General features: G+C 41.8%; 1 protein-coding gene across 3 annotated transcripts; it reads right to left on the minus strand.

Annotated features, from left to right (window-relative positions):
* Positions 1-3,645: 3,645 nt before the first annotated feature.
* On the minus strand, positions 3,646-50,836 carry PNPLA4 (patatin like phospholipase domain containing 4). 3 transcript variants are annotated; one of them, XM_066598642.1, is made up of 7 exons: positions 50,783-50,811; positions 49,592-49,777; positions 33,811-33,905; positions 33,434-33,569; positions 17,502-17,567; positions 6,382-6,534; positions 3,648-4,366 (listed from the first exon to the last, which is right to left on the minus strand). In XM_066598642.1, the coding sequence occupies exons 2-7, from the start codon at positions 49,769-49,771 to the stop codon at positions 4,208-4,210; spliced, it is 789 nt and encodes a 262-aa protein (XP_066454739.1). In that variant the 5' UTR covers positions 49,772-49,777; positions 50,783-50,811; the 3' UTR covers positions 3,648-4,207. The 3 variants fall into 3 exon arrangements, with proteins under 3 accessions (XP_066454740.1, XP_066454739.1, XP_066454738.1); XM_066598641.1 differs by having other exon boundaries at positions 3,649-4,366; positions 50,797-50,836; XM_066598643.1 differs by lacking the exon at positions 17,502-17,567 and having other exon boundaries at positions 3,646-4,366; positions 50,797-50,836.
* Between the last annotated feature and the right edge of the window lie 21,253 nt (positions 50,837-72,089).

A 72,089-nucleotide genomic window follows, 5' to 3' on the forward strand; every position in this document is an offset into this window, starting at 1 on the left:
AGGCCATATTGAATCTGATCTGATAAATGAAGTTATGGTATGGCCACAATTAAGGTTCTGTACAAGTGAAACAGGGCATGACAGATCATTGAAGTATTTAAACATTCTTTAAGGCGCTATTCAGATGGCCATGTTGCACTCCAGTTTCTAAGGCACAGAAAGAATAGGACAGCACATGGATGCCGTCCATCTGTCTGACTTTTTGTGGTTTGTAGTGCAGAATAGGCACATGAAAAAATGCATCTAATAGAACCAATGGTTTTCTATAGAAATGTTCAGATGAAGAAATTTTAGACACGCAGCGATAAAAGATAGGACTTGACCTATCTTTGGCGTGTGATGTGCAGGAGTTTCCAAAGACTCCTATGGGAGATGGATAACATGCAACTCCCGATCATGTGAATAGGCAATTTCACCACTAATTAAGCTCAGGACTTGATATTTGGAAATCACCCGATTACGCAATTTATCATGCAGTTAGCTACAGTTTTTTTACACGCCTATTCTGTGCCAAAACCCACCCCATGTGTCTTACTCTTATCCAAGACAATGAATGAGAATAGGACAAGCAGCATTTTTTCCCCCTGATCCATTGGTCAGGGTGAAAAAAAGTTTATATGAACAGCCTAATTGACTATAATTGTGAATACACTAACAGCACACGGATCTCATATTTTAACGATAGGTCTGCTGAGCTATTTTTTTTATACCAAACAGCTTAAAAAGATATTATGTCATTTGGTTAAAAAGGTTTTAATAATCTCCCCCCATGTTGGCAGCTCTGCAAGCTTGAAATCTATGTATTCACAAACTCAAACTAGACTCCGATAGAGGAACTGTAGAGCTCCCTCTAGAGATACTTACATAGTTTATCCCAAATCTGTCAGTCAGAGGGTGGTCCAAAATTGGCATAGATCTGGTGGCAGACCTTTTAGTTGGTGGAAAGATTATCCCCTTCCAAAACCTGAGAGATAGGCATGATATACCCACTAAAGAATTTCATACATACTGTCAGATACGATCTTTTTTGTCTATATTCCGCTTAGGAGAATGTTTTCTATTTAATAAGCTAATTGCCCTGCTGTTCAAAATGAGCATTTATGAGAAAGTATTATAACATTTTCTCAGTGGATATGGGAATTAATAAAAAAGCCCACATATTAAATTGGGAACATGATTTGAAGATTACTTTCTCCCAAGACCAATGGATATATTCTTTTAATTGAGCAAACAAGTCCACATTATCTGCAAACCTCCTTCAAACCTATGACAAGACCCTAACCAGATAATACTACACACCCTCCAGACTAGCAAGAAGTTTTCCCAATACAGACAAGCAATGTTGGAGGGAATGTGGGCAAGAGATTTTTCATACTATCCGGGGTGTTACAAGTTGCGAAATTTCAAAAAACCCGGGGCTTGCCTTATTGTTGTTAGAATGTAATATTATACCCCCACCGGTACGCAAATGGATATGCCACTTCCTGATGGCTAAACTTACCCTGACTAGGAGGTGGAGATCCACAAATTATCCAATTACTGAGGTATTTGACATCCTGTTAGACCACTGCACATACAAAAAAAATCCATGCCTTGACAAATGAGACCATGCCTAGCTTCTACCTTACATGGAACACCTGGTTACAGTATACCTCGAGATCAGCTTAATTTGGGAAGTAACTCCCTCTCCTCTCCCCCTTGCAAAGAGGTAGATTAAGATTATCTCTAACACTTCAACCCACAAGCATATTTATTAGCGATTTAGCTGACTGCACCAAAGTTTAGTTACTTTTCTTTGTATCTCTAGATACAGTGGTAACTGTTCTAGGTTTCTGATTTATGTGTATCAAATTTGAATCAAACAGGCAATTATATGGTGAACAATGCAATGTACACACTCTACCACGAGAGTTTTTTCATGAACAGGATCTGAGTAGAGATGAGCGTGTATACTCGCTAAAGGCAATTGCTCGAGCAAGCATTGCCTTTAGCGAGTACCTGCCCACTTGAGACTGAAGGTTTGGGTACCGGCGGCGGGCAGGGAGCTGCGGGGGAGAGCGGGGAGATCTCTCTCTCCCTCTCTCCTCCCCGCTCCCTCCTGCTGACAGCCGCTACTCACCTTTCCCCCGCGCCGGCACCCGAACCTTCAGTCTCGAGCGGGCAGGTACTCGCTGAAGGCAATGCTCGCTCGAGCAATTGCCTTTAGCGAGTATACTCGCTCATCTCTAGATCTGAGTAATGCGAGATATATATGTTATATGCCTTTTGATCTTTGATATGAAACTGAATTGTATTGAAAACTCTTGAAAAATCCAATAAAAATCCCTTTGAAAAAAAGGCTTTTATAAAGAACATAGTTATAAGTCTAGCTCTCGTAGTAACCTCTTCCCCCTGCAGTCAGTTTTGGCCTTCCTGAGCAAGCACCATTTTTCAAATCTGACATATTTCAATCTAAGTGGCAATAACTTTAGAATGCTTTTACTTATGCTAGTGATTCTGATAGTGTTTTTAACAACACCTTGTACTTTAAGTGGTCAATTTTGGTCAACACATTTACCATATGTGCACTGTATGTTGGTATAATTTTGTGGCCTAATGTCCACGGGCAGATTTGATATGTGGAATCTGCATGGGTCACTCGTGGGGAAAATCCACAAATCAAGCTGCCCCTAGGGATACATGGGCGTCCGCAAATGCTTTCGGTCCGGAAAACAAATCGCAGCATGCTCCATTTTGCTGTGGATCCCGCACGGATGGCTTCCATTGAAGAGACAGGCAGACATCTGTCTGGGATGATTTAGTGAATCCTGCCTTGAGCAGGGGGTTGGATCCACTGATCCTGGAGGTCCCTTTCAACTCTACCATTCTAAGAGTCTATGAAAAACAGCAATTTTTTAAATGTATTTTCTTTTAACATTGTTCATCATATGGGATTAAAGGGGTTGTCCCGCAAAAGCAAGTGGGGGTATACACTTCTGTATGGCCATATTAATGCACTTTGTAATATACATCGTGCATTAAATATGAGCCATACAGAAGTTATTCACTTACCTGCTCCGTTGCTGGCGTCCCCGTCTCCATGGTGCCGTCTAATTTCAGCGTCTAATCTCCCGATTAGACGCGCTTGCGCAGTCCGGTCTTCCCCCTTCTGAATGGGGCCGCTCGTGCTGGAGAACTGCTCCTCGTAGCTCCGCCCCGTCACGTGTGCCGATTCCAGCCAATCAGGAGGCTGGAATCGGCAATGGAACGCACAGAGCCCACGGTGCACCATGGGAGAAGACCTGCGGTCCACCGTGGGTGAAGATCCCGGCGGCCATCTTCGCAAGGTAAGTAAGAAGTCACCGGAGCGCGGGGATTCGGGTAAGTACTATCCTTTTTTTTTTAAACCCCTGCATCGGGTTTGTCTCGCGCCGAACGGGGGGGCTATTGAAAAAAAAAAAACCGTTTCGGCGCGGGACAACCCCTTTAACAACATAATATTTTATAGCGCCGGTCGGTCCGAGTACGTTCATACAAAATTTGTGTTTTTTTAAAAATTAGCATTGTTTTAAAAATACACAGATTTTTATTCAATAAATTGTGCTTATCAAATTTTTCTGATTGAGGGGTTTAGACATGAAAACAACAATCGTTGTAGTACGTTTATTATCTCTAAGTGTCACATTCATCATTGTCAGTGATGAACACAAGCCATCGTACATGACAGACCTGGAGGTCATCATTTGACCTTGGGTTGCTGTAGTGTCCACAAACACCCCACAATCAGATCCAGAAGTGCTGATGTGGTGAAGAAGGGAGCCCCCTCCCTCTCTAAACCGTCTAGATGCTGTTGCTGCACAGATAGTGGCATCTAAAGGGTGAAATCACTGGGATCGGAGCTTATCTTCATCCTGGTAATTGCACTAGGACCACCGCTGTAACTTACAGCCACAATTGCGCTCCGATTACTGGGGGCTCAGCTTCTGAGCCCCCTGGTAATAAGCACTGTATATGTATAGCCCAGTGCTGGAACTACTGGCCTGTTGTACCATACATGTATGCTACACGTCGGGAAGGGGTTCATACTGCAAACAATACTTTTTTGTGCAGCTAGATATATCGGTCATAATATGCTGCTACTAAGTAGGCTTTAAAATAAAGGGTCTGCTTTAATGTAAAGAAAAAAAACTAAGGTTAACCTTTAATGATAAAAATAATGTTGCCTTATTTAGCCACACTTAGACAGGGTGCTGCTTGGTTCATACCAATCTTCTGATTGTAAAAACTTCACTGTATCTTCAAATCCACCTTGAAAAATGAGCTCCAATTCAGCTCGGCTTGGTGGAAACAATGCTTGATGGAGTCTATGAAAATTGGCAGCTGATATCTGTGACAAAAGTTTAAATGAGGACAAGTAAACTAAATTACTTTTTGTCTAACCATTCTCTAGTCACTTTAAAATGTAACAATCATTAAACAATCTACTGTACTGCAAATTTTTAATTACAAACTTGAGATTTTTACAATATTTACTAAATGAAGTCTATGGTGTACATTGCGTGTTCATGCAGGTTTTAATTAACATTCATTTCGATGAACAGCATTTTTAATCAACAATGAAAAAAAATGTATCTGTTTGCTAAAATGTAGAAATAAATAGCTAAAGTTTACAAATATACATAAAAAATCACTTCAATGTTTACTATCCCATCTCAGAGACTACCATGTTACCCTGAATTCTTCCATTTTTAATGCAGCAGTGTTTACAGATGATCATTATAACTAGAAAATCTAAATAATTATTTATCTATCCCTAGAAACTCATTATTAGTTACCCTGTTTATCAGTTTCTACTTTTTGCAAATGCTGATGTAATGTGATTACTTATTAACCCCTTAAGGACATGGCCTATTTTGGCGTTGAGGACCAAACGATTTTTGGTAGATTTTCATCTCCATTTTTCAAAAGCCATAACATTTTTATTTTTCCGTCAACGCGGCCGTATGAGGGCTTGTTTTTTGCGTGACGAACTGTAGTTTTTATTGGTGCCATTTTTGGTTACATAGACTATATTGTAAAACCTTTCTTATTTTTTTTTTTTATGATTGTAGGGAGAGAAAACACATCAATTCTGCCATAGATTTTTTTTTTAAGCGTTAATTATGCAGCATAAATGACATACTACATTTTTTTCTGCAGGTTGGTATGGTTACAACGATACCAAAATTCTTATTTTTTTTTGTTTTTTCCACTTTTCTGCAATAAAAAAACCTTTTTTGGAATTTTTTTTCTAAATAGCTGCATTCAAAGTCCTATAACTTTTTTGTTTTTCCTTGGACGGAGCTCTGTGAGGGTTTTTTTTTTGCGAGACGAGCTGTAGTTCTTATTGGTACCATTTTGGGGTGCATGCATTTTTTATCACATTTATTGCGTTTTTTTGGGAGGCAAAATGCTAAAAATTAGCATTTTGCCTCGTTTTTTTTAGCATTTTTTTACACTTTTTGCAGTGCAGGATAAAAAGCATGTTCGATTTATTGTATGAGTCTTTACGGACACCACGATACCAAATATGTGGGATTTTTTTTTTACATTCTTTTTACATTTTTATTTTTTGTACATTTTGATTTTTTTTTTGCACCATTTGTGTCCCTCTGGGGGACTTACACCATAGCACCGATGATCGCTACGATAAGGCACTGCAGGACAGAAGTTCTGCAATGCCTTATCGTTTATACAGCGATCACAGGCTCTGGCAATACAGGACGCCGGTATCTGGCATCCTGTTGCCATAGCAACCAGCCAGGCTCTCTGTGATAACATCGCAAGAGCCGGCTGAAGTCACAGAGGGAGCGGGCTCCCTCTGTGAACCTTTTTTCTGCCCCGATCTACTTAGATCGCGGCAAGGAAGGGGTTAAAAGCGGGGGCGCATATGTTGCAGTAGAAGGCGGACTATCAGTGACAGCCGGCTCCCGCTGCCGGATAGCGCGAGATCTTTCGTGATCTCGCACTACCCCTATGACGTAAGGGTACATCATTTTGCAGGAAGTACCCCACTCCCATGACGTACCCTTACATCGTGGGGAGGGAAGGGGTTAATGGATTTTATACATTTTTTTTATTTTTCTGATGTGTATTCACAAATGTATCAAGTGAATACTAGACAGTCGGAGTGCACTATTTTCATAGTGTGCCATTTTAATAGTAGGTTTATGTAAATACTGTAGTGTGCTATCTCAAGAATTGTTGCTTACTACATCTGCAAAAGCATAATTGTTATGTCCTGATTTTTTAGTCATAAAGGCCAGATTGTTGGGATGTCTGGATTATTAGGTACTGTGTTACTGACCTATGCTGTGTCTACTGTACATTTATATACACAAACACACATGCAAAATTAAATACCTTTATTTCCTGGTTACCAATTTTAAAAAACAGATCAAAAGGTCCATTATCCTTTGGACATATATATTGTCGACCACAAAATGGTGATACTGTAATTGTTCGGCCAGTTGGCAAGATAGGCAGGCTGTTTGTGAATCCTCCATCGAACCATTTCTGTAAGAATACATTTCAGGATGTTGGATTTGATCAGTTGCAAGACAAAATAAACAACTCTGGATTTGTCAAACAAGAAGAATAAGGGATTTAATTCCAGTACGACCAACAATTGATGCATGCTTATTTTACTTGTAGCAAATCTGTCACATAAAAATGCAGTCCCTTCTATGGACAGCATGCTATGAACAGTAAGAGCTGACCAAACTGAAATAAGTAAGCATGCTCATTGATTAGGACTACCTAGATAACTACATGTCCATCAGAGGTATCAGGGCAGATTTACTATTGAAAATGCACCAATTTGCTTGCAGAAAATCTTAGACTAGACCGTTTTTAAAAGTGACAGATTTTTCACTGTGGTTCATGCTGGATGATAAATCAGATGTATCTTTAGACACTTTGTATTAACGTATACCACCTATTAGTTTAGTTGACACCAGTTTTTGCATCAAACGTTGGTGCGTTGCTTGGTGCAAAGTGGTGCATTTAGGAAATGCCATCTTTCTCTCTAAACCATGTCCATTTTTGGACACAGTAAAATATTGTCTAAGGCCTCATTCAGATGAACATAATTTTTGCGCTGCTAGCAGAGCAGAAAAATTGTAGCTATAGGAGCTGTAATGATCATTTGAACGGGCAGCTGCTCCAGAGAAGCAGGCCCGCAGGGCTTCAGGATTTCCCCATAGCAGGGAGACAAAGAGCAGGGTTACAGGGGATTAACCCATAGCCCCACTCTGTCTGTCCCTGCTATGGGATAATCCCCCATAGCTCCGCTCTCTCTCCCTGCTACGAGTTAATCCCCAAAAGGCTGTTCTCTCCCTGCTATGGGGATCCCCGAGGGATATCCCGATAGTACAAAGAGAGGGGGTGGGGCTAGAGAGAGGGGATGGAGCCACATGACATCTCACAGGGTTTGCCATAGCAAAAATAGAAGGGGCAGGGCTATGAGCAGATCCCTCTAGCCCTGCCTCCTTACATTATCGTGGAAGCTCTTGGGGAAAGCCCTGTAAACCTGCCCGCTATAGGGAAATCCCTGAGGAGAGAGGTGGAGGGAGTCCACTACTGCCCCATGTTGCTGGGGAATATAGCACTGCTTACAGCAGGATATTTATAACATGATGTTCAGAAGCACATTTTAAATGTCCCATTGTAAATTCCTTTTAGTCTCTGCGGGGGTTAAGGGAACTCTCAGGGAGTCTGCTCATCCCCATGGGGTCTAACAGGAATAAGCAGCAGGGAATCTTCTTTTCCTGTGCAGGAGTTTCCTTAGACACCTGCTCCTATAGGACTCAATGGAAACTCCTGCGCAGCTCGCACACCACGGAGCTGTATGCAACCTGTATTCGCATATCCTATCTTTGTTAGGTGCACGCAGTTTTGCGCGCCTAACAATCATTTATGTGAATGTTTCTATAGGAACCTATTGGTTCCTTATAAAATCGCATTTTGTGCGCTACTAGCAGTGTGAAAACTACACTTGCCTCAGCGAGCCCTAAAACACATAAAAAATGTAATGCATTGCATGCAATTTGCAACTTTCAAGAAATCTACTGCATTGTGCTTACATGAGAGATCATTTTTGTCTGCCTTTGAACACAATTTTTTTTTATTATTAAAGAAAATTTGAAAGAATTTTTTCACTATAATTAGGGCAACCAGTTTGTCCAAAGCATTTGATACTGTGCTGCATGAAAGGTTTGCACATAATATAAAAATGCCTGGACTGTGGGAAAATGTGTAAGTAACTGGTACAATGATAGAAATCAGAGGGTGGTTATAAATGGTATACACTCTGATTAGGGCACTGTTACTAGTGGGGTACCACAGGGGTAAGTATCGGGTCTTCTATTTTTTATGCCTTTATTAAATTGGTTGTTTAACATAATTTTTTTACATAGCTTTTTAGGCTCCAGTTCCACTGCATCTGACAGGTGAGATAAATGGGCCTTCTTTATTTTAGTGACATCCAGTAAACCTGTCACGTGGCTTAAAATGTAGAAGACCTGGCAGGTTTACAGGATGTCACTGATGAAGTCCTATGTCAGGGCTTCCTATTGCATGTGGATAAATAACTAAAGGCCCATTTAGACACAGATGATTGCTCAAAAGGTGGCTTTTGAGCGATCATTTTGTATAATCTGCTAACTGGTACTAATGCCTATTAGTACCAATTACCAGCGTGTGAGCCACCGCGAGCTGAATGCATTCAGAGGACCGGCCGTTCTCTGAATAAATTCCTTTTGTTCTGCCAGTGGGTCTGACAGCTGAATCTATGCAGTCAGCTGTTCTCATCAGTCCCCTGGCAGAGCACAGTGTGCGGTCTGTCTTATCAGCTGTTCTGCTGAACAACTTTTTCAAGCCGAACTGAAAACCGTTGTTCAGCAGAAAAATGAAAGATGGGCGCGTTTAGACAACAATTATTGCTCAAAAGAGGACTTTTGAGTTATAATCATTGTGTCTAAATAGGCCTTAGGCCTTAGTCACACGGGCGTTTTTTCACGCGATTTGCGCATCGCATGACGAATGCGCATGCGCAAATCGCGTGACCGGCGCCGAAAAATCGGCCCGAAAATCGCCCGAAAATCTGCTCCTAGCCACGTTTCATTAGAAATGGGCCGGAGCTGTCCAGCGCATTGCATTCAATGGAGACGGCAATACAGCCGCTCCATTGAATGCAAGCGCTGCGGGAGAGTGTGGGATGAATTGTCGGAAAGGGGTTAAATATATAACCCCTTTCCTGCAATGCATCCTGAAAAGTGAAAAAATAAAAAAAATGTATGTACTTACCTGCTCCCGGCAGCTGGAGATCCCGGCGGCCGGCCTGCAGTGGGTGTGAAGGGGGTGTGACTCAGGCTTGCCCCTGATTGGCTCAGCGCTGAGCCAATCAGAAGCAAGTCTCAGTCACACCCATTCATGAATTCATGAATGGGTGTGACTGAGATCAGCCTCTGATTGGCTCAGGCTGAGCCAATCAGGGGCAAGCCTGAGTCACACCCACTGCAGGACCGCCGCGGGGATCTCAGGCTGCCGGGAGCAGGTGAGTACATCCTTTTTTTTTATTTTTTCACTTTTCAGGATGCATTGCAGGAAAGGGGTTATATATTTAACCCCTTCCCGACAATTAACCCCGCGCACGCCGGCAGCCCATTGCTTTCAATGGAGCGGCTGTATTGCCGCTCCATTGAATTAAATGGGCAAACATCGTTCTTCTCTGCCACAGCTGTTCCAGCTGTGACAGAGAAGAATGATTTGTCTTCTATATGTTCTCATTGGGGTCGGCGCTGCTGCCGCCGGCCCCATTGAGCGCATATAGAGAAGAGAACAGGAATCGCAGATCGCAGATAGGTGCGATCTGCGATTTCTGTTCTCTAATTTATTGGACGAGCGCATAAAAAGCGCTCATGTGTCCGATACCATTGCAAAGCAATGGTTTTAAAAAATCGCCGGACGCATGCGCAAATCGCGGCAATAAACGCCCGTGTGACTGAGCCCTTAAGTGATCTTTGCAGCCAAAGTAAACAGAAGATCAGAGCTCCAGATGGGTGGCAAAGAAGCAGAATGAAAGTGGGAGAGTATTGTTGTGCTTTTTATATGACTCAGACTCCCCCGTCACCATTGTTTTATAACTCAGAAAATCCATATAATTACATCATAGAGGACTGTACAGTAAAATATCAATATTTGCAGCTGAAACTGTGTAAAGTAGTTAAGCCAAAAGAGAAAAGTATAGTGTTACAAGTGGACCTACATAAGCTGGAGGCTTGGGCAGAAAGTGGCAAATGAGGTTTAACACTAATAAATCTAACGTACTTCCACAGACTGAAATCCTAATAAATTAAAACATAACCTTTAATTATATTAGTCTAAAATCCAATACCAAAGAAAAAGAGGCCTCATAGCAAATGTAAATAAATAGATAAATCGATCACAGATGGTTAGGTGGGAGATGCACCTGTGTGTGATTTGGCTAAGGTCGGAATAATTTCCCTAAGCCAAATCTCCCCTAGTAGGGAATATTAAAGGTATAATGGACTATTATACTGTGGCAATGTTAACAATCCTAATGTCCAATTATAACTTACTAAGGTGCCCAACCACCTCTTAAACTCATTAATTTTAGAATAGATATTGTTTATGGACTTATTTATTGGTCCAAACAGCAGGTTCTATGGAATGCTTTCCATATACCTATAGAAGGTCTTACGGACGTATATATTAGTCCAAACACAAGACTCTATGAATATTTTATGTACGCTCAACGAGTTTCATCGCTTTCGCGATTCATCAGGAGCCGTATCAAAAAAGAAATTAGAACCCAACATGAGATGGTTCATACAACGTGGTATACATCTATGAGCAATGCTGGTTCTAAATAGATGATACCAACAGAGTCTGAAAAAGCTCGGCTGCGATCAAATAGATCAGAGGTACCGAGTGGTTTGATAACCATCTGTAATAATCGTGGACAGATAACCCGGTTTTACATATGCCAGGATAATGTCGGTATCTGCCACCTAAAAAATTTAAGAGAGATGCCACCAGAGGGATTTGTCTAGGGCATAAAGTACAATGACCAATCTTTAGAAAGAGGTATAGTCAAGCCTAGCTTCAATCAATCGCTATCCTCTTGCCCTAAGGTTCCTATGTTGAATAACACCAATCGTTAGAGCATTTGATGCAGAGCCCTAACTAATATGTCCCTCACTTCTGATCTGATGCCTCCAGCCTACCTTCTGGGCTGGAGCTGCTGCCGACTTTTTGTTATTTTGGTTCCTGTCCACAAACTTTGACTAATTAGTAGCATCAGATCAGAAGTGAGGCCGGATCCGACCTGCTCGTCTGCAGGCAGCCTTAAGCAGGACAACAGAAGTACTTAGCAATGTTGTTTGAGTATATTACCAAGGATTAGGTACCTAGGTTTATTTATGCTACCTGATGGTGTACCATACAAGGCGTGCGCATTAGAAATACTGTTTTTACTAGTCATGGAGAGCTCGTCAGACTGTTAGAAGGAAAGAAAAAAAAGGAATTTTTTCTTAAAGGGGTTGTCTCGCGGCAGCAAGTGGGGTTATACACTTCTGTATGGCCATATTAATGCACTTTGTAATATACATCGTGCATTAAATATGAGCCATACAGAAGTTATTCACTTACCTGCTCCGTTGCTGGCGTCCCCGTCGCCATGGTGCCGTCTAACTTTGGTGTCTTCTTGCTTTTTTAGACGCGCTTGCGCAAATGGATCTTCTCCCTTCGGCTGGTCTCGGAAGCATCAGTGTTTTGGCTCCGCCCCTTGTACGCGTCATCACGTAGCTCCGCCCCCATCGCGTGCCGATTCCAGCCAATCAGGAGGCTGGACCGGCACACGTCATGGGGCGGAGCTACGCGATGACGCGAAGGGGGCGGAGCCAAAACGCCGATGCTTCCGAGACCAGCCGAAGGGAGAAGATCCATCTGCGCAAGCGCGTCTAAAAAAGCAAGAAGACACCGAAGTTAGACGGCACCATGGCGACGGGGACGCCAGCAACGGAGCAGGTAAGTGAATAACTTCTGTATGGCTCATATTTAATGCACGATGTATATTACAAAGTGCATTAATATGGCCATACAGAAGTGTATAACCCCACTTGATTTCGCGAGACAACCCCTTTAAGTACGGATCAGTGCCATGAGGGATGGAAAAATACCCAATTCCAGGAGGCTTCTCTAATCAAAGGGTCGGGGGGTTCGTAAGGTCTTGTGTGGGTGTAAAGTGGTGACAAGCCAGACCCGGCCTGAGAGAGAGAAGCTTTTTAGGTAAGGCTATGGGTTGTATACTTAGTAAGGCCTCGGTCACACGTTTTTTCCCGCGATTTGCGGATCGCATGACGGATGCGCATCCGCAAATCGCGTGACCGGGGCCGAAAAATCGCCCAAAAAATCTGCTTCTAGCCGCGTTTCAGTAGAAACGGGCCGGAGCAGTGCAGCGCTGTCCAGCGCATTGAATTCAATGGACCCTGCAATACAGCCAGCTCCATTGAAAGCAATGGGCTGCGGGCGATCTCAGGATGAATTTTCGGGAAGGTCTTAAAAATATAAGCCCTTCCCTGAAAATCATCCAAAACTGTGTAAAAAGTAAGAAAAAATGTATACTCACCTTGTCCCGGCAGGCGGAGTTCAGCCGCAGCCGGCCGGCAGTTCTCCTGAACTGCTGTGAGTAGTATTCAGCAGCCGGCGATTTAAAATCCCTGCCTGCTGAATTCATGAATGGGTGAGTGAGTGCTGCCTCTGATTGGCTCAGTGCAGGGACCAATCAGGGGCAGCTCTCAACTGAATGACAGCTGAGAGCTGCGATTTCTGTTCTATAATAAATCGGACGAGCACATAAAAAGCGCTCATGTGTCCGATACCATTGCAAAGCAATGGTTCTATAAAAACGGCGATCGCATGCGCAGATCGCACCAAAAATCGCCCGTCCGACCGAAGCCTAATAGTGTTGAAGATGGCCGAAAGATTGCCGAACAGATTGTAGTGGAGAGAGAGAAAAAAGGCAGAGTCTCCCCTTTTACAAAGCCACATGAGGGTGACGTGTTTGTTTTTCTGCCTTTCTCTCAGGTGTGTTATTTTTTTATTGCTGAATTGGTGGACAGTAGTATCATGTTGTGCTACCTGGTGTGTAACATGTGCTCAAGGGGTCAGATTGTTTGCTGAACTATTTAAACCTATAAATTATTACAGTTGTAATGAACATTAAAAATTGTAATCAATTCACATTGTAATATTATTCACATTAATAAGTGCACATTGTGAAATAGCCTAATGATGCATAACAAATGTTTGTCAATTCTTCTGGGTCTTAATTATTGTATATTTTAGGTAGTGTTTTCACTTGTGTGGTAGCTTGGTCATGAAATCTTTATGCACTTTGTTTAGTATGTACTGTAAAATTCATGCCATTCCCAAAACAAGTTATGATTAATAGAATACACTGCATAGAATTTTACTAAAACCAAATATGTGTTACTTTTAGTCCATTTCACAACATTTCTATAACCCGAGTTGTCAGAATCTGAATATAATTTATAATATATGGGGAATATGGAAATGAGATTTTAGTGAAACTACAACAATTTATAGAGTAAGGGAAATGTAAAACAATTGATAAACAAAAATATATAAATATAAATATATAAAATGAATTAAAAAGATTACTAAAATTAGCACAGTGAAGAAAAGAAGATCTTTATTAAAGGTTCATCAAACATTAAAGGCCAAATATATGCTAGCAAAACATGCAAGAGGGAAGCAAATGAAACATAATGTACACTGGAAACATGGCATTGCTAAAGGCTGAAGAGCATTTGACTCAGACATAAAAATCAGTACCTGCCAAGATAATACCACAGAAGTAATAGCAGTATTAAGAAAGCAAAGTGGCACTGATAATAACAGATGTATATGTGCTGAAAACAGCAGCCCCCTCAGCAGGTATGTCATTTTTCAATCTTAGGTCTAACTTTTAAATTACCATTTTGGTAACAAATAAAGATATCCAACAAGCAATTCAACAAAGATATTCTCAAATGACATAAGATCTGTGTAATTTGGCAGTCATATTATATTGTATAGCTAAAGCAGCTTATGTGACACCAGTAGCACATAGAAAGTCCCCCGCTTTGGCCTTAGTCAGACAGACATTTTTTCGCGCGATTTGCGCATTCGCATGCGTCCGGCGATTTTTTAAAACCATTGCTTTGCAATGGTATCGAACACATGAGCGCTTTTTATGCGCTCGTCCGATAAATTATAGAACAGAAATCGCAGATCGCACCTATCTGCGATCTGCGATTCCTGTTCTCTTCTCTATATGCGCTCAATGGAGCCGGCGGCAGCAGCGCCGACCCCATTGAGAACATATAGAAGACAAATCATTCTTCTCTGCCACAGCTGTAACACCTGTGGCAGAGAAGAACGATGTTTGCCCATTGAATTCATTGGAATGACAGCTGAGAGCTGCCCCTGATTGGTCCCGCTGAGCCAATGAGAGGCAGCAGTCACTCACCCATTCATGAATTCATGAATGGGTGTGTGAGTGAGAGCTGCCTCTGATTGGTCAGGCTGTGATCAATCAGAGGCAGCTCATTCAGCAGGCGGGGATTTTAAAGCCCCGCCGGCTGAATAGTACAGAGAAGCAGTTCAGGAGAAGTGCCGGCGGCCGCGGCACAACTCCGGCTGCAGCGGAAAGGTGAGTATACATTTTTTTTATTTTAACACATTTCTGGATGAATTGCAGGGAAGGGCTTATATATTTAAGCCCTTCCCGACAATTCATCCCACGCTCGCCCGCAGCGCATTGCTTTCAATGGAGCCGGCTGTATTGCCGGCTCCATTGAATTCAATGTGCTGGACAGCTCCAGCACGTTTCTAATGAAACGCGGCTAGCAGCAGATTTTTCGGGCGATTTTTTTGGCCCCGGTCATGCGATTTGCGGATGCGCATCCATCATGCGATCCGCAAATCGCTGGAAAAAACGCCCGTGTGACTAAGGCCTTTAAGTGATCCGGGGACATCTCTTAAAACTGATGCAAACAAAAGTGGAACAGTGGCCCATAGCAATCAATTGCCCTCCAATTCTCATTTTTCTGGGGCCTATTTTGAAAAAGAAAGGAGATATCTGAATGAATTTTTCTGCTGCCTATAGGAGGATATTGAGAGAACGCGGGAGAGGAGGATGGAGCTACAGAGTGAGAGTCACAGTGACACAAGACACACTGCTACTGGATAGTAAATCTTTTACTGTGTCACAGCTACCGGATTTACATCTACAATGCTTAGAACTTCTGTACTGTATCCCCCAGGCTGCTGCTTAGGTTTTCTGAGCATGCTACAGAAACGTAGTGAGCAGGATTGACTCTTCTCTATGTGCAATGTGCATGGGGAAATCATAGCAGCTATTCTCCGGTAAAGCTCAGAAAAAAATTGACAATTAGAGCCTGCAGAGGAAAAACCTACTTAAAATTACAGAATGAGGTCTAATTCACACCATGGACCTAATCGCACAAAAGAAAAAAAACACAGCTAACTGCGCAAAAAAAAAATTGTGAGTGAACGATTTTCCTTGGTCGAGTCTCGAACTTAATTCACGTAAAAAAAAAAAATGCTCTGCTGTTTGGAATTCCCTCGGTCGGTAGAAATCTTCCTAATAATGTCTAATGTCTAAAATACAGGCATTGTCTTTTCCAAGCATTGGACACAGCTAAACTGCCTACTTTTTTCCCAGCTCCCATAGGAGTCTATGGAAACTCCTTTGCTTTGCACACCAAAGATAGATCAGGACTAGAGATGAGCAAGCACCAAAATGCTCGAGTGCTCGTTACTCGAGTCGAACTTTAAGTGATGCTCGAGAGTTCGTTTCGAGTAACGAACCCCATTGAAGTCAATGACAGCTGAATTGACAGCTGAGAGCTGCCCCTGATTGGTCCCTGCACTGAGCCAATCAGAGGCAGCACTCACTCACCCATTCATGAATTCATGAATGGGTGAGTGAGAGCTGCCTCTGATTGGTGAGGCTGTGAGCAATCAGAGGCAGCTCATTCAGCAGGCGGGGATTTTAAATACTACTCACAGCAGTTCAGGAGAATTGCCGGCCGGCCACGGCTGAACTCCGTCTGCCGGGACAAGGTGAGTATATATATATTTTTTTACTTTTTACACATTTCTGGATGAATTTCAGGGAAGGGCTTATATTTTGAAGCCCTTCCTGAAAATTCATCCCGCGCTAGCCGGCAGCCCACTGCTTTCAATGGAGCCGGGTGTATTGCTGGCTCCATTGAATTCAATGGTCAGTGCTCGTTTAATCGAGACGAGTACCACGTGGTGCTCGTCTCGAGTAACGAGCATCTCGAGCACCCTAATACTCAAACGAGCATCAAGCTCGGACGAGTATGCTCACTCATCTCTAGTCAAGACCTATCTTTTCGTGCAGCAGGGAATTTCAGTCACTGATGTCCTATCTTTTTAGGTGCACCTTTTTTGCGTGACTAAAATTCCTTCATCTGAATGTTTCCATAGGAAACCATTGGTTCTAATAGTTGTGGGGCTTTTCATGTGTAAGTTAGCTGCACACATTTCCTCATGTGAATGAGCCCTCAGGCTTTCTTCACGTGAGCTTTATATATCGTGGCTAATTTAGCCAGCAAAAACATTGCGACCATCTGAAGCATTGGTTTCCCATGTATTCATTCAGATGAGCAATTTTTTTTACGCATAAAGTTATTGAAGCAAAAACAATAGCACCAAAGCTGTTATTTCAGCGACCAAAATTTATTTCTGCTCAAAAATATAGGTCTTGCCCTGTCTTTGGACCATACAGCGCTGGTGGCTTGATAGACTCCTATAAGAGTCATCAAAAAAGGGAAATGGGAGAGACTTTAGCAGCGGTAAGCATTGCTAAACACTGACAGGTGCCTCTATTGCGGCATTTAAAAGTGATTTAATTGTAGTTCTGCCGAGCGAGGGAATTCTGAGCTATGGCGTAATTTCTCTGCGATATGCTGCAGCCAGCCATCTGATTGGACGATAAAATAGCAAATAGCCACGACCAAGTCATGGCTATTCTTTGTTCATGCAATTTCAGGGCGCGAGCTGCACAACATAAAATCGAAATGCTCATATGAAGGAGGCCTAAAGTCATGTAAGAGCCAGAAATAATGCTACTTCTCATGTGCGTACATATCCCTGTTTGACACGGTGTAAAACATGCGTATTCACTTCAAGATTTCACTGGAAGAAAACTTCTCCATAAATCTTAAACTTTGAAGTATTTTAGTTTCTAAGAATATGTTTTGTCTCAGAAAAATATTACTTTTCCAACCTATGAATTATTCTTAAGAGATTGTGGAATTTTATCAGTTAAGGTCAAATATGTCAAGTATATAAGTCCGCACATCTAAATCAATAAAAGTCATAGTCACTGTATTGATCATTACCTCTCCTCTGTACTCAACAGTACTGACACCAGCATACAGAGGAACAAAACAACTTGCCAAAAGTACCTGCAAGAAAATTGTAAAAAGCTTCTGTAATGGTCAATTTAATGAAAGTTTAACAGCACAGTAAAAAAAATATGATTATCCAACTAGCAAGCATGCCTTAAACACATTTACTTTAGTGTAATTAAAATGAAATTACCACCACCATGCTTAAAATAGGACTGTCTTGTCAGTGCACTAGGTGCTATGCAATCCGGTTTTAAACAAGAACAGGAAATGCAGTTTTGAGCTATGCAATATAGTTGGAGGTGATGAACTTCGCCATCGCCTTGTTATATAAAAGACATGAAATAGTAATAAGCTGGAAATTTCCTACTTGTTCTCAGGTCCCTTTTTAGCCACTTTGTTATACTTGTTAGCAGCTGAAACACATTTTTTTTCTACTTCGAGCTATAGCTACAATTCTGCATTATTCAAGTTATAGCAGTGTCAAAAAGAGATGCTTAACCTTGGTTTCCACTTTATTTCCATTGACTAGAACCCTTCATCTACTGTGTTAATGTTTCCCAATACCAATTTCTGAGTTATATCACATCAAATAAGACCCAAACCACTATTTTAGGTTTATTGTCATACAAAAAAATGGAAAGTATTACTTTTGAGATTTTAGAAAAGGAATATTCAATGTTTAACCTTCTGCAAAGCAGAAAAGTCTATTTTGTAGTTAAGATATGAATTATAAGAGGGGCAATCTCTGTATTCCTCAAGAACATATGGATTGAACAGACATCAACAAACAATGTTGCTCTTGCCTAAAAGGTGTAGTTTGTAGCTCAGCCCCACTCATTTGAAAGAGAGTCTTAGCTCATCCTGTTTTGGTGCCAAAAGTCTAACTTTGCACTTTCTGAAAATCCAGAAGAATATAAAATCATGGCAGGCTTCGGCAGCAATGCTTCAAAGGCAGAATATAAAGCTTCAGGGAAACACACATGGCACATAAAGTGCAAAATGATCTGTATTGTATATGGCATTAGTTGTGTGAACTTGTTCTTATATTATTCAGATGTCAGAGCCTATCCGGTACTTTATGAAGGTACTTTTAATATGGCAGATAAATTGTTAAAAAACCCATTGCTGATATATACAAGTGTTTTAATGATCAGAAGTCTTGAATTATATGATACAATTGCAATCGCTTTTCTTTTCTTCTCGCATGCTGTTTCCATCACAAATGACAGCAGATGCCTGTTTTGTAAGAGTGAATATATTGGTGAGAAACTCTAATTTGTAGGTCAGCATAAAAGATGCAATCAGTGACAATCGAGTAAATTATTGCTGATTGTTCGCTTTCTGCACATGTTTGCACTGCATGATGATTGGGAATCTTTGGTCTACCGACTTCAGGCGATTATTGCCCAATGTAAAAGTTTTTTAGTGTACTGATTTGAAATGGTCTATGTTGGATAGATACATAAAACGGTGAATGTAAATAATATAGAATTTTTATGTTAGCAGAAGAGCTAAATTATTCAAGGTTTGCAATAATGCACAGCAGACCAAGTAGACTATTACTGAAAGATCTTGGGAAGATGGAAGGTACTTAAAGGGGGTTGTCTCACGAAAGCAAGTGGGGTTATACACTTCTGTATGGCCATATTAATGCACTTTGTAATGTACATCGTGCATTAAATATGAGCCATACAGAAGTTATTCACTTACCTGCTCCGTTGCTGGCGTCCCCGTCTCCATGGCTCCGTCTAATTTCAGCGTCTAACCGCCCGATTAGACGCGCTTGCGCAGAAGGGTCTTCTCTCTTCTGCTCGGTCAGGGCACGAGCGGCGATCTGGCTCCGCCCCTTCTACGCGTCATTGCGTAGCTCCGCCCTGTCATGTGTGCTGATTCCAGCCAATCAGGAGGCTGGAATCGGCAATGGAATGCACAGAGCCCATGGTGCACCATGGGAGAAGATCCGCGGTGCACCATGGGAGAAAACCGCAGTGCATCGCTGGGAAAGGACCGGTGGCCATCTTGGGAGAAGAATTTTATAAGTTCATCTTTCATCACATCGGTGAGTAGCAAGCGGTTTAAAAACCACTTTAAAATGCTATTTTATGCCGGGGGTGACAAGGGGAATGGGCTAATGTAAAATTTTGATGTTTGCCTCGGGACAACCCCTTTAATTTTAGAACTGAATCACCATTTAGACTAGTGATGTCCAACTGGTGTCACTTATCTAGAAGATAAATTTATTTATCAACTCTAAACTTCTCTATATCCTTCTTCCCCTTCCACTTTTTAAAACTTAACAATGGAGAAAACAGAGTTCATTATATTTCCCCCATCCTACAGATCCCCACTAGTTGCTTCAATCACAGTTAATGGCTCCACACTCTCCCTACTCCACAAGTCTGCTGACTTGGACTACTCCATCACCTGAGCAACTTCTACTCTCACCGACTGTCTCCTTCTCTATTCCCTTGTAGATTGTAAGTCCTGACTGGCAGTGACCTCTCTCCTTCTGTACTAGTCTTTCCCTTATTTAATCAGGTTCATTCTTTTCTTGTAGGAATGTTCCATACACTCTAAATTTAATAATCCAAGCGCTTAATCACAGAGAAAGACTCCTGTGCTTTCTCCTCTGTTATTGAGGCACTGTGATATTTGTCTCATCGCCAAATGTTGTGTTGGTTGTGTATTTATGTACAAGTATGTATGTACAGTATGGTACACTGTATGCCTGTGGTCTGAATTTTCTCCATATGTCTTCTACCAAAAGCAAAATGTTGGCACAAATACGGCTGTGTAAAAAAGTTGTGTGTATTATTTCTACCCCTTGATGCAGCAGTAAGTGAATGTTATCAGCAACCCTTTATTAACGTATTGTCTACATTAATGACTCCCACAATACAGTATATTAAACTGACCATCAATGTTTAAAAAATATATGAGGTTACTATGCTTCTCCATGTTTCTGTTCATATCAAATAATATTAAAATGCTAAAGGAAAATTATATATCTCTTTATGTTTATAGAATTTTTTAGACTTTAGTTTAGTCATGTAGCATGACACCAGGATGCAGCGTGATTTTACAATATAAAGGGAATTGCACACAGATGTCTCTTTTGTGTTTTTCTTTATTATTGGGATGAAGACTTTCATCTAGTGTAGTTTTCCAGATCTCTTCTCAAGAGTCCTTCTCAGTGGGTCTCAATAGCATGTTTCTTTCAGTCTGTGGTAAAAACAATAGGTGGCTATGTTATCACAAATTAACTGAAGTTGATAAGAACGTCTTTGTTTGCATTGGAGCTGGGAGCAACCAAATCAGCAGGTAATGTCTTACGATTTTGCTTTCAAAATTAAAAGGCAGCAACAAGAGATAAAAAATGGATGTACAGATATAAGGATTTCACTTCAATAAAACTTGGCAGTTGTCTAGGCAAGTATTTAAAATTATTTTAGTAAAAGAATATTCTGATTAGTTAAATAAAATGCTATATAAAAAGAATAGATCTTGAAATTGATGTCTTGCATGCAGAAAGAAGTGGGCAAATGTAAGGAGTGACCTGACAAAGCCAAATTATTATTGCTTGATGACGGATACAGGATCTCCGAACACCAGGTCTAGTGGAGTCCTCCAGTATGCAATGATTGGTGCCTACCCAAAGTAGTTCAAAGAAGGATAACTTATAGAATGGTAACATAGTCATAGGCATCTAAAACTCATTGGTGTGCATGGGGTGAATAGGCAAGCATCTTTGGTCCAATCTCACAGAATGACTATTGTAGTATAAACTGCTGTTTAGGGAGTCAATACTGAGCATGACGGCTGCCAAAACCTACAATGGGCATGTGAGCATCAGTGATGGACATAGAGCTTTAGAAAAAAAGTAGCTAATACTAGTAAATCACACAGTCAGCCATTGATGTAACGGTATGTTAGTATTTCCTGATTTACAAGCTATATCATGTGCCACACCAGAAAGGCGGCAGGAGATTAGGGAGGTAAAGAAGTGGCTCCAGAGTTAGGCTATCTTCACATGAGCGTATATATATGCAGCTACTCAGGTAGCCCGGTATAGTTAAACAGGTAAATAGCTGCGTATATATGCTAGTGTGAAGGTAGCCTTAGTGTAGGAAGGGGGGCTTTGCTTCCTGGGGAACTGGGATGACTTTACTGTTGGCTACAGGTTCTACCATAGGGATGGGCTCCATTTCAATGGGGAGGGTGCAGCTAGAAGGTTGGAAAAGTGTTTCAACTAGTTACTAGGGAGAGTGCAACCAGAAAGATAGTCCCAGGTCACTGTTTACACTGTCTTCCTTTCTAAGTAATAGAAATGGGGATAAAGCAGTGGGAGGAGTTAGTATAGTTAGAACTGGCAAAATAGTTAGAAGGGATATACGTAAAATAAAAAATAGCCATAACCTTCTAAACTGTATGGTGATTATTGCTAGAAGTCTGACCAATGAAATATGAACTAGAAGCAATAATGTCTAATGAAAACTACAACATATTGAGAATAATGGAGACCTGGTTGGATGAAAGCTGTGACTGGGTGTCATAGTCTGTTCAGAAGGGATCGTAAAAACCGGAAAGCAGTAGGTGTTTGTCTTTATGTAAAATCCTGTTTAAAGCCCGCATTACGGGAAGACAACAACTTTTTCGATTACTAAAGATAATTATCTTACCCAACTTGTACGAGACTCAACTATGGGAAATTTAACATAAAATAACAGGGGTGCAGGCTGGGGCTCACCTGGGAAATAGTGACCATTATATAATACATTTCAACTCATCTTTCTAGAGAGTTTTATAGGGGGGGCTACGAAAATACTAAACTTCAGTAAGGCAAAGTTCGACCAGCTTAGTAATGCCCTTAACCTTGTTGATTGGGATAATGTCCTCAAAAATAAGAGTAAAAAACAATTCATGGGAAATGTTTAAAAACCATCCTAATTACTTACTGTGAGCAGCTCATACCTTACAGGATTAAAAGGGTTAAGGCCCATTTACATGCAAAGACAATCTTTCAAACGATTGAAAGATTGACAGTTTTAGCAATCACTTTGCATAAAGTGTTAAGGGACACTAATGTCTATTAACACTATTAGCTATAGTTGCATTTAAAGGGCCTTCGGGAGCTGTGTGCAAAGCACAGCATGTGGTCTGAGCTCTGCACACAGCTCCTTTGTTCTCCCATGGGCTGTCTGTAGAATACAATGTAATCTCCGACTCCTGTGCAGAACATAGTGTGCGGTCCCTGTTATCTTTTCTTCATTTGAGCTAAAGATTTTAAGCTCACCCTAAAATCATCATTTAGCCAAAAAGTAAACAATGACAGCATTTGCACACAATGATGATAGCTTACATGACATTGTTTGAATGAATTTTGAGCGATAATCGTTGCATGTAAATATGCTTTAGGAATAGAAGAAAACCTATGTGGCCTAATAAAGATGCAAAAGGGGCAATAAACAGCCAAAAGAAAGTGTTTAAACTACTAAAACAAAAAAGCAACGAAGAAACACTAAAAACCTATCAGGAAAAATATGATGTAAAAATAAAAGCAGCAAATACAGAGGCCGAGAGACATATTGCCAAAAAGAGTAAAACCAACCCTAATCTGTACTTGAACTATATAAAATAGTAAATAAAGATTAATACTGTAAGTGTTGGCCCTTTAACCTCTTAAGGACACAGCCCTTTTTCCCCCTTTTGTTTTTTTCCTCCCCCCTTTAAAAAAAAAATAAAAATTATCCATCTATGTAGCTGTCTGAGGGTTTATTTTTTATGAGGCAAGTTGTATTTCTCAATGGTACTATTTAATGTACCATATTATGTACTGAAAGACTCATTTACAAGCAAATTAAGCTGATAAAGTGCTAATGGACATTAGTGTCCATTAGCACTTTATACAAAATGATCGCTGAAACTGTCAGTCTTTCAATCGTCTTTGCGTGTAATTGAGCTTTAATATACTATCCTGGAAAATAGCTGTATAACTCCATATCAGCATGGGTTTGTAAGAGACTGCTCCTGTCAAACCAACCTGATCAGCTTTTATGAGGAGTTAAGTTCTAGACTGCACCGGAGAGAGTCATTGGCTCTTCTGCATCTTGACTTTTCCAAAGCAGTTGATTCTGTGCTACATAAAAGGTTGGTATATAAAATGAGAATGGTTGGTCTGGGTGGTAATGTATGTAAGTGTGCAAAGCACAGCATGTGGTCTGAGCTCTGCACACAGCTCCTTTGTTCTCCCATGGGCTGTCTGTAGAATACAATGTAATCTCCGACTCCTGTGCAGAACATAGTGTGCGGTCCCTGTTATCTTTTCTTCATTTGAGCTAAAGATTTTAAGCTCACCCTAAAATCATCATTTAGCCAAAAAGTAAACAATGACAGCATTTGCACACAATGATGATAGCTTACATGACATTGTTTGAATGAATTTTGAGCGATAATCGTTGCATGTAAATATGCTTTAGGAATAGTGATAGAAAGCACAGGGTGGTAATAAATGGTACATACTCTGATGGGTCACTATTACTGGGGTACCACAGGAGTCAATTTTTGGGCCCCATTCTTTTTAATATATTAATGACCTGGTAGGAGGATTACTCAGTAAAATATCAATCTTTGCAGAGGAGACAGACAGTGGAATGCACAGTGTGCTCCACTTGATATTAAGACCACAGTGTGGTATCAAAATACCCTGTGACGTCACCCCTCGGCGCCAGCTCATGGCAGCGTGCATTCAATTGGGTCCCACACTGGAGGAGACAGGTTGCAGATAATGTATGAAAATGGGTTATATGCATTGTGTGTATAATTAATAAATATTAATATTTATGTATGTTATGCTTGAGAAAGACTTTATGTGCAGAAACGCGGTGCACCCAGTGTGGTGACAGTTGGGGAAGTGGATGTATGCCCCCTTTTTTCCCTGCACCACCGTGTGTATTTACTTTTATTTCCCTTGTGGGATATAAAATATACATACAGAAGTCTGTGAGCGCGGGAGATTTTTACATTTTTTTCAACTGCTTTTGCAGTTTTTATTTGGTTTTGATAGTGTTTGCAGATGACACAAAACTATGTAAAATTAACACTAGAGAAGAGACAAGGTGGTTGCAAAAGGATCTGGATAAGATAGGGGCTTTGGCAGAAAAGTGTCAAATGTGGTTTAACATGTGTCTTTAAGCCTTACATACTATGTTACCTAAAGTTATTTCATATTAAGTACACCCCTTTCTAACATTTGGTAATGGAATTGGCCTCTTTTAACTAAATAATTTGCCAAACCACTCACCAAAAAGTATTCAAGAATAGTTTGACAAATATCACAAGGGGTTCAAAGTGTTGACAGCCTCTGAATTCACCAGATCTCAATCGGATTGAGCATCTGTGAGATGACTTGGAAAAACAAGTTTAGAAAAAGTCTGATCCGTGAAAACCCCATCTTGATCTGCTGCTAATGTCTTGGTGCCAGAATAGACATCTAGTGAGATTTCGTAGAGTTCAAAGCTGTTTTCAATACTGTATTAGGTAGGTAGTTCAATTTACAGCAATGGCTTAAGCTGAAATTGTTAAAACCCACTTATTAGATGTGTCCATGTTAGACATGTAGTATAGAATTTCTCAAATGAGATTGGAAGGAAAGTAAGTAGCTATCAATCTAATGTCACTGCAAAATCAGCATTAACATGACTGCTTTCGATTGATTGCCACCTTTTCAGAAACTATTGTATTATACTTTAATTACAATTTCAATTGCTACAGTGTTTCCCTGAAAATAAGACTGTCTTATATTAATTTTTGCCTTAAAAAAGGCAGTGTCTTATTTTCGGGGGATGTCTTATACTCACCTAGCCGCCAGCATCTTGGTCCCTCGTGCTTGTCTTCTTGGCGCTGGGGCAGGCTGCTGTGTCCTCTGCGCTGACAGAGAATTCTCTTGTTGATAACGGGGCTTTGAATACCCCACCTCCAGCAAACGAGCACTGTGATTGGATCAAGCACTAGCCGATCAAAGCTGTCGCTTGAAGAACCAATCACAGCCATTCAGTGATGTCATAGAGGCAGGGTATTCAAAGCCCCGTTACCAAGAATAGAATCCTCTGTCCCCACGGATGACACAGCAGCCTGCCGCAGTGCCAGGCATACCAGCACGAGGGACCAAGATGCCGGCAGCTAGGCAAGTATTGCTCTTTGCTTTTTTTCACCTTGTGTAGCTAGGGCTTATTTTCTGGGATGTGCTTATATTTCAAGCCCCCCACCCCCAAAAAATCAGAGTAGGGCGTATTATCGTGGTAGGTTTTTTTTTTGGGGGGGGGGCATGGTATGAGATAACATGTATGGATTGAACAATTAACATTAATGCCCAAAAAAGCAAAAAGTTGATAATACCTGCAATACAACTACACATTCTTCTGTTGCACCAGCACACAAGATATGTTACACTGTACACACAAACATGCAAAGACTTACATTTAATTACGCGAATGCTTAACAGATCCTTTTTAGTTCATGGGATTACAATATCTAATATGTAAACTAAACATATATCTTAAATTTGAAATATATGCTTTTTTAGCCTTTAATGCTTGGAAACTATAGTACTGAGAAAAAAAAGATGTCAGATGCCAAACTACCAATTTAGTTATATATGAAAATATGGGGTCGTGCCTAACAAAATAAAATTATTCAGAAGGTCACATAAGCCATAAAAACAATGGTGCCAATTATTTTCTATACAATTTATAATCATTATGTAGTAATTTTCCTACTGTATATATGAGCTAGATAAACTTATGAGACTGAGAATGTCAAGGGCAGTGCGTAATAAGGGTACTTTTTGAAAATGATTGTTACTGAAAAGCACAGTAACATAACAGACAATATCAAAATAAAAAAAGGTAAAGACACCATTAGATAGCAGAAGTTAGTGTTGGTATTTCACAGTATCTAAAGCAGCAGAAAATCAGTATCTTTTGCTTTCTACATTCTAAATTGTGGGAGTAAATCTAATTATGACTACACCAAATTTATGTAGTTTGGTATGTTGTACTACTTTCAATAAAAAACGTTTTTAAAGAATTGCTTTTATTGCCGTAATCTGAACCCAATAAATTTCTTAGGGCCTTGTGAGCTGTAGGTTTCTTTGACATTTCAGGGTGTGAAGGACTTTCGGATCACTTATTCAATTTCTTGTTTTGGGTGATATTTTATATTTTTTAATATATATCACAGTTTCCGCATGCTTGCTAGTTTACTTTTGAGCATTGACTCAATCTCTCTAAGTACATTGAAAGGGTTATCATTCCACTTGTTATTTCAGCCCATTCATCAGAGCCTGGGACAGTGGGATAACCTTTCCAAAGAACCTCTGTATATATCAGGGTATTTTGGATCCCTGTTCATGTTATCTTTTATTGGTTTAATGCCTTTTGTCCTATAGGCGTTACCAATTCTCCAGGATATCCATCTCCCACAGTCTTGTGGACGCTTTGTTAAGGAAGCACAACCGTATACATCGCTTTGGTTGTCTCCTTATATTTTTACAAAAAGCACTCCTTACGTGGTTTATGAAACTCATTATCCTCCTGGATACTTTAGCCAGGCCTTTATTTTCTATATGGGTCCCTGATGAGTTATTTATCTAACGGAAACGCGTCGGACCGATTATCATCTCAGATATTTGTATTTCTTTATCAATACCTGCGAATTACTCCTTTTTGTAGGATATTTAGATATTTACCACTACTTTCTGCTTATCATTAGAGTGTAGTAGTGGTACTGCTGGTTACGTTTTTTTCAGCCACCATGTTTGTATAACCAGCAGTGTACATATGAAGTAATAGAAAGTACACTGGAGGTCTCGTCCTCTCAATTTAGGCCAAGCGTACTTTAAAACGTATTGGTCATTTGCTCCACGCTATTAGGTGGGGGATATTGCTCTTTATCACAACACTTCAACAAGACTTTGAAACGTTGAATTATTAAATTCCGTCCAGAAGTAGTTGTGAATTACTTTGAGACTGGTGGTTGTTTGATATCACATCATCCCAGCATCTTTTTCTGACCCTTTTGGGTCCCACGTTTTGTGCGTTGTGTGTTGTGGTTTGTTTTTGTCTCACTTATTGTTTGGAGGCCTCATTTATTTTAATTAGTTATCAATAAAGGTTATATTTTAAAAGGATCAACCCAGTAAAATTATTTTCGGATCTTTTTTCTGATCCTTCTGCCTCAGTGACATATCATTTTGCATAAACTACTAATCAGCTACTGAGCTACTTAATAGCAATTTAAAGTGAAAATTAAGCCTTTAGCTAAAAGCAATTAATAGCCGAGGGCTCTTATCTGCTTTCAGTTCTTTTGTTCTCCAACGGGAAACCATGCTATCAGCACTCCCCGTGGAAAACTGATAAGGCTGAACGACAATTTTTAGTTTGGCCTAAACTTAACGATCAGCTAGCAGTGCAAGAAAAGTGCACGATATCCGCGTGTTTAGACGCAATCGCTTTTTAGCAATTTTTGAGTGATCATCGCTCATGTAAATGGGCCTTTACATATAGTTTATGAAAATAAAAGTAAATCAATGTGACATTCCATATTGTATCCAGATATAATTAAAATTAATATGTTTATTGTCCTTAAAAACAATAAAATATAGTAACCATTTCAAACAAAGGGGAACATAGTCCAGTACCATACTATTCTACTCTTGAATATATTAGGGCTTAGTCACACGGGCGCATCCGGGCGCTGATTCGCCCGTCTTCCTGCACGAAGAAGACTGCCGCACTGCAGGTATGGACGAATCTCCGCAGCGCCGGAAGAAAGAACACATGACCGGCAATGGAGCCGGTCATGTGTTCTTTCTCTACACCTGCGGTGCGGCCGTCTTATCCTGCAGGAAGATGGGTGCATCGGCGCCCGGATGCGCCCGTGTGACTAAGCCCTTAATTATAATCTGTATTGTTTCCATGTGATACTGGATAGTACACTATATTTGCATTTATAAAAGAAAAAAAAATCTACAAAATTATGAAATTATCACTTTTTTGCATTGTGTACGGTCGCATCTAAGTACTTTATTGATTATACACATGATTTAAGATTTTGTGCCATGAATAAAAAATGAAAACTAAAGCAGATTTATGAGACATTGAAATATGCTTTTATGTGAAGAAAGTTAAGGTTTTAAACAATTAAAATGTTAAGGTCAACGTAGAAGCAAAAGGAGTGTCCTTTCCAAGATTTCCAATTAGGGAGGCATTAAAAAGTCCAAGTGAGAATAAATTACTTGGTGCGTACTGTACATAACCACATACTTAAGAGCACAACTGTGCCTCTTTTATGTCTGCAGCTGCTGAACCCTACCGTCTACTACTTATTACCATTACACTGAAAATTACAAAAACTCAATCTACTGTAGAAATGATCATTTGCGGGTTATATAATAAGCCTTCTAAACGGCAATTCGCAGTGGAATATTTCCAAAATTACATAAGCCTTGTAGTATAGAGTTTTCACAAAGTCACCTATTTTATGCAACTTTCTTCATATACTTGAATCTCTATTAATGGGGTTGTCTTATGAAGAGTATTGTCCTATTAGGGTACAAGCACATCACAGAAAGGGGGGGGGTTCCCCTTATGAGCCAGAACAAAATGCCTCTCTACGAAAGTGCCTCATTTTCTGGAAAACTCAGGAAACTATTGTATTAAATGCATAGCCATTCAATTGAATGGCCACCAAGAATTAATGCATTTGCAATGGAAATGCCTAGTTGGCAGCAGCTTTGCATGATCTTTTCTTTGGAGTGTCACAGTGTTTCCTGGTGTCTACATTTTGAAATGGGTTGTGATAATATTTATAACACTAATAATAAAATATTGATTTTACTATTAGTATAATAAACATTTTCAGAAAAGCAATGTAATATGTATTCTCTAACACTAAGTCACGGGTAATTGATGCTTCTATTTCATTAAGGTCACTGGGGCAAGTATGGTCACTGTGCCCACAGGAACACCCTGCTGGAAGATGGCTGTAATACAGCAAACTGTTCAGGGATTGAACTCGCAACCTTCAGGTTGTGAGGAAGAGCTTAGGACTGCATACTGCTGCCTTAACACTCTGCACCACATGAGACCCAACACAAAAGGCAGGATTTAATGTTACTCTGCTAGAAGATGTGTGTGTTATGTGTTTCTTGCACCACCCACTGGTAATGGAGGGCACATAGTATACCAGCATATCGCTATAAAAAAAAAAATCTATGTAAAAGTAACAACATGTTTTTTTGGACTATAAGACGCACTTTTTAGCAAAAAAAATGACTTCTACTCCAAACTTCACAAAGTTGCCTCCTCCCTGTACTGAGATCATTGCCATGTCCTGGCTGCGTCTTTACCAGCAGTGGCAGAAGAGAGCGCTCTGCCTCCTACAGCTGAGCAGCACTGCAGGTTTTCTCTTTGTGGGACATAGTCAGCCTGACCTTTCTCTATAGCCTTTGACTCAGTAAGGTCCCCTTCACACAGGCATATCTGCAGGCACATTTTCATTAGTTCACATGCACGTATTTTTCCTGCACATTTTGGACGGTCAAAAAAATGCTGCATTCTCTATTTTTCTGCGTATTTGTGCACTCAAAGCCCCTAATCAGTGTGTCTTTGCTTGCCGCGCGCAAATGTCCATGTCTTGCGGGCCCAAAAAGTACAGTAAAATATGCCAGTGTGCGTGCAAAAAGCCATAGCTCATTCCACAAACAAGCACATGTTCATGTGAAAGGGGCCTAAGCCTGCAGCATAGCCTTAACCTTTGAGTGACTAAACAAATCACAGCTTCCACTTTGCCAGCTGCAAGTGCTACCTCCATTTCTTCATCTCTCTCTTCCTGCAGAGATTTTTACAATTACTTCTGTAAGTTCTTGAACCCTTGAGTGACTGAGCCAGCTACATAGTGCAACTAAACTGAGTTTCTTGTATGTCTTTCCATGGGGGTCCTAAGAAACAGTGAGTATAAGGGTGGGTTTACATGAGCGTGTTTTGGTGCGTGCAAACGCACGCACAAAAACACGCTTGAATTTACAACACTGCATTCCCTATGATGTGTGCACATGTCCGTACTTTGCAGGTGCGTGCCTGCAAAGATAGGACATGTGTGCACCATAGGGAATGCACGCATTGTTTTCAATGGAGCCGCGGCTGCTGCCGGCAGCTCCATTGAAAACAATGGCCTGCTGGCTCCCTGCATTCCTTTTCAGGGAAGGACTATAAATATAAGCCCTTCCCTGAAAAAGAAAGATTTTAGTGTAAAAAAAAATAAAAATGCAGGCAGGCTCCATTGAAGACAACGGTCTGCTGGCACCACTAAATTGTTTTTCAGGGAAGAGCTTTACATATAGGCTCTTAACTGAAAAGGAAAAATTTTGGTGAAAAAAAAAATGCAGCAATTCGCTTCAATGGAGCCGCTGCTGCTGGCGGCGGCTCCATTGAAGACAATGGTCTATGGCACACCTGAATTGTTTTTCAGGGAAGGGCTTTACATATAAGCCCTTCCCTGGAAATCAATTGAAAGTGATTTAAAAAGCAAAAAAAATAGATACTCACCTCCCTTCAGCTGCCGGGGCACAGCCGCATCTTCTCCTGCTGTCCCCTGTACTGTAGTGCTGAACTGCTGATCTATCAGCAGCCGGGGATTTAAAATCCACGGATGCTGAAAGAGCTGAATGTGATTGGCTGAGGTGCTCAGCCAATCACAGGCAGCTCTCCCCGAATGAATGACAGGTGAGAGCTGCCTGTGATTGGCTGAGCACCTCAGCCAATTACATTCAGCTCTTTCAGCAGGCGGGGATTTTAAATCCCCGGCTGCTGATAGATCAGCAGTTCAGCACCACAGTGCAGGGGACAGCAGGAGAAGACGTGGCTGTGCCCCGGCAGATGAAGGGAGGTGGTATCTATTTTTTTTATTTTTTTTACTATTTTAAAAGGCTTTTCAGGGAAGGGCTTATAAAGCCCTTCCCTGCAAAGCCACTAACAACTGCCGGGGCTCAGCGGGGACTTCTGCCGCTGTCCCCGACTCTGTAGCGCTTTTAAATCCCCAGCTGCTGAAAGCTCAGAACTACAGAGCCTGGGACAGCGCTAGAAGTCGCGGCTGAGCCCCGGCAGCTGAAGGGAGGTGAGAATTACTTTTTTAAAATTTTTTGCACTATTTTAAATGGCTTTTGACAGGATTGACAGGATGCCGGCTGCAGGATTCTCTACCGCAGCTGTCATGTGTGACAGCTGCGGTTGAGAATTGAAGAATTCCTTTTGCTGCATCTGATGTGGCAGATGTAGCAGCAGGGAATTCTTTTAACTAGCAGGGGTGAAGGATACATCTGCCACATGCGGCAGATGTGTTCTTCATGCCCGCGGGGGTCACAGCAGCGGCGGAGAGGTAAGTTTTTTTTTATTCTTTTTTTGTTTTGCACTAAAATGTTTCTTTTTCAGGGAAGGACTTATAAGTAAAGCAATTCCCTGGAAAAGAATGCAGGGGTTGGCATAGCTGCGGCTCCATTGACAACAAGCACGCAGCTGTGTTCACGCATGCTTTTGCTTGTACCTAGGTGCGGACATATGTACGCACCTAAGTACACACCAAAACACGCTCGTGTGAGCGTACCCTAAGTCAGGAAGAAGAAATCATGGGCCTAAATAATATTTGGAGGAGAGGCAAAGCCTTAGCACATGGCCTGAGCTCTGATGTTCTGGGGATTTAGCCATTAGCACAGCTGTAACACTATTGAGGAAAGGTTTAAGCACTTCAAAACACACTAATGTACGGATGAAGACCATTTAGGGACTAAGGCCTCATTGAATCCGAGCGGAGAATGGTGTTCAAGCCATTTTGGCTTATTAGGTATGGGCTGGGGAGATTTTAAACAATGTTTGTTTGCGTTAACTGCAGGGTCAGCTGTGAGCAAGCTGGAACATGCTAGAGGTCACTGGGGAGATTTGGAAGCCCTGGTGATGTACAATGATTGGTCTGGTGAAAATGGCGAGAAGGAGCCTGGCAGAGATGCTAGTGAGCTTGGAGCCTAGCAACAGAATCTGATTGGTGGGAGCTGGTGGTGGGAGGAGAGAAAGAGTTAATAAAAGAAGGTGCTGACAGGATGGGAGCTTCAGTTCTTTCACAGCACCACAAGCAGATAACTTGGAAAACTAATACCCTTGAATATAGTTACTGATTGTGTCCCTTTTTCCAGTCACTTACATATGCTTTTACCATTGCAGATTACTATGCTATAATAAAGAAGTATTTTGCTGCCTATTATGCCCTAGATTTACCAATTTGTGAAATTAATCCCTTTACTTCCGTAAGCCAACAGAGTAGTTTTAATTCCCTGGATGTGTCTTATAGTTCGAAAAACACAACATACAAAAATAGCTATCACTGCCTCTTTTGGACCTGGGGATTATGTGATTGCTGGATGACCCCTAATACAGCACTGCTACTGGGTCTAAGTTCCAACCCAGTTCAGCTCTGCCAGTGACTAATGTATGTGATAGTAATACCATTGTGCTCAATGTTCAATGTTTGTCTATAAGAGAAAAGTCACGTCACCGTCACCATGTCAAACTTTTTTTGGAGGATCACTGGGTCGCTTGTGAGTTTCTTCCCATAGGGAAACGTTATTGTTGCACTGCTAGCAAGGGAAAATTACATTCTATATAGGATTGGTTAAAATCTCAACCTCAGTTACATTTCTCAAGAAACTTAATGAATAGTCACATTATGAAAATAATACTCCAGCAGAACGTTATATAACATACAATTATATCAAGGAGAATGGGATTTCCATTAAATAAAACATACAGCACATCGGGTTTACTGCGACACAATGTATTTACATTTGACAAAGTCAATGATGACAACATTGTTACCTTAATGAGTTCTTCTCTAGAGGCAAAACTTGAAACCAAGCAGTTTTCTATGCTTTTGGAGTTGGTGATTGATACGTAAAGACGATTCTCAGCTATCTCATGAGCCTGAGCAGGTAGAATCGTTTCTATGCCTTCCCTATGGCAAAGAAATGATAAACATTATTCATATTTAATTATTTAGCAATGCAATAAATATTTAACATGTGTTCTGCATTCAGCTGTAGGTTCAGGAAGAAAGACTTTTTGCATTCCATTGTTGTGAAAGGAATATGCATCTGTGACTTTGGGTAATGATGAATGCTAGGGCCATCAAACTGTAATCTTTCTCTGTTTAAACCACTCAAAAAGGCATTGTTCTGTCATATATGCTTGCTCACCTTAAGTATTTCATGAAATCATATCTTGGTTTAACCACTCCAGGAAATGGCTTTCTAAAATCTTCAGAGAATGTGTAAAGGAAATCCTTACTTTCCTAAAAGGCGAAGGAAAAATGATATTTCTACTGACAATACAATAAATGTTTTCAATGCAAATGTATAAGAAGAAAGCATAGAAAAGACGTAACAAAATACTGTATATGTAATTAAGAATTGGTTCACGCGGGGCGTCTGTGATGCGTGTCTGTTACCGTGTTTTACCGAACCAGGCAGATTTTACATGAGAAACAAGAGGAGAAACTAAATTCATATTTTATAAGACTGACTCATAACATTGTTGACTAATACAACAACAATTTATAGCACATTAATACATATTTTAGATTAGAATTTATTATATGTCACCATCTGTGCAGCTTGAGTTTGTTGCACATACCTTGATGATTATATTTATGCCTGTTTCAGCTACATAATAAATAAACAGAAAAACAGAACACGGTGTTTTCTTTTTTTCTTTTCTTTATTGTGCTACTATCTAGTATTTCTTGGTTATCTTAGGGTAAATGCAAACAGCCCGGTCTGATCCCGCTGCAAGAATTCTCGCAGCGGGATGTGACCCGTGCCCCTGCAGTGACTCGTGGCTCACCTCCTCCGGCGTCTTCTTTCCGCTATGCCATGTGCCGGCTCGTGCACAGCCACGTATGCGCAGAGCAGATCTGGCGTGTCAGTGGTGACGTTTCTATGTGGGCCTCTGCGAGGCTCGCACAGAAATAGGACATGCCGCGATTTGTTAACCACACGTGTTTTCACATGGTCGAATAGCGGCTGTCTGCATAGGATTGTTTAAACCAATGCAATCCTACGGCAGCGTGCATGGGTGGAAATTTCCGTCCATGTGCATTCACCCTTAGGGCTCGGTCAGTTTGGCGTTTTTTGCCGCGATTTGCGGATCGCATGACGGATGCGCATCCGCAAATCGCGTAACCGGGGTAAAAAAAAACGCCCGAAAAATCTGCAGCTAGCAGTGTTTTCGGTGTAAAGGCCCCGATCAAAGGAGCGCTGTGCAACCCATTGCAATTCAATGGAGCCGGCAATACAGCCGGCTCCATTGAAAGCAATGGGCTGGCGGCGAGCGCGGGATGAATTTTCGGGAAGGGCTTAAAAATATAAGCCCTTCCCTGAAAATCATCCAAAAATGTGTAAAAATAAAAAAAAATATATATACTCACCTTGTCCCTGCAGCCGGAGTTCAGCCGCGGCAGGCAGTTCTCCTGAACTGCTCTGTGTAGTATTCAGCAGGCGGGGATTTAAAATCCCCGCCTGCTGAATGGGCTGCCTCTGATTGGTCACAGCCCTCACCAATCAGAGGCAGCTCTCACTCACCCATTCATTGAATGACAGCTGAGAGCTGCCCCTGATTGGTCCTTGCGCTGAGCCAATCAGAGGCCGCACTCACTCACCCATTCATGAATGGGTGAGTGAGAGCTGCCTCTGATTGGTGAGGGCTGTGACCAATCAGAGGCAGCCCATTCAGCAGGCGGGGATTTTAAATCCCCGCCTGCTGAATACTACACAGAGCAGTTCAGGAGAACTGCCGGCCGGCCGCGGCTGAACTCCAGCTGCAGGGACAAGGTGAGTATGTATTTTTTTTTTTATTTTTACACATTTTTGGATGATTTTTCAGGGAAGGGCTTATATTTTTAAGCCCTTCCCGAAAATTCATCCCGCGCTCGCCGCCAGCCCATTGCTTTCAATGGAGCCGGCTGTATTGCCGGCTCCATTGAATTCAATGGGCGAACATCGTTCTTCTCTGCCACAGCTGTTACAGCTGTAGCAGAGGAGAATGATCTTTGTAGTATATGTTCTCAATGATGCCAGCGCTGCTGCCGCCGGCCCCATTGAGCGCATATAATAGAACACAAGGAATCGCAGATCGCAGATAGGCGCGATCTGCGATTCCTCATGTCCTATGATTTATCGGACATCCGCATAAAAAACGGCCATGTGTCCGATGCCATTGTGAAGCAATGGTTCTATTTATGCGTAGATCGCATGCGCATGCGCAAATCACGCGAAAAAACGCCCGTCTGACCCAGGCCTTAGGGTGGGGGTTATATTGTCCACCTTGATGTTTATGTAGGTTAGTGAGCCACTAGTTAATCCTATCAGTAAATATTCAGTCAGTTAGTATTAGTTGATAACGATTAGGTTATGATATAGTATTACTCCTGAGGAATCCTCCTGAAGGAAACTCACTAAGCAGCATTTATGATTGAGCAGTATTAGCTGATTTGCACATTTTTACAAAATATCAAATGTGAGTAGCATTTATGGTTGAGTAATATTAGTTTATTAGGACAGCTTTGCTAGTAGCATCGACTGAGTAGCCTAACATCTCTTGATTTAGAACACTAGCATATATTAGCATTTTTATGGCATTGATCGAATATAGCAACTTTATTTCATGCATCATGCTATTTGATAGCTTTATCTGAGCATTAAGGCCCATTTACATGCAAAGATGATCACTCAATATTCTTTTAAAAGATAGGGAGATAGGGAGATTGGCAGTTTTAGCGATCTTTTTGCATAAACTGCTAATGGACACTAATGCCCATTATCAGCTTATTACCTTAATTTGCATGCCTCCAGGAGCTGTATGCAGAGAACAGCAGGTAGTCGGTTCTCTGTATATAGCTCCTTTGTTCTGCAATGGGACTGCAAGCTGAATACAATGTAATAAGCGCTCCCGTGGAGAACACATCATTCAGTCCCTGCTATCAGCTCTCTGGCCAACTGATGGATTTTATGCTCAACCAAAAATCATTGTTCGGCTGAAAAAGTAAACTATGGCAGCATTTACAAGAAGACATTGAGTGAATTTTGAACAATAAGCGTTGCGTGTAAATGGGCCTTTAGGCTCATCTTCCAATGCCATCTGGTTTTTAACTTCTTTGAAGTAATATAGTGTTCTTTGTGGAGACCCCAGTGATTTTCTTGGGTGGGTGTGCGTGCTACCAACATCCACTTACATTTACACTGGAGAATCTCCCTTCACTATTCTCTTTCTTGTTCAGCTGAAATTATTTCTGGAGAGATTAGTGCATTGAGGGCTACTATCCCTAGTTTTTGAATTTCACTGGGTGGTGGTATTGACATTAGAGATGAGCGAGCATATTCACTAAGGGCAATTACTCGAGTGAGCATTATCCTTAGTGAGTACCTGCCCGCTCGGAAAAAAAGATTCGGGTGCCGGCAGGGGGCGGGGAGCGGCGGGGAACGGAGGGGAGTAATTGCCCTTAGCGAGTATGCTCTCTCATCTCTAATTGACATCTTTATTATACTTCATTCTATATGTTATTTGCCTCTATTTTAGATTTTGTTTATTCAAAATTAAGTTTTAGGAAGGACCTCCTATCATCCTTTGATATAATAATTTGGTTCCTCACTGCCTTCCGTGATAAAGCTGAAAAACAGAATAAGGGTTTAAAAAAAAAAAATCTCCCATCTCATACACCCAGTTTCCTGGTCCACAAGCCTTGGTCTTACTTTGGACAAGTCACTGTGACACTTATTTAATTCTATGATGTCATCTCTGTGGCCAGCGATTGGCTGCCAGTCACATGATGAGACAAAATTTCTGAAGAGACATTAACAAATACTAGAAGGGAGCTTGTATACTGTCAGTATGGGAGGGTATTTTATAAGTACAGTGTTATTTCTTATTTTCTCTTGTTGTCTATAAATACTTAACTACAATGCATATATTTTATGTGTCACAGTAACAAGGTGTGTCAAGGTAGTAACTAACTACTATTATGTCTTCCATCCACAGCACACAGGTAAGAGAGGACATTCTGTTCCCTTCTCTGTTAAATAGCTTCATACACAATATCAGCATGAAGAACATTATACAGTACTGAGCATAGTAACTGTGAATCCTGCATCGGGGTGATATAAAACAGTTACATGAATTTGCAGAAGTGCCACTTTTGCCTCTGTCTCTCTTTAGCTGCTCCTTTCTTATTCTTCCCTCCCTTCTCCATAGACTGCTATGACAGTTAATAACCTGATTTCCCTGTGAGCTGCTAGTTTGTCATCATTGAATTGAGCAGTAAATAGAGTTGGTGATCAATGCAGAAGGGAGACAGAAAGGAGCCTCATAAGTGGAGAAAAAGGCATTTTTCTGCAATATGATAAATAAGATACAGCATGAAACAGTTTCTTATCGTCGCCTGTACAGTTGATTAATGGCAGTTACTCTTTAATTAAAACTTTATATTGCTAGTTTAAAGCATATTTCCTCACTATGTCAATTTGGTTTAATGATTTATCAGAACCACAATATTTGATATGTAACCTCCAGTATATGGCTCACTAAGGGGGACAATATGAAATTTGCCATGGTCTGTGATATGTGCACTACTCTGATATGTATTCGTGGCTTCAGTTCACAAGAACTATTAAGCTGTTAAGGACCACACATTATGACTGCATGGCATGTAGAAACGAGTTTAAATGAGTTGGATGACAGTTAAATATTGATCACCTATCCTTAACTCGGTGCCAGGCCCATTGTATTCCCTAATGTCCAACCGATTTGTTTTTTTTTTCATTGTTGAATTCCATACTTTTTACTTTTGCCCCACTAGGGGACTTGAATTTCACTACTTTTCATTGTTCTTATAATGCACTACAATAATTTAGTTTAGTGGTGTGTTATAAAGCCTATGAAGCTTTGCTAGAGGCTGAGCCTCATAGGCCACAATACTTGGCAGACCTGGAGGCCATCTTCAAGCCTCCAGGTGACATAGCAACGCATCAGGACCCTGCATTCACATCGTAGGGGTACAATGGATGACAGATGGTGTCATTCAACAGCCTAATACCTTTTCCCTCTGGCTCAGGAGATAGATACCAGTCTTCTGATACAACACTGTAAAAAGGCATATGCATTAGAAAAAAAGCCCATTAACAGTCAACGTTAAAAGGTGTATGGCAGTCTTTAGGGGTTAGGGAAGTCATCATTTTCAGATCAATGGAGTATGACTCTTGGTAACCCCCTACTGATTAGCTATTTGAAGGGATAACCCCATCATCATCAGGTCTATGTAAACATCCTTTATCTGGCACCAGCCTACCATCAAGTCAAAGCGCATGTTTATTATATTTTCTCTATCCACTCTATTTACATGCTTATAATGAGACAATTCAGTTGTAGGGATTGCTGAAACACATTGAGCCAGTGAATGTATATTATGACCTAACATAGGTATTATGGCTCTAGAATCAAAAAGCTATTGCTCACGGCTTCAATTTAGGAATCTATGTACAGTATTATCAGTGATAGCGCGATACCTAAACAAAGACAAGTGTTGCTCAAGGCTACTAATAGCTATCTTCACAGGGACAGCTCTGTATGTGGTGGATTAGATATCTATTGATATGACAGAAAATTGAGATCTATCATAATACAATTTCTATTGAGGGTCAGTGCTTCACAAGTTTTGTTACGAGATCCCCATATACTGTAGAAATAGGAGTTTTTGTTTATTCTTAGTGAAGCCTTTTTTATAGGTTTGATCTTGGAGCCTAGTCCACATACCATTATGCCCTAAAACACCCCTCCTTCTTGGTCCTTGGAGGAATTCTTATTCTGTTTGAACAAGCAGCTGTTTTCTTTTGTGCATTGACAGATTCTATTCAACAGTGTTATTTTGTATCAGCTCAGGGTCTTTTTATTAGTATTAATAAAGGTTATGTTTTAGAGATTTCTTACAGTGACATTGTGTACTGAGAATCATGCAGTATGTTCTTCATAGAAAAAGAATCTGCATTGTACTCATCTACCATCTAGTTCTTTTGTTTTAAATGCCAGTACATATTTTCTCAAGCTTCGCAACTTTGCCCTGAACAGTCCCTACCATATTGTGCATCAGTGCATTCTTGGCTACAGATTTTTGTCAAAATGACATTGACAGATTGCTCCGACACTTGAGGCACCTATCACCATCACAACAAAAAAGACTAAAGCCCCCTTCACACAAGCATATGCAATTTTGTTGTGTGAAAATAGCCTTGTTTTCACTGCATATGTGCGTATTTGGTGCTTCTGCATTTTTTTTTTTGCCTGGGTTTTCACAACATTTTTCACATGTGTAAAAAATACAAGACAGATCAATTGACTAAACTTGAAAGCACGCAGCCCACGGATGTGTGACCAGGCGCATTCATAGAGCTAGAAACAGCCCGGTCACATGATCTTTTTTTGGGTTACAGCAGCGTGGCTTACACCTTGCTTAGCAGCGTGTAAACCACGCTCGTCTGACTAAACCCTTACACTGCCTCCTGGTTTCATGCATGAAACGCAGTGAATATGCATGTAGCATGCGCATTCACTGCATCTTTGTAAAAACGTAAACAGATGAGCATGATACGCTGCAATTTAGCACGCATGAAATTCCCACACGCATAATACAGAGTATAGAACTCATTGATTTCAATTGGTTCATTCTCACATTTTTTGTGTCTGTTTTTTTTCGAAGGAGTAAAACAAATAGTACCTGCCCTATCTTTGCATGTTTGTGCACCAAAGCGCACCATAGAGGTCTATGGGAGCTACACAAACACTCACATAGACTTGAATGGGCAATTTTGGTCCAAAATACAGACCAAAAGATGACAGGCCGCAATTTTCTTTCGCATGCGTAATATACAAGCATGAAAAACGCATGCCAGAATGCACCAATGGAAAACAATGGTGTTCTATGCTGTCCATATTTCATCCGTATAAAATATGGTTACAATATAGATGGAAGATGCACCCATGTGAATGATCCATAAGGGATAGACTCAAGCAGTGATGTGTTAGCGCTTGACAGACGAGCGTTTTGCAATATACTCACTCCTGCAAAATTTTTTTGCGCAGTGAACAAGAGTGTTTTGCACATGTGCCTGCGCAAAGATGCCCAGCACCGCTCATTCACATGAGCAGAGCAATAACCCTGCCCTGATTTAAATGGCCAATTAGCCCAACGACATGACGGTGATCGAAGGTATGTGTAGCATTTAGACTTCTATGGGTATCTTTGTTAGGCAAATATGCACAAAATAGCATTTCTTATTTTTTTACGCTGGCAAATACAGCGGGCACGAAAAAAAGCAAGAATGAACCTGTTGAAATAAATTGGTTCTATTCTCTGTTTTGCAGGCAGGATTTCCCTATGTGCAAAAGCAAGCAAAAACACGTTCGTCTGTTGAAGCCTCCATGCACACAGTATTGGTGTGTGTCTCAACACTGTAAGAGGGCATCAGTAGTACCTATAGTCCTGTGGTATAGACTTGCAGGACTGGCGTATCACATTATATTGTAAACATGGTTTTGAAAATAGTTTCACATGCAGTAAACACTGCATGACACTTTTTGAGAAAAAAACTTGTAAAATCAGATGCTCAATATGGGTTCATAGAATTTTATGGGTCCTTATTAGAGATCTGTTCTACACAAAAATACATACTAAAAATAGTAAAAAAAACAGAGGTGAAAAAAAAAAAAAAAAGAAAAACCCTTGTGTTAAAAAGTACTCTGTTGTCTTTGGTCATGGACAGCGGAAGTTACTTACTACCTTGGCTCCCTCAGTAATATATTGCCACATTTATTCTGCAATTTGTAATGTGAATTACAGTATCTATGTTTACCCAGTACTGCAGTGTATTGTACAGTATAAAATGAACCACTTTCAGCTAAAGCAATCTGTTCACTTTTTATCTGTAGCAGACAATGAATTATAGCAAAATGAACTCTTAATTCCCACTGAATGACTCACTAACAGAGCAAATGGTCTGTACTGGAAACTAAGGTTTTACCTTATTAATTATACTGAGAAAAAAACTAATATTTGATCATCTACTGAATTTGTGTAAGATTATAAAAGTCATTATAAGTTTTTTTTCCTTATTTTAATGGAGCCGAGAATAAATTCTTATATCACATCTTGGTTCTCAGCAGGTACTGTACCTTGTTTAATTAAGGAGGTTTTTCTGTCCTCTGTAAACATTGATTAAAGATGCTTTCACACACAGAATTTAAGGGGAAAAAAGCATTTTTGTTACATTTTCCTATCAGCGTCTTTTGCCACATTCTTGCAGCAAGAAAACAGTTATTAAGATAATATTTCGTAATATAGTCATGAATATTGTTAAAATGTATTTGGTGATTGAAGAACCAACAAGCCCAAATCCACAAAAACCAGAGCATACACTATGTCTCTGCAATCTTAGGCTCCTGTCTAGCACCATAGCCCTATGCTAATGGCAGGACCCAGAGTAGCATAGATACACCCAGTCCTGGAGAGCAGAGTTGCAGTTAGTTGGTGAAGGCCCACTCATTTTGCTCCTACCATAGACATCTATGGCAGTTTTGCTGTGCAAACTCAGGAAAATAGAGCAGGTCCTATTTTTTTGCGCAAGAAAAATCTGTGCACGCACAACATACTTTTGAGAACTAACCCACTGAAATCAATGGGTTCTATTCACTTTTATGTGCAAGCAGATTTGTGTTCAAAAATGTGAACTTACACATCTGCCTGAAGCAGCCCTAAATCTGAAGAAAGAGGAAAAGGTGCCAGATACAGCGCTTATTGTTTCCCAGGACCGCAGACGCACACCCAGACAAGCGGAATGGGAATTCTTTGTAGAAAATCGGTATTTCCAGCCACCAAACTCTCTATTTGGATGTATGGACATGAATTGCAGGTAACACTAGCTTGTTTGCTTGAACCTCCAAAACAAAGGGAGCTTTCGCTGTTTAACTCCTGGAGCTCCTCCCCACTGAGAGAAGCCATACCATGCTACAGCGCCCTCCAGAAGCAGAGACCAGCAACCAACACCAAGTTCCTCCACCATCAACTCTATTTATAGGATAATTGAATGGGAACCAGACTGCAAAACCGTTCCTCACTCTGGCATGCTGAAAATTGGTGTTACAAACTACAATCACCATTACTTTGACTTATAACATAGTTGGATGGGAGTTAGAGTACATTAGCCCCTGTGAACCCAAGCTAATCCTAGATCCAGCTCATTGCATTAGCTGTAGATCAATAGGATGTTATTACATGAATTACAATTTTTTTTTTTTAAAGTTCTTCCATTTTCTTCATTTTGGGTCCATCCCTTTAAACTCTAAAGAGAAATACACAGCAGCACTCACAAAGTTGCTCCTTAGAGTGAGGTGGAAGAGATGGAAGCCACAAAAACAGGCAAGAGCCAGGAGGCCTAATGTGTAGTCCTGCAAAAAGCAATAATAGTGGCAGCATAAGATGGAGTAAAAAAAATAAAATATAACCTTTATTTCTCAATGGTTATCTTTAAAAAGGTAGCTTTTTAAAGACCATGGAGAAATAAAGGTTATATTTTATTTTATTACTCCTTATGCTGCCACTATTATTGCTTTTTGCGAGACTTCCCTTTAAACTCTAAGGACACAATGATTTTTTTTAAATTATTCATTTGCATCCTAACTTCAAAATTAAGCAACTAAAAAATCTTATTAAAAATGTCCTACCATTTTGTTGTTGCAGTTTTTGACACCTCCATTACATAGCTGGTGTCACGTCTAGACTGGACACGCTGGATTCGTAGCCTTGAAATACCCGTGGGCTGTGAACAGACCAACCGCAACTGCACACAACAGTGGTAAGCAATAAAGAAAGCAGACACAAGGAAAACACTGTGCCTATAGACCCTTACCCAGGGAAGGGACCTGCCTATACACAGATCGCCATAATAAAGGAAAACCTGACCACGTACCTGGGCCACTAGCAGACCCTAGTTGGGAGAAAACCACAGAACATAAAATATAAATGATAATAACCGTAGTACTTGGCTTTGAGAAGAACTAGGCAAACAGGAGATCCAGCACCAAGCTCTGACTGCCATCACATTTAGAGAGAGACTGAAATTAGACAGCAAAAACCAAATCACTAGGCCAGGTTAAATAGTCTTCCCAAATCACAGGTGAGACAAAGCAAGTCTCACCTAACACCACTCCCATCAGTGTCAGAAAATGGAAAAACAAATTCCAGACCTGTATCAGATTGCTAGAAAGGAACAGATACCCGAAGCGCCGCAGCAGTTGGCTGACTTGCTGCTTCTCATCTAGATCTGACAGCATTTTGCTGCCAGCTGTCCTGAACGTCTCTATTCTTCCCTTCTTTTAAAGCTTCTAGAACACTTATATTTGGGTTTGTGTACTGTCCATGGTAATGTAGTGGCACAGAGTTGGGCACTTCAAAAATAAATGTGATTGCTTTTATTTAAAGTATGTGTATATGCCTTTAAAATGATAACTGCATATTTATTGCTGACTATGTATTCTGTCAGACAACCTGCAGCCTTCCTGATTGGCTGTCCGGTGTCTTACTCTAATTAGACCTTTCACCACCCAGCAGTAGGCTTGTGATTGGTGGAGGCATTCCAATCAGAGCAATTACAGCTAGGACTAATGAGTTGGAGTTTAACGGTCAAGGAGAGAGGAAGCAAAGACAAGAGCAAGAGAGAAAGACATATAGTGCGACAAGGACGCAAAAGTGTGAGTACTAACGAACGAGAAGAGTGTTTAAAAGTAGCAAGAAAATAGAAGATAATTTTGTCTAGAAAGGAAGACATAGAAGAAAGAGAAATTGACAGTGAGAAAGAGAAATAGCTGCAATAGGAGAGTCAAAAGCCAAAAAGAGAGAAAAACAAAGAAAAAGATTAGTGTACAGGGGTTTATTCCCCAATTTTTTTTTCCTTTTTATTTTTACCCGGAGACAGTTGGGGGCCGGTGCAAGGGCCGGTGTCACAAAAACTCAAATTATCTTTTTAACACCATACCCTGCCCGACTCATGGGTAGCACATAAGAAACGCCAAACTAGAGACTGGTTTTGGCTGCATGGTTGGTGCCGCTGCTCTTGCAAGGCCGTGGAGCAACCACCACTGCCATTAGTCACCGGCTACCTTGCCTTTTTTTCACAGGTGTGCGCCCGGTGTCCCCGCCGCTGCATTAATTCACAGACCACGAACTGACCTATTATATACTATGGGGCTACACTCGTTGACATTTTTTATACAGACCGCTGTGTAAAAAAACTCATAAGTCCTATTCCTGTCTGCCTCACAGACGGGATTCAGGACATGCATATACATGTTAATGTGCAGGCCATCTGTATAGCAGACAGCACACAGACAGGTGTGGTGTCCAATGCGAGTTGTCCTCAAACCTCTCGGGCGCAACTTGAACACAAGGCAAGAGTGCCAGAAGCATCAGTGTGAAGCCACTTTCACATGAGCATATTACGGGTGCATAATTGCGCCCATATCATAGATGAATGTTCTTAAATGACCACAGGTATACTGGCATTAGCTCACAGAATCAGAGATCTATGATAGAAGAAAGGGCCCAGGGCGGAAGGGGAAAATCATATACTCATCAGTATCTGTCGACTCAAGTGATAAAAGATAAGGAAGAGTGCCAGCACACTGTTTACCTGTGGAGGGTGCATGGGGGTGCTGAGCTGCACCACAGCAACAAATTTAGTAAAAGATCCAGCAACTTCAGCTTGTAGTAAATCTCTAGACTAAATTGAAAAAAATATATATATTGTTATTTTTATAGCGCCAACTTATTCTACAGCGCTTTCAGGTAAATTATGTAGCACCAGACAAAGCTGGGTACTCATTTTACTGACCTCGGAAGGATGGAAGGATGTGAGTCTACCTTGAGCCGGCTACCTGAACCAAGCGGGAATTGAGCTTGCAATCTTCAGGTCGTAAGCGAGAGCTTAGGACTGCATTTCTGTTGCTGAACATTAGTACACACAGGCTGATGCATTTCAGATCGTGTCTTGGTATTTACTCATAGCTTACTCATAACTCAACTATGAGTAAAGAGACCCATGCATGATCTAAAATGCGTCTGTTATCATACCATCCGGTGTACCGATCTTCAATAAAGCCTTGAATGTTACTACAAGCTGAAGACGTTGGATCCTCTTTCTAGAAGTATGAAAAGATCTCTCAAGCTGAAGGCAGCAGCATCCTGGATAGAACTCACATCTAACATGACTAGGAATGACAATGAGAAAAGTCTGAAGTTTGAAAGGAGGAGCAGAATGTAAACTGCAAAACAGGGAATTGAAAATGAATAAAAGCATGAAGATTATATCCTTAAATATACTGTAACTATTTAAAACTCAAGGTAACCGCTAAGGCTATGTTCACGTCTCTGTCCGGGTTTCTGTTCTTCTGTTATGTTATATGAACAGACAGAAACCTTACCATAAACTAATCTGGTACATTCTGCACTCAAACGGCATTAGATGGAACGCATTGACAGTAATGGGCTCCGTACGGCTGCCGTAATGCAATCCAGCATTTTCCCGGACAAAATAACGCTGCATGTTGTGCTATTTTGTTTGGGATTTATGGTCAGAACTATGCCAGAGGCCTGAACAGAGCCTCCGATGCACATGTGAACAAAGCCTAACATATGAAAACATTTTTCTATTGGTGTCCACATCCTTTAACCCTTTAAGTGGCGGGTTTCCTACAACCCTGTCGTACCCACCAGGGCAGGTTTTTTAAATGGTCTAATCATTGAATTTCAACTAATTTTGCAGTTGCGTTCCAAGAGCCATAACTTTTTCATTTTTCCATTGACATGGCCATATGAGGGCTTGTTTTTTGCGGGACAAGGTGTACTTTTTGATGGCATCATTTTTGTATATATATAATGTATTGCATAACTTTTGTAAAAACATTTGTAGGGAGATTGGGGAAAAAAAAAGAAATTCTGCCATTTGTTTTTTGGATTTCATTTTTACGGCATTCAACATGCAGAATAAATAGTGTGATAACATTATTCTCTGAGTCAGCACGATTCTGGCAATACCGAGTTTATACAGTTTTTATGTTTCGCTATTTTTGTACATTTTAAGCATTTTTTTTTTAAAGGTTTGCTTTTGTGTCGCCACATTCCAAGAGCCGTATTAATTTTATTTTTCTATTGCCAGAGCTCTGGAAGGCCTTGTTTTTTGCAGGAGGAACCCTAGTCTTCATTTATCTATTTTTTTGGAACATGTAAAATTTTGATCGCTTTTTATTCCATTTTTTCTAGTTGCAAGATTAACAAAATCTGTAATTCTGGCATATTTTTTATTTTTATTTTTCACTGCATTCTCTGAGCAGTATAAATAATGTATTAAAGTAATTCTACAGGTTGGTATGATTATGCCAATACCAAATTGTAATAGTTATGTTTCTTTTTCATGACTTTTTCACACTTTAAAAAAAAAAAAAAAAAAGTAATAAAAGTTTAAATCACCCTCCTTTTGCCATATCTATAATAAAAAAATCTAAATCCTAAAAGAAAAATACATATTTGGTATCGCCACGTCCGTAAATGTCCGATCTATCAAAGTAGGGCATTATTAACTCTGCTCGGTAAACGTAGTCTGAAAAAAAAATAAAGAACGCCACAAATGCACTTTTTCAGTCACTCTGTTTCACAGAAAAAATGCAATAAAAAGCGAACAAAAAGTTATATGTATTCCGGATGGGTATCAACGTAAACTACAGGACATCCTGCAAAAAAATAGCCCTTACTTAACTACGTTGATGGAAAAATAAAAAAGTTATTGCGCGCAGAAGATGCAGCAGAAAATAATTTTAAAAAATTAAATGTCTTTGAAAAAAATACAAGTACTACAGCAAAAAAAAAAACTATACAAGTTTGGTATCGTTGTAATTACACTGACCCATAGAATAAAGTTATCAGGTCATTTTTGTTGCAGTTTGTGCACCGTAGAAACAAGACGCACTGAAAGATGGCGGAATGTCATTTTTTTTTTCATTTTACTCCACTTAGAATTTTGTAAAAGTTTTTTTATACATTATATGGTACTTTAAATAGCACCATTGAAAAATACAACTCGTCCCGCAAAAAACAAGCCCTCATACAGCAACGTTGATGTATAAATAAAGGAGTTATGATTTTTTAAACAGGGAGAGGAAAAAAAGAAATGGGGGAAAAAAAAAAGGGTCTGTGTCATTAAGGGGTTAAATAATGTACTTACTTCCTTCCCTGGGTCATTACGACGGAGGGATACCACATGTGTGATTTTATTTTACATTTTTTACAAAGTAAAGGGAGACAAGTGTTTTTATTTATTTTTATAATTTTTTTACTTTTTTTTTTTTTTGTCCCTTTAGGGGACTTCCACAGGGACCCATCAGGACCCTCTGATCACTTTCTGGGGGTTCGATGGTGACAGCCCTTTACATGCTGCAGTGACAGCCCTTTACATGCTGCAGTCACATAGACTGCAGCATGTAAAGGGTTAACACAGCAGAGATCATAGGTTTTCTCTGATCTCTGCTGTAAGAGCTGGTACCTAGCTGTCCTCTGACAGCTAACAACCAGCTCTCCCTGCCACGGAGACCATCGGCTTGCTTCTGACAAGCCGATGGTCTCTATGTCAACCTGTAAACAAAGCAGGAGATTGCCGGCATATCGGCAATATCTTCTGCTGGTTTTTCAAAGCCCTTGCTTTGTTCTCTGTGGGACTGTGCAGGCAGAGCACAATGTCACAGCTTGTGGAATTGTGCTCTGCAGCTCCCATAGTGATACATAGCGCGGAAATCTTCCGGGCTATATCGCTATGGGCAGTGGAGCTAGTCCCGGAAATTTTCCGGGCGTGCCACTCAAGGGGTTAAAGCGACTCTTTTTGGTTTCAGGACAAATGCTGTCCTGGGACAGGAGGGGCAGGGGTAAATTACCTACAGTTACTTTTCTACGCAGCTTCTCCGATCCAATGGTTTGTTGTCCTGTTTTCACCCACCCAAGATGCAGCAATTTTCTAGCTATCTAACGCACACTGTATACTGCTTTCTGATTAATCAGCGCTTATCACATTAGCAGCTCAGGCCAATCAGAAAGCAGGTGTAGTCCATTAGTAGTCTAACACTACCAATGCACTGTGAGAATTAGGTAGTTTTGAGATTGTGTTGGCCAGCTTGGATCCCTGAAAACAGGACCCAGAATCAGCGGATTGCAGGGACAGCAGGAAAGATCAACTGCAGCTAATACATCCCCTCTAGTCCTGGGACAGAACTTTGTCCCAAAACCGGAGGGTCGCTTTATGCTTTATGATAATAGAAGATGATAAGCATTTGAATACAGATTTCCAGTGGGCTCTTAGTAAATGGATAGGGGTGATTTTATGACAGTCCGTAGCCCGTTGATAGAATACATGCTACCATAAACAGCAGTCTTTTATCTTGTCGGCAGATTAGCAATGCACTGGAAGGGAATTTAATTTTGAAGAAATCCTGCTAACTTATTATGTATCATTCTCAATAGTATATATACACATTAGGACATTGTTTATATATGCAATACCCTATTATGTATCACTGAAAACTCATCCCACATTGTAACCTTCAGTACAACTTTCATGGTCACACCTCTTTTGTAATAATGCCCATCTTTGTGACATTTACCTATGACTGCAATCTCTAATAGATGGGCATTGTACAGGGAGATATGTTGATGTATGTATTTGAATGCTCTTAGCTTTTTACACTTATTGTTTGATGGAATTATTGCTTGATTTAATCAAAAAACTAATTAGACAACATAAGCGATAGTAGTTAATATGTCAGAGGGTCTGATAAGAATTATCAGCCTATCTGCAAATAGCAGGCTATCTATTTGAACTCTCAGCTTATACCTTTAATTACCTGTATTTTTTGTGGAGCTGTTAAAAGAACTGTAGCAACCAGGGATCCAGCTGAAGCCCCAGCAAAAACCTTTACAGCATTCAGCATCTTCTGACCATGTTTTAAAAAAGCAGATGCTGCCCCCAAGTGGTAAATCCCGAGAAATCCACTGGCAGAAAAGGACAGATTCAAATGCTTCATTGTGCCCTGGAAAATGTCAGTAAAATGACTCAGTTGCGTTTCTGTAATACACACATTTACTAGGCATCAAGGAGGATAAATGTTACAGATGCCAATAAGTCCTTGTTTCTTTTACGTGTTTATTATGTTTAGTATAAAAATACATTTGTTACATAAATATTATTTAATACTTCTACTGCACAGTGTAAACAGCCCATATTTGGAAAATATTCTGTTAAGGCTCACGTTTATCAATAGTCTCATTTATGTATTATGACTGATTCAGCATTAGGATGGTGTGTGATAGACGGAGAACTTAAAGGCATTTTATTTCGGTATGGTGGTGTCATCATAAATCAAGAAATATATTACAATATTGCAATTGCCAGACTCTGCCAATTTTTTTTTTTTTACTTTAATTAACTCCTGAATATGCAAAACCATTTTCCAGGCTCATTTGTGCCATTTTCATGCTGCGGCATGCTGATAGATAACCCACCCTTTCAACATATTGCATTTACTTCCAGCGGCATCACATGTTGTCAATTATATATTAATCCATTGGCACATGCAATGTGAATTAGACAGAAATGGCAGCTGTTCTCTTTTACGGTACTTCTCGCAACTTGGCAAAAAGACAACGTGGTGCGCATCACAATGATAAACCTGGATGCAACATGAAACGCTTGCAGAATAAAATGGATTGTGGTTAATATTATTTGGTTTGCAGGCAATTTAATTTGTTTTCTATACATAGTATCTATGCTAACTCTTAGTGCTTGTCTAAGTACTCCAGAGGCTGGCACAAAAAGCACCATGTAAGCAAATAGATTACAATAACTTCGTTACATAGAGCCAGATGACAAATAAAGCAGAGGCTTTGCAGCTCTGTAGGCTGCTCTCCCGCCTCGTTCCAGCACAATACTGAGAAAAATATGTCACTCTCTCGGCTGTGCCAGCTCCCATACAGCCCAGAGCTGCAGATCCAAGCTCGCTGCATGCTGTAAACATTTGTTATTCCAGTATTCTGACCTTTTCTTTCTTACCATAGAAACCAGGAAGGATTTTTTTTTTTCTTGCACGCCTTCCTTCCTATGTCACTACCCAATAACAGAGATTATTGTAACACCCAATAAGGAGGCCAGGCTCATTCACTACGGCTGATAGATAAAAAAAGGGTGTTTTTTTTTTCTCTGAGCTAAGCTGCTTATTCAAATGCTGTATATCTTGACCTAAATCTCACCTCTAAACCGTTCTTTTTTCTCCTTTTCTTTTCTTTTATGGCACATTTGGTCCAAGCGCAGTACAAAAGCTTGCCTGTATAACACAGCTTTTCCTTCAGCTGTCCCTTGCAGATATATAATTCATGGGCATGCTGTCACAGACTTTCACTTAGCCATTTCAGAGCTCACAAATACATATCACTTTTTGCTATTACACAGAAAGAATCCTATCATACTGAATGTATTATTCACAGATGTCTATGTTACTTCACTCCGCTGACATATAGAGCTAATCCCAGATATACTCACTACAATTCTACTGCTGTATCACCGCATTCTTTGTGTGGTTCTTTTACACCGCCTAGTTCTGAGAGACAATGAAGTAGCATGCATTTTTTATATACCCAGAAGCCTTGTGAAACAGCAAGTAAATGCATTGAGCACATTTGCTACCTGTTGGATGGTACTTGAGGCTGGGGAAAGTATTTGCTGGATTTATTATATAATAGGTTTGTATTATTACATAAGTTTAACCTGACTATTCATATTGGCAGTTTATTCTCTGAGACAGTATTTCCCACCCGTGGCTCTCTAAGGGCTTCTTCTCAGTGGCGAATGCAATATCGTTGTGAGAAAATAGCGGCAAAAATCGCAACTTTGTATACGTGATGTTTGAGCGTCAGTGATGCTTTTTTATGAGAATAATCTTACATTGCCTCACTGGCACACGCGATTTTCTTGTGCGATGAAATCACGCCTATAGGTGTGAAAGCATCGGATCACGCGAAAATCACAAATTCGTGTGTTGTGATGCGATACAAAGGAGGCTCCATAGAAAAACATTAGAGATTGAAAAAAGGCTAAACACAGAGACATGGAACATTTTGGTTTCACGCCACACTGCAGGAGTGAAAACATCGTAAATGGGAATGAAACCATTGAAAATCATTGGGTTCATAATTCTCTGTTTTCACTCACTCTCCCGTTGCTCAAAAACTTGCAATTTTCTCGCAAGTGTGAAGGCACCCTAAGGCCACTCTCTTACATGTGCTCGGCAAAACGCTGCGATTTTGCTCTAGCTTTCAGATACAGGTTCTGGACAACAGGTTTTAGCGCACCCTATCGTTGTGAAAGATGAGGTGCACTAAATGCTGCAAAAAAAAAAGAGCAGACAGCGTTCGAAAATCGAGGCCCCATTTGAAAGCGATGGGAGCGTTATACAGCGATTACCGTGGCGTTCATAATGCACATGTGTCAGAGAGCCCTAAGGCCATTTTCATACAGGCAATAAAATGCGATTGAAAGTGCAGATTTATGAAACCCATGCTTTTCAATGGTTTCCTTCTAATTTGCAATGTTGCCAGATTTTAAAATCGTGGCATGTCCTATCTTTCTAAATGTTGCTCCTTTTTAATCACCCATGTTTCCTTATGGAGCCTTTGTTTTATTGTATCCAACTTGCGATTTGTGTGATGCGATACGTTTTTAATAGAGATGAGCGAGCACCAAAATGCTCGGGTGCTCGTTACTCGGGACGAACTTTTCGCGATGCTCGAGGGTTCGTTTCGAGTAACGAACCCCATTGAAGTCAATTGGCGACCCGAGCATTTTTGTATTTCGCCGATGCTCGCTAAGGTTTCCTTGTGTGAAAATCTGGGCAATTCAAGAAAGTAATGGGAACGACACAGCAACGGATAGGGCAGGCAAGGGGCTACATGTTGGGCTGCATCTCAAGTTCACAGGTCCCACTATTAAGCCACAATAGCGGCAAGAGTGGGCCCCCCCCCTCCCAAAAACTTTTACTTCTGAAAAGCCCTCATTAGCAATGCATACCTTAGCTAAGCACCACACTACCTCCAACAAAGCACAATCACTGCCTGCATGACACTCCACTGCCACTTCTCCTGGGTTACATGCTGCCCAACCACCCCCCTCCCCCCCACAGCGCACACCAAAGTGTCCCTGCGCAGCCTTCAGCTGCCCTAATGCCTCACCACCCTCATGTCTATTTAGAAGTGCGTCTGCCATGAGGAGGAACCGCAGGCACACACTGCAGAGGTTGGCACGGCTAGGCAGCGACCCTCTTTAAAAGTGGCGGGGCGATAGCCCACAATGCTGTACAGAAGCAATGAGAAATAGAATCCTGTGCCACCGTCATCAGGAGCTGCACACGTGGGCATAGCAATGGGGAACCTATGTGTCACACACTATTCATTCTGTCAAGGTGTCTCTGCATGCCCCAGTCAGACTGGTAATATGTACCTTAACAGTAACCGCGTTGGCGGTAATGTGGTGGTGACTGCGGACCTAGTAGCGCGGTTTTATTTTGTTGGTTTTCGGAATGTGGCCAGGATTAAGTGGGTCGTGGCGGGGGGATGGTGGGGGGTCTCTCTTGTAGTGTCGGTAAAGGTGAAATTCTTGGACTGCCACCAGACGAACCAATGCAAAGGCATTTGCCAAGAATGTTTGTTTTCCCTGTTGGAGGAGGAGGGGGATGTTTTTGAGGCACTACGTGTCCTCTACACGTGTCCGTGGTTATATGCACCTTTACAGTAACCGCGTTGGTGGGAAATGGCCTCGCCGCCATCATGTCTTTGGGAAGCCTCTGTTTCCACACCCCAGAGACATACCATTAGCAGCGGTATAGGCAGAGCCCAGAATTCGTAACATTTCAGCCGTAGCATTAGGACAGGCCCCACTAACATATCACTAGCAGCATTATAGCGGGAGCGCAGTCTTCGTTCCATGTCAGCAATAGTAGCACTCAAGACAGGCCCCACTAACATATCACTAGCAGCATTATAGCGGGAGCGCAGTCTTCGTTCCATGTCAGCAATAGCAGCACTCAAGACAGGCCCCACTAACATATCACTAGCAGCATTATAGCGGGAGCGCAGTCTTCGTTCCATGTCCGCAATAGTAGCACTCAAGACAGGCCCCAGTAACAATTCCGAAGCAGCAGTATAGTGGGAGCGCAGTCTTCGTTCCATTTCAGCAATAGTAGCACTCAAGACAGGCCCCAGTAACAATTCCGAAGCAGCAGTATAGTGGGAGCGCAGTCTTCGTTCCATTTCAGTAGCTGCAGTATAGCCAAGGCCCAAGTTACATTTATGTAGCTAAAGTGTGGGCCAACCCCACACACACTTGTGTACCATGAGTGCAGGTGAAGAACATACAAATTGCTATGATTACACTGTAGGTGAGGGCCCCAAAAAATTGGTGTACCAACAGTACTAATGTACCTCAGTAAAAATTGGCCATGCCCAACCAAGATGGCAGGTGAAACCCATTAATCGCTTTGGTTAATGTGGCTTAAGTGGTAACTAGGCCTGGAGGCAGCCCAGTTTAACGAAAAATTGGTTCAAGTTAAAGTTTCAACGCTTTTAAGAGCATTGAAACATATAAAAATTGTTCAGAAAAATTAGATGAGTGAGCCTTGTGGCCCTAAGAAAAATTGCCCGTTCAGCGTGATTACCTGAGGTTTCAGGAGGAGGAGCAGGAGGAGGAGGAGGAATATTAGACACAGATTGATGAAGCAGAAATGTCCCCGTTTTGGATGGTGAGAGAGAACGTAGCTTCCATCCGCGGGTGCATAATGCGTATTGCTTACGTATCGCCGCTGTCCGCTGGTGGAGAAGAGAAGTCTGGGGAAATCCAGGCTTTGTTCATCTTGATGAGTGTTAGCCTGTCGGCACTGTCGGTTGACAGGCGGGTACGCTTATCTGTGATGATTCCCCCAGCCGCACTAAACACCCTCTCCGACAAGACGCTAGCCGCAGGACAAGCAAGCACCTCCAGGGCATACAGCGCTAGTTCAGGCCACGTGTCCAGCTTCGACACCCAGTAGTTGTAGGGGGCAGAGGCGTCACCGAGGATGGTCGTGCGATCGGCTATGTACTCCCTCACCATCCTTTTACAGTGCTCCCGCCGACTCAGCCTAGACTGGGGAGCGGTGACACAGTCTTGCTGGGGAGCCATAAAGCTGGCCAGGCCCTTAAAGACTGTTGCACTGTCTGGGCTGTACATGCTGCTCGATCTACGCACCTCCCCTGCTACCTTGCCCTCGGAACTGCGCCTTCTGCCACTAGCGCTGTCGGATGGGAATTTTACCATCAGCTTGTCCGCCAGGGTCCTGTGGTATAGCAACACTCTCGAACTCCTTTCCTCTTTGGGAATGAGACTGGGAAGGTTCTCCTTATAGCGTGGGTCGAGCAGTGTGTACACCCAGTAATCCGTAGTGGCCAGAATGCGTTGAATGCGAGGGTCACGAGAAAGGCATCCTAACATGAAGTCAGCCATGTGTGCCAGGGTACCTGTACGCAACACATGGCTGTCCGCACTAGGAAGATCACTTTCAGGATCCTCCTCCTCCTCCTCCTCAGGCCATACACGCTGAAATGATGACAGGCAAGCACCATGGGTACCGTCAGCAGTGGGCCAAGCTGTCTCTTCCCCCTCCTCCTCATCCTCCTCATCCTCCTCCTCCTCCTCCTGAACGCGCTGAGATATAGACAGGAGGGTGCTCTGACTATCCAGCGACATACTGTCTTCCCGCGGCTCTGTTTCCGAGCGCAAAGCGGCTGCCTTTATGGTTTGCAGGGAAGTTCTCAAGAGGCATAGCAGAGGAATGGTGACGCTAATGATTGCAGCATCGCCGCTCACCACCTGGGTAGACTGATCAAAGTTTCGAAGGACCTGGCAGATGTCTGCCAACCAGGGCCACTCTTCTGAAAAGAATTGAGGAGGCTGACTCCCACTGCGCCGCCCATGTTGGAGTTGGTATTCCACTATAGCTCTGCGCTGCTCATAGAGCCTAGCCAACATGTGGAGCGTACAGTTCCACCGTGTGGGCACGTTGCACAGCAGTCGGTGCACTGGCAGATTAAAGCGATGTTGCAGGGTGCGCAGGGTGGCAGCGTCCGTGTGGGACTTGCGGAAATGTGCGCAGAGCCGGCGCACCTTTACGAGCAGGTCTGACAAGCGTGGGTAGCTTTTCAGAAAGCGCTGAACCACCAAATTAAAGACGTGGGCCAGGCATGGCACGTGCGTGAGGCTGCCGAGCTGCAGAGCCGCCACCAGGTTACGGCCGTTGTCACACACGACCATGCCCGGTTGGAGGCTCAGCGGCGCAAGCCAACGGTCCGTCTGCTCTGTCAGACCCTGCAGCAATTTGTGGGCCGTGTGCCTCCTATCTCCTAAGCTGAGTAGTTTCAGCACTGCCTGCTGACGCTTGCCCACCGCTGTGCTGCCACGCCGCGCGACACCGACTGCTGGCGACGTCCTGCTGCTGCTGACACATCTAGATTGCGAGACAGAGGTTGAGGAGGAGGAGGAGGAGGAGGAGGGTGCTTTAGTGGAAGAAGCATACACCGCCGCAGATACCACCACCGAGCTGTGGCCCGCAATTCTGGGGGTGGGTAGGACGTGAGCGGTCCCAGGCTCTGACTCTGTCCCAGCCTCCACTAAATTCACCCAATGTGCCGTCAGGGAGATGTAGTGGCCCTGCCCGCCTGTGCTTGTCCACGTGTCCGTAGTTAAGTGGACCTTGCCACTAACCGCATTGGTGAGGGCGCGTACAATGTTGCGGGAGACGTGGTCGTGCAGGGCTGGGACGGCACATCGGGAAAAGTAGTGGCGACTGGGAACTGAGTAGCGCGGGGCCGCCGCCGCCATCATAGCTTTGAAGGACTCCGTTTCCACAACCCTATATGGCAGCATCTCAAGGCTGATAAATTTGGCTATGTGGACGGTTAATGATTGAGCGTGTGGGTGCGTGGTGGCGTACTTGCGCTTGCGCTCCAACACTTGCGCTAGCGACGGCTGGACTGTGCGGTGCGAGACATTGCTGGATGGGGCCGAGGACAGCGGAGGTGAGGGTGTGGGTGCAGGCCATGAGACGGTTGTGCCTGTGTCCTGAGAGGGAGGTTGGATCTCAGTGGCAGGTTGGGGCACAGGGGGAGAGGCAGCGGTGCAAACCGGAGGCGGTGAACGGCCTTCGTCCCACCTTGTGGGGTGCTTGGCCATCATATGCCTGCGCATGCTGGTGCTGGTGGCTCCCCAGCTGATCTTGGCGCGACAAAGGTTGCACACCACTGTTCGTCGGTCGTCAGGCGTCTCTGTGAAAAACTGCCAGACCTTAGAGCACCTCGGCCTCTGCAGGGTGGCATAGCGCGAGGGTGTGCTTTGGGAAACACTTGGTGGATTATTCGGTCTGGCCCTGCCTCTACCCCTGGCCACCGCACTGCCTCTTGCAACCTGCCCTGCTGATGCCCTTGCCTCCCCCTCTGAAGACCTGTCCTGAGTAGGCGTTGCACACCAGGTGGGGTCAGTCACCTCATCGTCCTGCTGCTCTTCCTCCGAATCCTCTGTGCGCTGCTCCCTTGGACTTACTGCCCTTACTACTACCTCACTGCAAGACAACTGTGTCTCATCGTCATCGTCCTCCTCACACACAGAAAGTTCTTGAGACAGTTGGCGGAAGTCCCCAGCCTCTTCCCCCGGACCCCGGGAACTTTCGAATGGTTGGGCATCAGTGACGATAAACTCCTCTGGTGGGAGAGGAACCACTCCTGCCCAATCTAAGCAGGGGCCCGAGAACAGTTCCTGGGAGTGTTCCCGCTCCTGAGCAGGTGTTATTGTAGTGGAGTGAGGAGGCTGGGAGGAAGGAGGAGCAGCAGACAGAGGATTCGGATTTGCAGCTGTGGACGGGGCAGAACTGTGGCTGGACGATAGGTTGCTCGAAGCACTTTCTGCCATCCAGGACAGGACCTGCTCACACTGCTCATTTTCTAATAAAGGTCTCCCGCGTGGACCCATTAATTGGGCAATGAATGTGGGGACGCCAGAAACGTGCCTCTCTCCTAATCGCGCAGCAGTCGGCTGCGACACACCTGGATCAGGAGCTCGGCCTGTGCCCACACCCTCACTTGGGCCTACGCGTCCTCGGCCACGTCCACGTCCTCTAGGCTTACCCCTACCCCTCAGCATGCTGTATTACCAGTGATTTGATTTCCCAGGCAGGAAATAAATTGGCGCAAGCCTGCAGGCCAAATATAATTTCTTTTCCTTTTTAGCAAAGGGAAGCACCCACTGCGTATATTCAATGAACAAGAAGTTTAATATCTGTGGTGTGGCCCTCAAAAAGTGTCACACAACTATAGTGTAGCAGAGTTATTAACTCTAGCAGAGCAGGTATTTGCCAGTCAGGAAAGACAATGGCGCAAGCCTGCAGTAAACCGTAGCTGGTTGCGTCTGATTTTTGTACGTTGTCCACGCAGCACACACGTACACGGAGACCTTAGGACTGACACAGGCAGGCCAAATATAATTTCTTTTCCTTTTTTGCAAAGGGAAGCACCCACTGCGTATATTCAATGAACAAGAAGTTTAATATCTGTGGTGTGGCCCTCAAAAAGTGTCACACAATTATAGTGTAGCAGAGTTATTAACTCTAGCAGAGCAGGTATTTGCCAGTCAGGAAAGACAATGGCGCAAGCCTGCAGTAAACCGTAGCTGGTTGCGTCTGATTTTTGTACGTTGTCCACGCAGCACACACGTACACGGAGACCTTAGGACTGACACAGGCAGGCCAAATATAATTTATTTTCCTTTTTTGCAAAGGGAAGCACCCACTGCGTATATTCAATGAACAAGAAGTTTAATATCTGTGGTGTGGCCCTCAAAAAGTGTCACACAACTATAGTGTAGCAGAGTTATTAACTCTAGCAGAGCAGGTATTTGCCAGTCAGGAAAGACAATGGCGCAAGCCTGCAGTAAACCGTAGCTGGTTGCGTCTGATTTTTGTACGTTCTCCACGCAGCACACACGTACACGGAGACCTTAGGACTGACACAGGCTGGCCAAATATAATTTTCTGTCCTTTTTAGCAAAGGGAAGGACCCACTGCGTATATTCAATGAACAATAACTGTGTTGTGGCCCTGCCTACACAATTCTGTCCCTGTAGTATCAATGGAGGGTGCAATGCTCTGCACAGACGATTTTTAGAAAAAAAAAAATATGCAACACTGCTAACAGCAGCCAGCACAGTACTGCACACGGTTAAATTTGGCCCTAGAAAGGACCGTTGAGGTTCTTGAAGGCTACACTCACTCCTAACACTCTCCCTGCCTATACACCACTTCTGTCCCTAATGCCGGGTGCAATGCTCTGCACTGCCGATTTTGAGAAAAAAAAAAAAAAAACACTGCTAGCAGCAGCCTGCACACAGGTAGATGTGGCCCTGAGAAGGACCGTTGGGGTTCTTGAAGCCTACACTGACTCCTAACGCTCTCCCTACAGCAGCACCAGCACGATAGTACTTTCCCTCAGCTAACTCACAAGGCATGTGTGGCGAGCCGCGGGAGGGGCCGACTTTTATACTCGGGTGACATCAGATCTCCCCAGCCACTTACAGCAGGGGGGTGGTATAGGGCTTGAACGTCACAGGGGGAAGTTGTAATGCCTTCCCTATCTTTCAATTGGCCAGAAAAGCGCGCTAACGTCTCAGAGAGGAAACTGAAAGTAACCGGAACACCGCGTGGTGCTCGTTACGAGTAACGAGCATCCCAAACACCCTAATATTCGCACGAATATCAAGCTCGGACGAGTACGTTCGCTCATCTCTAGTTTTTAACATTCAAAAGTCTTATTGTCTTTCTTGCAAGAAAATCACGAGAGAAAAAGTGCATGTTTTTGCAAGAAAATTATAAAATTGCATTTTTGATGCATTTTCTCGCAATATCATGATAACCTGTATGAAACTATCCAAACTGTTGTAAAACTACAGTATACTGTGATAGCCTGGGGCATGCTGAGAGTTGTTTAGCAATAGCTGCAGTGTCGCAAAACCACTGCTTCACACGACCATATGCGCAATTGTGAACACCTCAGCACAAAGTGTTTTCGCAGTCAACTAGGTTTGATGAAATAGATTTGTGAGCATATCGGTATATAGTACAGTTTTTTTGTGCACACAGGACCAGTTTTCACAATTCTGCAGCATATTGCACATTTCGGCTCATATTTAGTGTATATTTGCACACCTCCCATCGACTTCTATCGGGTACTTGGTGGGCAAATATGAAGGAATAAAATTGCAGGACTTTTTTTTGCACATGCATAACATCCATGGGTCCCATTCTTTGCGCATTGCACACATATATTTTACGTGTGCAAATACGATCATCTAAAGAAGCCCAGTGGGTGTAAACAAACAGGCACATGCACTAATGCTGATAGCGCATGAATGAGTGTTTTTTATTAATGTTTTTGATGATTCAATCTCTGCACTATTGTGTGCGAGTTTGAAAAAAAAAGCCGGAAGATAGATCCTACTTTATCTGTTTCACCCATAGAATAATGAAGTGCGAGAAAGAAAGGGCAAGTCTTATCTTTTCTTGTGCATATAAATGCACAAGAACCCTGCTCGTCAAAACAAAAACATTTAAATCATTTAATTGCCCCTCAGGGCTCTTTCACATAGCTGTCAGCATTTTTATGTTCACCTGCTGGCGCCATAAAAACTTGTGGATGGGCGCACAAAGCTAACGTTTGTGCGCCTATTCAGATAGCCCAGGCCCGGCGCATATATGGCGAGCCCGCAATGCCTTTGGGAGGGGCAGACAGTTTAGTTCGCTGGCTCTCAGCAATGGGAGGAGGCGGGATGGGGCGGGTGCTAGTGTGCTAAGCTCCTGTCCCCTACGATTGCTGGCTGCAGACAAGGGGCGCAGAGAGTGCGGAAGCTTAGCAGCTAGCTCTGCCCCGCCCTGCCCCCTCCCATTGCAAACAGCCATCAAGGGACGGAGAGAAAGAGGGAAGGGTGTGGGAGTTTAGCAGTCACGCTCCTAAACTCTCTCCCTGATGCCTTCTCCGGCAGCTGTCATAGGCTACTATAGGAGTCTATGCAGCCGCCGTCGTAATCCGGCCATGATGATAGTCCCAGGACTATCCTTCCTGGCTAGAGTAAAAGTGCCTGGCAGTTTATTGGCCTGCCGCTTTTACGCCACGGGAATATGCCCATGTGATCTGATGCATTGGAATCCAATGCGTAAGATGGTAGCGTATATCAGCTGGCCGTGAAAACGGATGCCGATATACACTCGTGTGAATAAAGCCTCAGGATGTAAAAAAAGTCAAAAGCTCAGCTTGTATGTAACATTGTGTTATTGTTGTCTCTATGTTAAAATCTATGATCATCGATAGTAGTAAGTTCTTGCAAGCAGGGCCCTATTGTTTGATTAGTCTATAACTGCATGTAGAATCCGCTTTATATATATATGTTGCTACTTAAGGGGTTAAACAGATGGGTGTGAACACGGTTGTATAACAGGACAAAACAAAACCATTGATTTTAATGATTTCGTTTTCACTACCGGGATTCTTGCTCGTTAATACTAGGCCCGAGAAAAGATAGGGCAGGACGCTTTTTCTTTCAAATTTGTGCGGAATAGCACAGTGTTTGAAAGGTAAAAAACTAAAACTAAAATTTACCTAATTCATGCGCAACTAGGCTCTGTAGCAGCGAGCATAGCTGTGCATGCGCCCGTGTGAAGAAGCCCTAATAAAAATTATTATTATGCCTGATTTGCAGAAGTGCATTTCCGCATAAAAAATTTGTGCATGCAATATGCAGAAAATAAAATCAATTGATTTCAATGCATTAGTTCACATGTGCATATTTGGCTTCCACAATTCTGACACGCTAATAATTATGCATCATGCTTTATTTTCCTGCGTTTCAATGATGAGAGCTGTGCCTGCAGTTACAAGTGCCGGGCACTATACGGAGGTCAGCACGGAGGCTTCCGCTCTGACCTTTGTGTTATTGTGCTGCTGACAGAATGCGCCCGCTCAGCTGATCAGTTGAAGTCCTGAGCAGTGGACCCCAGCCGATCAACTATTGATGACCTACTGTATCCTGATGATAGGTCCTCAGTAGTATTACACTGGAAAACCCCTTTAACCCCTTGAAAAAGAAAAATACATATTTGGTATCACCGCGTCCATAAAAGTCCGATCTATTAAAGTAGTGCATCATTTACCCCACACGGTGAACGTAGTCCGAAAAAAAATAAAAACCACCACAAATGCACTTTTTCAGTCACCCTGTTTCCCAGAAAAAATGCAAAAAAAGCAATCAAAAAGTCAAGTGTATTTCGGATTGGTATTAACATAAACTACAGGACATCCTGCAAAAAATGACCCCCTGCTCAAGTACGCCAATGGAAAAATAAAAAAGTTATTGCACGCAGAAGATGCAGCAGAAAATAATTTTAAAAAATTAAATGTCTTTGAAAAAAAATACAAGTACTACAACAAAAATAAACTATACAAGTTTGGTATCGTAGCAATCGTACTGACCAATAGAATAAAGATATCTTGTCATTTTTGTTACAGTTTGTGCGCCGTAGAAACAAGACACACTGAAAGATGGCGGAATGTCATTTTTTTTCCATTTTACTCCAGTTAGAATTTTTTAAAAGTTTTTCAGTACATTATATGGTACTTTAAATAGCACCGTTGAAAAATACAACTCATCCCGCAAAAAACAAGCCCTCATACAGCGATGTCGATGGATAAATAAAGGAGTTATGATTTTTTAAACAGGGGGAGAAAAAAAAGAAATGGGGAAAAAAGAAAAAAAGGGTCCGTGTCATTAAGGGGTTAAATAATGTACTAACTTCCTTCTCTGGGTCATTATGATGCAGGAATACCACATGTGTAATTTTATTTTTAATTTTTTACAATGTAAAGGGAGACAAGTGTTTTTATTTTTTTAACAATTTTTTAACTTTTTTAAAACTTTTTAAAAATTTTTTGTCCCTTTAGGGGACTTCCACAGAGACCCATCAGGACCCCCTGATCACATTCCGGGGGGTCCAATGGTGACAGCCCTTTACACGCTGCAGTCACATAAATTGCAGCATGTAAAGAGTTAACACATCAGAGATCGGAGGTTTTCTCTGATCTCTGCTGTAAGACCTGGTGCCTGGCTGTCCTATTGACAGTTAAGCAACATCTCTCTCTGCCACAGAGACCATTGGCTTGCTTCTGACAAGCCAATGGTCTCTATGACAACCTGTAAACAAAGCAGGACTTTCAATTCAGAAGCGGGAGATTGCCGGCAGATCGGCAATATCTTCCTGCTTCTGTTTTTCCAGGTCCTGCACTGGTTCTCTGTGGGACTGTGCAGGCAGAGCACAATGCCACAACTTATGGCATTGTGCTCTGCAGCTCCCATAGTGATACCTAGCCTGGAAATCTTCCGGGCTATATCGCTATGGGCAGTGGAGCTTGTCCCAGAAAATTTCCAGGCGTGCCACTCAAGGGGTTAAGATTATGGGCTGAAAGTAGGTGACCCACTGAGTCCAGGTATATAAATGTTAAACTACCTCTCCTATTCTTCCCCCAATACCAGCTCTGAAAGTAACTAATCAATGCATGCACAGGTAAAATACTATATGGATGAGATTTGCATAGGTGCAAACCACATATTGGGAGGGATTATACTTGCACACAGATGAGTATGTCTAGAGTGTCAGTCACAGATTCCACACATATGTATGTGTGTCATGCACCATGCAGGCTTATAGGCCATTAATGATGTCCATACTATTTGATCAAGTGGGTTGTCCTGCACGTTATAAGTGAACCACACAAAGTACTGATACCCCAGGCTCCCCCAATATTAAAACATTAGATACAGTTGATTGCTTGGATTGCCAGGATTGCCATAACCTATTGATAAGGGTAGGCAGAAACCAATTTCAATTAGAACACAATCTAATGTGCAGAACATGGGTTGTATCAGACTATGCCAATTGAATGAGATTTCCGAAGTATATCTAAGGCTAGCTGCACATTAGTTGTAAATGCAAGTTGCACCCAAGAAGTTTGGACACAACTCATATTAGGCAGCACATAGATACCAGTCTGTGTGCTGTCCGGTTTACAAGGACACAGCACATTGACATGCACTGGCATGTCCTATTTGCCGTCCATGATACAGAGAGAAAAAGGATATGTGATGAGTTTTTCATGTGGACCATCAGTCTGCATAAAAAAGTCAATGTGTATAGCCTAATAGCACTATAATGGGGCCATATGCGATCCATGGATTAAGGCCTCATGTCCACAGGAAAAATATCAGATTTCAGCAGCGGATGCACTTTTAATTGTCTCTTTTTGCATGCGAGAGATAGAGGACAATTGAACCCATCTGCATTAAAATGGAGCATGCTGCGTTTTAATTCCCACGCAGGCCATCCGCAAATCACTTAAAAATTTAATTAACTGCAAGTGGTCAATGATCTCCTATGGGCAATTTTATATGCAGATCACACGTGCGGGAGACCCCGCAGACATTGGGCCTTACACGAACAAACAGCCCAAATACTCTAACGAGCCTTAGGCTAGACTCACACATGCATTTTAATGATTTTGTTTTAGTGCAATTTTGATGCAGTTTTTTCTAACCAAAGCCAGAAGTTGATTCAGCAGCAATGAAAAATACAAAGAAAGGACTTATTCTTCTCCTTGCTGCTGGATTTACGTGTTTTTGGCTCAAAAACTGCATGTGTGATTCTAGCCTAACAATGAATTGAGCACTAATAGCATTTCTAGAATCACTTATTTGAGTCACATTTCTTATATATTAGGCACATCATTTCCAAAGTTGTCTACCTTTCCAATACATGATATTTGGAAAGTTTCCAAGTACCTTGTACATTTGGAGTTGCAGATAAAAGTTTTGTATTTTACACTGATCTTTATGCCTGATCATGTGTTAAAATCCATTATGCTGAGAACGGTGAATGCAGTCAGCGAGCTACACAAAAAAAGACAGTCTTAATTTATGTTAAATTACAATCATATTCTATATTACCATATTTTACATTAACAAAATTGCTGAGTTTTAGAGAGGATAAGCTATCTTTGGATAGTTTTTATCCAGAGGCCACTGATCAGTCGCCTTGACAGCTGCTGACTCCTAAATTGAGCTACAAAGGGTTTAGGAATGAAAAATCACTAAACAATCTTCTACAGATAGAAGTCAATTAATTGTCTTAAAGTGCTATGTTGTAATCTTATTTGGGCTTCATTTATACTAAAAGATGCATTGTTCCCAGAAGAATCACATGTAAAGATTAGAAAAGGGGATTTAGAAGAAAAACAAAAATCAGACTATAATCTTTTAACAATTATCAATAAACATAATTATGCTGGTTTCACAAACAGCATTTTTGTGAAAAAAGCCACTTCAGTATGTGACATAAGAAATAGCGGCCAGCCGGGAGGAGTCGGCGGTGTGCAGGGAGAAGAGGAAGATCTGTGATCCTCCTATCTCTTTATGGCTTTAGATGACACTGCAGGATGACACAGGCTTTTGTCCATGCTATCGCCCCCTACTTACGAATCAGAAACACTCACATCACGCACAACAAAGAGTAAAATGTGTGCATTTTTACACAATCCCTATTCTATTGGCACTAGAATTTCAGCATGCAATCCTCTGATTACTTCTCTAGAAATATTAGTTACACATTATAGTCATAAGTATAATGATTACCACTAGAAACAAAAGTCCAACATATATGACCGATAGCACAGATATCCATCAGTTAGAAATTACATTTTCACCCACTGACAATCTCCTTAAATGACAGTTTCTAACTGCAGCCATCTCATAGCATGTTGGACCTCTTATTGGCCTACAGAACCATACAAATTGCCATGGCATGCATCCACCTGGGTCTGCAGGTATATTGGCTTAGGCTAACATAGTAGTTTTCACAAATTTGATGGAGGTACTGACATGGTCTGAAGGGATGACAGAAAAGGTTCATTGATTCATGCTGCTTGCGCCAAATCCTGAACAGCATGTTGCAACAAATTTTGGATTCATCCGACTAGGTTTTTTTTTCACTACTAAGTGATCCAATATTTGAGCTCTTTTCCCCACTCGAGTCTTGCCTTCCTGTTTAACTTAGCACTCAACCAATCATCTGCTGTTCTATCCCACCCAAGCAATGTGAGTTGAACATTTGGACATTTCAGTTGGAGCAGCAGCTTCAGTTGGCTTGACTGTGCACCACTTGTTCATCAGAATGATTGACATCTACGACCTTATTTGTTGATGCATTTATGTTTATGAGACACTTTTTGCTCATTGATTTACTTGATCACACCATTCTCTCTATACTTACAACACTGTTGCCCAAGAAAACATCACAAACTTGATTATTTTGAAATACTGTCCCTTTTTATTTTAGCAATGCTGGCCATGAATTTGAAATTGTTATTTGAAGTCACTAAGGTAGCTTAATTTTCCCATTTTAATGCACAGTGATACTGTACGATCAAACAAAGCAAGATCAGCACTCTGGAACTTTTCATAGCAAAAGTAAACACTTTTTATTCCTCCACAAGTAAAATGTTGTGAGGTTTTGACCTTTCAGAGGTCTTAGCCAAGCATGCAGCACATGATAAAACCACATGTATATATGCAATGCACATACACCAATGGCATAAACATAGACAGAACACACCCTCAGCTCACACAGTGCGATAGGTCACGGTCTCTATACCACAGGTGTCACTCCCTCAATTGTAATTATATACAGGCATTATTAGTTTATACTAATTACTGACCACCATGGCTCTAACTACGGTGTCCTGTGAGCACAACAGTGCATGCACGCACAGCCAGCCAATAACTAGGCTGCCCATATCATCTGTGGCCTCGATTAACGTACCATGCATGCACGCGATCTATATCTCCGCGAGAGAAAGATCGCACAACAACTACTACTACTAATATAATACATAGATGTGCCATTGGGCATGCGTCTACAATGCAACACAGGTGACTCTCTAGCTTCCACAGTGTTTGCAAATCACTGGCCTGCCCAACTCATCTGTGGCCTCTATTAACCTACCGCTCATGTGCAAGATCTAAAATGTAGAAAGAGGGAGATCGCACAGCTATTAATACCAATATAGTTCATGGATGCGCCACTGCGCATGCATCTAAAGCACAACATAGGCGGTTCTCCCTAGCTTCCTCAAGGTTTATGCAAATATACAATATTACCCTCCAGGTATAAACACCATCAACTCAAAAGCCTGTGTGTCAAAATAGGTGTTATACAACACAATCTATATGTCACTTACAAGATCAAATAACACTATAGCCCACACCCAGCTTATTCCTACTTATATTCTCATCAGGGCCATGCCTGATCTCCAAGGTGGTCTCCCCAAATGTACAACAGCCTACAGGGGCAGACCACCATGTAGACAACGTATGTGGACCTACAGGAGACCGTCCACGTATCCTGAAGCTCCTACCAGTCTCTAGAAGAAAGAACCTGCCACCCTTAGTAAGGTTCCCACAGGAAGCATATCCGATGTATGGATAACAATCCCTCCTACTTGTGTAAACATTTACATGCATACAGGATACAACAGATTTCCTGAATAAGATCCAGGGATTTACCATCAGCGAGGGATGCTATATTGGCTCCTTCGACGTCCTATCGTTATATACGATTATAAGACGAAGATGGTTTAAAGGCAGGAAGATGGCATCTTACTAAATGAAGTTTGACAAATAGCCAACTGAACTTTGTTAGGTCACTCTTGGAGGACAATCTCTTGAAAAATGTCTTCCTGTATGATGGCAAATATTGCCAGTTTTGTCGCACGGCCATGGGCTCCAACGTGGCCCCTGGCTATGCCAACTTACTCATGGCACACATTGAGGAGACATGTATATATACCTCCCCAGCCTGGACTCATGTCCAGGTATGGTGGTGGCATATCGATGATGTTTTTTTCATTTGGAGAGGCAGTGAGGAGGACCTTAATTTGTTTCATCAAGAACTCAACATTATACCAGGTCTGAAGTTTACTATTTCGTATTCATTGTAGCAAATTCAATTCTAAGATGTCATGGTTATAATCAAGGGTGACAGATTGACGACGGACTTATATTTTAAATCTACAGACCGCAATAATGCTTTGAATTTATATAGCCATCATGCTCCAGGCACCCCCAGATCACTTCCTTAGAGCCAGTTGCTCCATGTCAGGAGGATAGTGGAGGATAATAAGATTGATGATAGGCTTGAAGAAATGGCTAACAAGTTCCTAGTGAGGGGATATCCACAAAGACTGGTTCAACTGTTCTGCTCTCATGCACGTGCATGCTAGAGCTGAACTTTTGACACCTCTACATAAGAAATCAAGTAAGAATTGAGTTCCATTTCTCTCTACATACCGCACTGCGAGTGTTGAGATCTCCAAGATCTCGAGAAAGCACTGGAACATTTTGTCTGGGTGTTTTCCTACGATACCAGATTTTGGTGCACCCCCTTATGGCTTACTGCCAGGGTGTCAACATTCAGGACCGAGTAGTCCGTACCGGAAAATCAGATTTGAAACTTTACTTATAAAGAAGGGAGGAAAGGATGCGTGTTATAATATCATTCTATCTATCCTCTAATATAGCATGGTTGGCAAGAGGATGTTGCTTAAGGCACTTTACATTGCTAAACTTCTCGAAAGAAATCAGCTGGGTGTGGGCTATAGTATTATTTGATCTTGTAAGTGACATGTAGATTGTTGTGTATACCACCTCTTGACACAGGCATTTGAGTTGATGGTGTTTTTACCTGGAGAGTAGTATTGTATATTTGCATAAACATGGAGGAAGCTAGGGAGAACCGCCTGTGTTGCGCTTTACACACATTCGCAGTGGCGCATCCATGAACTATATTGGTATTAATAGCTGTGCGATCTCCCTCTTGCTACGTTTTAGATCTCGCACATGAGCGGTAGGTTAATAGAGGCTGCAGATAAGTTGGGCAGGCCAGTGATTTGCATACACTGAGGAAGCTAGAGTGAGTCACCTGTGTTGCCCTTTAGATGCATGTGCAATGGCGCATCTATGTATTATATTAGTAGTAGTAGTTGTGCGATCTTCCTCTCGCTGAGATTTAGATCGCGCGCATTTGCTGTAAGTTAATCGAGGCCACAGATGATATGGGCAGCCTAGTTATTGGCTGGCTGTGCATGCATGCACTGTTGTGCACAGAGGACGCTGTAGTTACAGAGCCATGGTGGTCAGTAATTAATATAAACTAATAACGTCTGTATATTATTGCAATTGAGGGAGCGACACCTGTGATATAGAAACCGTGACTGATCGCACGGTGCAAGTTGAGGGTGTGTTCTGTCTATGTTTATGCCATTGGTGTATGTGCATTGTATATATGCATGTGGTTTTATCATGTGCTGCATGCTTGCAAGGACCTCTGAAAGGTCAAAACGTTGCAGCGTTTTACTTGTGGAGGAATAAAAGAAGTTTTTACTTTTGCTATGAAAAGTTCCAGAGTGCTGATCTTGCTTTGTTTGATCATATGGTAACTATATCTATGGGTCACTAAGTCCGGAGCTGACTGATAGAATCTTGCACCACATTTCAAGGCTCCCTCACACGGTGGTTATCCTGGTTGTGCTGCTGCCCAATATCTCATCATAGTGAAACTGATCCATGTAAAAATGAAAACTGCCTAATTGATGCATTCCAGCATTACATGTCTAATTTTCACCCAGGGAAGCTCTAATCATGAAAGAACAGGGCTCTCTAATCAAGTAGTTAGTCAATGTATATTTTAGTTATTTCCATGCAATCTAGAATCCTACTTCTGATCTTGACTTTTAAATGTTATCTTGATTTTTCTCCACTGCACAATGCTATGGGCCTCTTAATATCTTATCATAAGAACAATTTTGCAGAAGTCCCAAATATAAGGCACCCCCGATAGTAAGGCATAGTAAAGTGTGCAGACAAGTCAAGAGGCCTGTCCCCTGCTGCCATCCCCGTTGTCCAAATGTATAGGTAGATCTGCAGACAGTCTGCTGTTATCTTGTCCCTGCTGTGCTGTACGAGTGTGCTGTTGTAAGCTCCCCTTGCTGGCTGGAAAAGTCCATACTGTACGTTCTGTTCCTGCTGTACATGTCTGCTGTGATGAGCTCCCCCTGGTGGCCGGAAGCTGCAATACCATCCCTGCTTACAAGTGGTACAGGAACTTCTGTCTGCAGACAGGTACGTTACTTTACAGCCCTTATTTTTTTATGGCTCTGTGTGTGAGTCAGGCAACCTGTGTGATTCTTAAGGCTGGGTTCTCACAGAGCGTATTTCCAGCGGAAATCTCGCAGTTTGGCCACAGCAATAAACAGCGAGATTTCCGCCGGGAAAGCGCTGCTTCAAAACCCACGGCACTCAGCCGCTTGTTTTGAAGCGGCCTGGCTGCACGCTTTTCCGTTTCTGTGGCCAGTGAATCCGCACCACAACATCGGCTTCTCCCAGCTTTGCCGTGACAGATTTGCAGTCCCATGTGGACGAGATTTCTGAGAAATTTCGTCCACAAAGCTGGCCAATTGAGGGATTAGCAGCCACAGACGGATTTGCTGCGGCGAAATAAGACACCCCCTGAAAATAAGACGTAGCACATATTTGGGAGAAAAAATGAATATAAGACACGTCTTATTTTCGGGGAAACAGGGTAGAAGCAGAAAAAGAATAATAGGTAAGAAAATAACACATGGAATTACTTGATCTGCTATATATTTGTCAATGTCTGTTTGTTCTAGCATCACACACAAACTGTATGACCGATTGACATAATGTTGCACTTAGTAAAATCGCGACCCAGAGAAGGTTAGAGGCTAAAAAAAATCTGAAATTTTGTTGTCTTGGCGACCTTATTTGCATTTGTTTGCCCTTGCTTGAATTTTAATGCAGCACCCCCCAAATTTGCTTTCACCAATGAATTCTACGACTCAATTTAGTATTCCTGGTTATTTCCAACAAGTAATTCCCACTAGAAGAGTCAGACTGAGCATTGAACATTTGTGTTTCAGAACTGCTTTTTAGCTGCAGTCTAACCCTGGTGGAGCCGCCAATCATTTGCCGATTTTTTTCTTCCTAATTCCTCCTTGGATATCCATGTGGATAACAGTTTGCAAAAATGATATGTCCACAGAACGGAGTACATGGAGCAAATTTATAAACACTGGCCCTTATTTATCAAAACGGTCTAACAGTAAATTAACAAACAGTAAAACCCTATTTTTGGTGCCCATAGCATCCAATCACTGAGCAGCTTTCGTTTTACCTCAGCAGTAGAATATATAGCAACCAATGACAGTGCAGCTTTCCATTTACCTCAGCAGAACAAATGAAAGCTGAGCTATCATTGGTTGCTATTGGCAACAAAAAAATGCCAAATTTTACTCAAATTGAATCAGAACTGGGGATTTGTATACGACACAAACATACATATTTTGTGTTTAGATACAAGATGCCAAGCAAGCGAAGGATCTGTTTGGGCAGAAGGACAACAGCCGCACTTAAAGTAACAGCTGCTTGAGTAGCTGCAGCATCGGAGCAAACTAACGCCAGCCTCAAGAATCAACGCTAGCGACAATCCATTGCTTGACTAGCTGAGATGCCAGAGCAAACTAACGCCTGACTTGAGAATCAACGCAAGCGACAAGCAGCCGCTCAAATTGGAGAAACTGATGAAGCGAAGCATACCTGACATTCTTCGGACCAAGAGACACTCAATTTTCAGAAGAACAGCTTGAAAATTCTGAAAGAGAGAAGCTTTTAGATACAATGCAAACGAGTTGGGAATGGAAAAAATCTTTTTGTTTACGCTCCTGATGGAAAAACCAGAAACATTGTGTATCAAAAGGCCTTGCAGTAAACGTTATATAATAAAAACGTTAAATGCAAGGATAATTGAATTGGTCTGTTTTAAGTTAATACATTAACATAGCATTAATCAGCATAGGTGTCCTTCGACATATTTATGTGTACGTTCTGATGTATTTTCTTACTTATGTATTGTACGTGTTCTGCATCGGATATCCGGGCTGGTGGGATATATGTGAAATGTAGGTTTTAGGTGGAACTTCCCTTTAGATGTATAACTATTAGTGATAAGGCATTTGTGGTATTATATTTCAAAATAACCTCCTGCCATATCCGTGGAGTACAAATGAGAGCTAAATTCTAAAAATTATACCTAGATGCTAAGCTTTAAG

This window comes from Eleutherodactylus coqui, chromosome 4 (genome assembly GCF_035609145.1).
Source record: "Eleutherodactylus coqui strain aEleCoq1 chromosome 4, aEleCoq1.hap1, whole genome shotgun sequence".
NCBI classification, from domain to species: domain Eukaryota; kingdom Metazoa; phylum Chordata; class Amphibia; order Anura; family Eleutherodactylidae; genus Eleutherodactylus; species Eleutherodactylus coqui.

Coding starts and splice junctions, on each gene's coding strand:
- PNPLA4 (XM_066598641.1), bottom strand. Junction 33,906..49,591: donor CAGCTCCACAAAAAATACAG/GTAATTAAAGGT, acceptor TTCGCCTTTTAG/GAAAGTAAGGATTTCCTTTA. Junction 33,570..33,810: donor GATTTCATGAAATACTTAAG/GTGAGCAAGCAT, acceptor TCTTTGCCATAG/GGAAGGCATAGAAACGATTC.